Below are 63,902 nucleotides of genomic sequence, written 5' to 3'. Positions count from 1 at the left end.
CCACAGGTGTGTGACACAGCGCTCCCAGATTATAAAGTAAATGGCAGCAGCCTGGCCCGCAGCCAGCCGAGAGACAAGAGGAAATGGCACAGCGCTGAATCTGTTTTGATAACATTAATTTCCTTTGAAATGCCAGCTAATGCCACTGCTCCTGCTACGGCAGCTACTCAAATGTTCCCCTTTGCCCACTTGTGATGTCACATCCAGATTTGGTGCGAAAAATATCCATGGACTGAATTCAGATGTGACCGCGCCATAAGATACAGGATTAAGTTCAGGTCAGGGATTAGGGGATGAAAGTTATTGTATGTAAGTCTTTATAGGTGTTGTGTGTGACTTGGTACTGCTGTGTCTTTGCCGGGATCAGGCGAGGAAATCATATGCATCAACATCCACACATTTTTCATGGACTGCTGTATTTGCAGCTCAAGCAACACTGATTATCCCATCACTCATGCAGAGCACTATATGTCAGCCCTCCCAGTCAATCGCTGTGCTTCCAAACAGACACAAATGCCTCTGTCAATCATACACCTATCCATACATCCATCTATTCATCCATCCATCCATCTAACCATCTCCTCTTTCAGGGAGAGGTGTCGTTTACAATGAGTCAGCCTCACCTCTTTATCTTTCGTGTCTCTCATCACCACCCCCCCCCCCAATCCCTCCGTCCCGGCCACGGTACTGATGGTGGTGGTCGTGCCTGCTGCTCGTGCTGCCAGGCAGCACGTGCAGAGGACTCACGTGCACACTGGTGGCAGACAAGCGCCCTCGCTCTCTGAATGAGAAACATCACGAGTTAAAAATAACCCACCGGTGTAGGAGGGAGAGTAGCAGGGGAAGACGACAGAGGAAAGAAATAGAAACTGTGGGGCTATTTTTATCTCTGCTGCATCCAGAGCGTGACTTCCTTTCTTTATAAAGAGTTTTCCCATTTTAAATTATTAGTCTATTTTTCTCCCACCTGCAATGTCTGGTGCACGGCTGCTTCTTGCTCAGCTGAACTTTGGAGGATAGGAGTTTCTTCAGGCGTAGGGTGTTGGAGCTATGACTCAGGTTAAGACAGATAGCAGTGTCTTATTAACACACCCACACATCACACTGAACAAGCAGCTGAGAACACAGGTTTGACTGAAGTCTTGTGCTAACATCACCATTTAACATTCATAGAAAGTTAACCCGGTCCTATTTTTCAGCTTTTTTTCAGTTGTTTGATCAAAACACTCCCGATCACCTCAAATGCACAAAACCGACTGACCGAATGTTGGTCAGTCAAGCTAAATATTAGAAATTGCTCTGATTAAAAATGGAATAAATAAATAGATAGATAAATAAAAAGCCAGAAATGCCATCCAGATGTCACCTGCCAGTGAATGCAATTAACTTTTCACAGGTTGAGATAAAAAAAAAAAAAAGCAATTCTGACAGCACAATAGCCTTGAAAGGGCTGCAGTAGTCTCCCATTGCACGTGCACACATGCACACATACACACACACACACACACACACACACACACACACACACACACACACACACCATGCAGATCCTGGCATACAGTACAGTCTCGTAGCAACCAGCGCAGCCACAAAAAGGTTTTATCACCCACTGTGTAAGTCATGCAGACCCTCATTCATTCATTTTATCATTCACTCTCACTCACTCACTTTTCGGCTCACTCACACACACATACAGGCACACACACGCACGCACACACACACACACACAGCAAATTCCCAGAAGAAACTCTATTTTCTATAGGAGACTCCAAACTCCCATTAAAGTGGTTTGCACTTACCCTATCATTCCAGAGCAACGTGTGTGTGTGTGTGTGCTCTCATTTTTAATCTTTTAAATAACGTACTGAAAAGATGTACTGACTATCTTTACTGTGGGAGAAGGAAACTGTGATTGAGGAGATTTAATGTGATGTACGTAGTGCAAACCCCCTCGTGTCGCAGTGGGTGGAATAATGGCTGGGAGATATGCGGACAAGCAGTAATCACCACAGTTGTTATTATCAGAATCACTTGAGCCCGTCAGCAGCACTCTCCCTTCTGTGTGCGCTGGGTGTTTTTACACATGAGTATGACAAGGAATTACGACTATACTGGGCTCCCTTTTAAAACCTTAACTTAATGCCAGATGCTGCGGCTTCTGCTCTGCACAAGCATAAAGGATTTTTTCTGCATTAGATTCAGATTCATGTTTTGTTGTCCTCGGGAGAGAAAGTTTACCTTTTAAATAGCATTTAAAACCGGGATACAAACAAAACGGGAACATCACTGTTATGCTGTGTCCAATCTATTTAACACAGCTGAAGCTGAGAGCACGAAACTCCTCACAAAGTACGTTTTTTTTTTTTTTTTTTTTTTTTTTTGGCAGAGTTGTTATCTGTAACTGCGGCCAGAGAGGAGCAGGGTAAAGAAGATAGATAGATAGATTGATAGATAGATAGATACTTCATTCATCCCGGAGGAAATTCACAGTTTGCAACAGTATCCACAGATTACAAGATTAAATAAATAAAAAATAAAGAATAAAAGATGACACTAGAGATCTAAGTACCCAATGTGCAAAAAAAAAAAACAAAAACGTGTGCATAGATGTATACAATGTGCATAGATGTGGGCAATGTGCAAATTTACAGTATAAACAGATGATAAATAGCAGCAAGCAATATATACACTATAAACAAGGAATATATAAAAAATAGAAATATGAGAAAATGCGTGGAGGGGGGGGCAGCGCTCATGTGCTGTGATCAGTGCTCTGCGAGTGGTCGCAGTGTCATTAACCGCCTTTCCTCGAGCCAGACGGTGTGAATGGTCCACGGCCCCAAGCCACGAGAACGAAGGCCATTTGCGTTTCTCCTATCGGGCCGATGGCCCTGCAGTAATGCCCCAAAACCCACCCATAACATGCTGCCTTAGTTTCACTGAGGCACATTAGATGCACTGCTGAGTAATAACAACAACACACTCTAGATAACATAACCAGGCCTGTCAGACTGCTGTAACTTAAAGCTGCCATACTAGAATTACAGTTAGCTGAGTTCAATCACTGTTCACTGTTCAAACAGATGAATACCAAAGAACTCACTGACTGGAACGAGCTGCTGTGCTGACATCTCTACTGATCAGCTGCTCCTGCCCAAATCCAGGTGAGCCTCGCCTATGACCCTTAAGTCCGCCTCAGGACACAGGCAGTGGCACCTTTGGCTCCCACAGGCTCGCCTGCGTTTGGCACGACGGTGGAAAGGCGGCTAATGAGGGCTGGCATGGTTGGGAGTGGAGAGACTGATCACTTGGCGAGATATGTTAGTGATTTTCGGGAGCTTGTTTCTATTGGTCAGGGTGAGCACGGTGGAACAGCAGGATGGGTTCAATAATACTTCATTGCAAAAGGAGCAGGAGGTGGGGTTTGACTGAGAGGGCCCTTAGTTCGCAGATGGCAGAGAGTCTTTGTTGGCAGCGTTTATGGGTCTGCGGTGTGGTGATCAAAGTTTATTGTCCAGGATGATGTCAAGGTACTTAAAGCTCTCCGCCATCTCCACTCTCTGGACGTTGATGGACTGGGGGCAGTGAGGGGGGGGGCGAGTTTATCGCAGGTGTCAAAGATGAGCTCCTGCGTCTTGGTGACGTTGTAGAGGAGGTGGCTGTGCCCCGTGTGAAGCGGGCAACAGATGGTTGGGTTCCTCTGACTGAGTCTGTATCTGTGAGGAGGGTTAGTGTGGCACTGTTGTGAGAATATTTGGGTGGGTTAGTGTAAAATGTGTAGAAAGGGACTCAGAGCACAGCCTTGGGGGGGGGGGGGGGGGGGGGGGGGGGGGGGGGTCCCATGTTGAAGGAATCGTTATCCCTTTCTCTCACCTCTTTTATTCTTCCGTCTCTTCTCCTCACTCATCCCAGTAGTTGGCTTGTGTTCTTACTGTGTTAATAGAAAAGACCATAGTGTCGCAGATGGCAGTAGAAATTGAGTGGCTGATAATGACCTCTATCTGACCTAACCTTTATTTTTTTTATATAATTCCCCAATGGTTGCTGTTCATCTCCCTCCCTCATTCTCTCTCTCCCTCCCACGTTCTTTGTCTCTTCAATCATTCCCTGTCTCTGTTAGTCTTTTTGCCCCCCTCTTTCCCCATGTTATGTTCAATTTCAATCTTCTCTATTTGTCTCTGTCTGTCTCCATTCCATGTTCTGTTCCTCCTCAGCCATTCCCTTTGTTTCGCTCTTGCTGTCACTCTCTCCTTCTCCTCTTTGCTCCCGTGTTTCTCATGTCTCCTTTATCCCCTCAGATCAGGTAGATTAACTGTTCCCTGCCGTTCAAGGAGCGGCTCCAGCCAGAAAGATAAAATTAATCGTGGGCTGAAACAATCTACAGAAATGTTGCCTCAAGAAAAGGTATTACTTTTAAATGTCAGACAAAATGAGCAAAGTGAGTCTTCGGGGTCAGCTGTGATCTTCACTTGTTGTAATTCCTGTTAATTTGATGCTGTTTCCTCCTCCGTCATGGTGCAGGTACATTTTGAGTTTTGGGGAGAGGTTGGGGGCAGTGTCGACCAGTCCTTGAATCAATGTGATGCTGTGTGTCAATAAAGCTCACAGTGGTCGATTCAGCCCTCCACCTCATCGCTTGGTCTGCATTTCTCAATAGAGAGAGAATTATCTGTCTTGCTTGATGCTCCAATATTCAACTTGGCTTTGATTTGCTGACCAGCTGAAATGCCTTCGTCCTGATCTCCCATGGCAAAGTCATAATTGGATGATTAGCTAGATGCCATCCTGAGTGTGCATTTATGTGTGTGTGGCACTCTGTATGCGCTGGACAAGTTAAATATGGAGCTAATCCTGCTGCAATTTCCCATGACATTCTTTAGCTGACCTAATCCATGTTTGCTCCCATGAGGTCGCCAGTGCAGCATCCTGCAAACCAGATTAAACAAGCTCCATGCAACATGCTGTTTACATTCACTTGAAATCCCCTCTGGTCCAAAGGCAGATGGACTGCAGTCTCCGTCCATGGCTGTGCCGGTCTGTTTTCTACCCAGGATGCTTCCATGTAATGGTTGCCAGAGTTCCGAAAGGTTTTCTGGCTATTTTGAGACTCCTTTCATTTGTTTTTTATTCAGTTCTCCCCAATACAAAACTGGATCATTCTTGAGCAAAGACCACGACATCAACTGAATGCAGTTTGAACGTTTAATTAACGCTTATGTAATGTTGGAGATTAGCATAAGTAATGCTTGATGATGGGTTCCTCTCAGATTTGGGTGAGGTACTGACTGGTGAGGAGAGGGCTTTGGAGACAGCTCTGCCATAGTTCCTGGGCCCTCAAAACCTTCCTGTTTAGATAGAGATCACAATGCTGACTGAAGAAAGTAGTAACTACTCACGTAACAATATACAAATACACAAACAGAAGAAGACAAAATACATTATACACATGACTGGTTAAATGGTTTGCCTTGAGCCATTGTTTGTGATGAGTCTTTACAGTGGGACATAAAGATGATGAGCTTGGGATGACCAGCAACACATGAGCTGGATCTCTGAAACCGCTTGAGGAAGATGTCGTAGCAGCTCTGATGAAGATGAAGATGCTAGAGAAGTGGTTTGGTGAAATTCAGGTATGGACAGGATTTGATTGGTATGAAAGTGGATTCAGCAGCAGGTAGCTATGTTCCTAAGATTAAAAGCAGATCAGAAGGGGGCAGCTTTCTGAGGTTGTATGCAATTGTGGTAGCTTACCCGTTTGTCATAAGGACTTACAGGTTTGAAAATACAAAAACAGGGAAAAGCATGCTTGGTTGGTTTGTTCTGGTCCGTTGCAGGTACAAGATGAGAAAGTCGAGGGAGAGGAACAAAAGGTTGGACACACAGGAGTGACCAGATGAACTGAATTTTATGGTTGAGGCAGATTCATTCCAGTGAAAACCAAAGAAAGCGGGGAAAACCTTGTAATTATGCAGGCTGCTGTAACCAGAATGAACAGGGCTGATACAAAGGACAAGAACTCTGGCTGTTAAGAGGGAAACAACAGGGAGGTGGAAGGGACTGGAAAACCTGGTGTCAGTTATGTGGGATGAAGTTTGCTGTGGCAGAAAGCGGAGAAAATTTGGGATTCAGCGGTATGCTTGCACCAAAGAACAAGGAAGTTAATGGAATTAGGTGGTAGTTAGGTCGTTAAGGTTGGACTGTTGAGAGGAGGAACGTAAATACTGGCAGTGTATGCTGAGGATTTGATGATGTTGGCATCCGGGTGCCAGAATCTCCGAACAGAAATGAACTCCTGTGAAAGAACAGAGGAAGGAAAGTGCCAGTTGTTGTGTTTGAGGAGTGTGCTGGGAGGGAAAGTAATCTGAGGTAAGCTGGCACCCCGGTGCCTCTAACAGAAAGCTGGGGCTGGACTGCTGATGGAAGGAGGTTAGATCCTGGCAGCTTATATCGAGGATCGGATGGTGTTGTCATCCTGGTGCTGAAAATCCTGAATAAAGAGGGCGGCTGCTGAGAAAGAGTTGGAAGAGCACACAAAGGAGCTGGCATCCTGGTGCCAGTTGTGACGTTGGACTGAAGAGATACTGCCAGAGTATATTGAAGACTGAATGAAGCTGTCATCCTGGTGCTGAAAACCACAAACAAAGGGAGAGAAATAGGTGGACGGGCAAATGAGGAGAGCTGGCATCATGGTGCCACTTGCAATGTATAAGGCTAAGGAATTTGATTAGTGGAATTAGGTGGCATCCGGGTGCCACTAGAGATAGCTGGGGCTGGACTGTTGATGGGAAAAAGTGAAATACTGGCAACATTTACTGAGACTTGGATGATATTGGCATTCCGATGCCAGAAACTCAAAACAAAGGGGTGACTGCAGAGAAGGGGGTAGGAAAGTGTACAAGAGAACGGCCACTGGTGCCAGTTACCTAACATTGATAAAGCAAACAAGTAAAGGAGAAAGTAAAGGGGGAATCATGTTTGTGGCCTGCATCCCGGTACTGGTAGCTGAAGTTCATGAAAGATGGACTGGTGGGCCTACTGCAAACACATTAGTACTTGGTATTTTGCCTTTAATTGGCTGTGTTTCTCATGAAATCACCTGGAAGGTTGCCCACATTATTTTGGTTCTGAGGAGAGGAGCATTGTTGTTTGCCACTAGTCTGTTTCTAATAGTTTGGCTTTATTCACTGACTGAGCTTTCTAAAGACATACTATTTGAGGGTCGTCCACAGCAGACGAGGAGCATGACAGAGTGTGATTAGAGCTGTTGAGAGCTCTCAGTTGGAGGCGCGACAAGTAGTCTCAGATCACTAGAGCTGGAGAAGAATGACAAAAATAATTGTATGTGTTCTGGGAGTGCTGCCAAAAAAAAATGCATCATCTAAAGAAGTTGCATCCCTCAGATGTCGAGTATTCAGAGGGAAAGGATGATTCAAAGCTCAAAGGTACGGATGGAACTGAATGACGAGACGGATCATAGATTGGGTCAAATATGTTTTCAGAGAAATGTGGACATTGTCTTCTGGTTGAATCTCTGGTATGGCTGAGAGGTTCTAGAATCCAGGGTCTTGATGATTTCCTTGCTTGAGTAGCTGATGTATTCAGATTGTCCACAGATGAAAGGATGAATTGAGTGATACGAAATGAGAGAAATCCAATCCGTGGGAAATTGGAGGCAAATAGAGTTGACCAGAGGGCTTTAGTGCTCCTCGGGTGATTCCAGAATGCTAAAGCTTAGATGTGACCTATACAATTTACACACAAAGTGCCATGTATGGAATAATGAGAATAATTGGGGCTGCAGGGCAAGTAGGCCTGTATAGTTAAAGGCATGGATTGGTGGAGTTGAAGTGTGGCCCTGCTCCTGAACCTCAGCTAGTTCAAATTCATTCCTCATTCCTTGTCTCTCACACAGTCTCTTCTTTATACACACACACACACACACACACACACACACACCTACAGAGACAGAAAGAGAGCAAGAACCCAGTTTGCTATCTGTCAGTTTCCACACCCTATTGTTCATCCTGTCTGTCAGCCGTATAAAATCACTTCCCTGCCTGTGTCATTTTAATCTGTCCTATTTTAATCTAATCTATTTGCATTTTATGTGAAGAGGATAGAGTGCAGCCAGATGCTTTTTTTGTGCTAACTCCATCAAATATGGGCACACGCACCCAATGGAGCGGTGATGGAGTGGTGGTCCCTTTTGCATTCATCACTGTACGTCAAGTCCATACCTCTTACCTTACTGTCTCATCAAAAGACTTGCACATACACACACACACACACACACACACACACACACACACACACACACAATTCAAATTTTTTCGGTGCAATCTCCTCCTCATCCCACATCCCTATTAGTATGTAAAATGTCTCAAGGTCTGTGTGATCATCATCTTCTGCAGTATTAAAATGTTTTCACATTCAATAATATGCATACATCCAAATATCAATTCTTTCCCAAAGTTTGTTCCCTCTCTATGTGCAGCTCAGCTCTGCACCAGCCCAATCCTCAAGAGAAGAGCTTCACATTTTCGAACGTTCCATCCCTGCTTGGTAGAAGTACTCTGGGATTACAGTGCCACAGCATTCCCCTCATCTCTCACGACATGTGAATTAATGTTCCCAACATATCAAATCAATCATCCACCAAACCATCAAATCTCATTTGCCCCACACCAGTTATTCATCGGAAAACACAGTGTGGCAGAGGTTGAAACTGATTCTATTCTTGGTCTCAATGTCATCTGGAGAATTTGATTTCATAGTGGCATGATTGACTGTTTTTCCCACATTTGTATCGCACGTGTAGCCGTGCAGAGCCAGATCTTTCTCCAGCGCTCTGCCAGCACTGGAGAACGGTCTGGCTGAACCCACTATCATTCTGCTACGGGGGGCAAAACACTGTGGCTTGTTTGTATTTCTTTAAGCCAATCACAATCATTCTGGATGGTGCTAAGGCCAGGACGAAGCGATGGTGCCCTGGCAAAATAGTGGCTTGTTTTGGTGGAACATCTGCACATGTGGAGGCAAGCGCTGGTATTAAAATGGCTAAATCCCCCCCAAAAAGGAAACGCCCCATAAAAACAGTAAAAGACCTATGTTGACTATGTGAGACGACTCTTACTGATAAAAAAAAGACAAACATAACTTGATCATTGGTGCCCTAGAGGTGAAGCCTACTTACACTTTAGCTCTGGAGGAACTCACTGGACTCTGGAGCGGCGGATTTTGAAAATGGCAACACACAGGAAGCAGAAAAGGAGGAGAAGTCTGACTGAAATAGTTGAGCCAGACTAGCACACATCTGACCATCCCAGTGTCTGCTGTTCAGCAAAAATAGATTCCATATTCTTTATTATCTATCATCAGGGTATTTAGTTCTTATTGCAATGTTTTTTTTAAAATCACAGAAATCAGTATAACCTCCATTTTTTATTCTTATTCATATTCTTATTCATATTCACATCTGGCACATTCATCGGTTTAACCTTGCAGAGAATGTATTTGACACAAACATTTCTGCCTCTTCGCTAAATTAGGTATACTTTTACATATTCTCAATTTTTTATTTCTGTACATTTTATTTTAATATTATTGTAGGATGAATGCACATACTTTTACATAATGCAGACTTTTTGTTGACAAATTTCTAATGCACATATTTTTATATTCTTATTTTCCTTTTTCCGTTTCTTATAATGTCACTTATTCTCATGTATATTTTTCTCTCCAGACTTTGCGCAACTGCAACTGAACTTATTTCCCCTCACGGATCAATAAAGCATATCTGATTCTGTTTCTGACTCTGAAAGTAACTCAAAATGTGTGTTTCCAATAGTTGAGCTGAGGCACTCTCTTTCTTTCACTGGTTCTTAACAACAAACATGAATTCAGTCAGCGCCTTGGTACATTTCATCAGACGTGATTATGAATACGACATAATTTGCCCGAATGAAATAAATATATTAATGCCATCCCATTTTAAATTTTGATCTTACTTACTTCCCTAGCGCTGAATAAAACATTGATGGGATTGAGTTCACGATTCCATAAGTGCTTGGTGAGAGATACTACAGAGACTTCAAGATACTACAGAGGGAGGGAGAGAGAGAGAGAGAGAGAGAGACAGAGAGAGAGAGAGAGAGAGAGAAGGAAAGAGGGTGGGTGGGGGGACTCATATGGGGAAAAAAGTGGATGTTCTTAAATAAAGGCCACCTTGACTGCACATAACTTTCTTACAGTCATATTGAAAATTGGGGGAATTTATCCTTTCATTTATCCATTCATGGCCTCACATCTCTGTATATATATATATTTTTCTTTATCCCTAAATCTATAACTGCACATCATCCCACAGCCTACAGGGAGACTCGACCTCCAGTCACCTTGACCAGACCCCGTAAAATGTTCTGTGCATTTCTATGTGTGTGTGTGTGTGTATGCACTGTATAAGTGTATGTATCAGTGCATGTGTGTTCATATGTAAATATAAATGTAAATTTAATGTAATGCAAATATATTTATGCATTCATGTTTGTGGTAACGTATCTGTGTGCGTGTATTTGTATGCATTCACTGTTGTGTTGCGTATCATGCTCAAGTGTGTATTAGATGTGTGTGTGTGTACGTGTGTGTGTGTGTGTGTGTGTTTGAGGTTATCAAATGGGGCGATCTTTTATCCCTTGAAGATAAAGCTTTCGGACCATACAAGCATGCACATATGTGTTATCACACACACGCTCTCTCTTTCACACACACACACACACACACACACCGTAGAAAACATGTTAATGAGCAACATATCAGAGGAGGAATGTCTGACTGATTATCAGCTGCTTCAGACTGAACACAAAGAGGGATCACGTCGTATAGATCCCCCCGTCACCCTCTCTGTCCGCCTTTTTTCTTTTATTATCTACCCACCTCTTCTGTGTCACTATCTCGCTGTATGTGTGTGTGTGTGTGCTTGTAGGTGTTCAGATGTGCATCCTCCAAATGCCACTGCCTAAAGACAAAACTGAATTCCCCGTTTGATCATCCACAAAAAACGTTTGCCAACCTTTTTTTTTTTTGTTGTTGTTGCTATAACAGACCTGGTGTTTTAAGATAAAAAGGGGAAATTATAATTAAATACAATTCATTCTTGTTTGCATTAATGGCTGTTTGCATTGTGATGAACAACCACCTGGAGGTAAAACTACTTCATTCTATCTTCCGCTGTGTTGGTAGTGTGTTTCTATTAATGTCGTTGTGTACACTTCTACAGTGTGTGTGTGTGTGTGTGTGTGTGTGTGCACCTGTGACAGAATATAGAGATGTAGTGGGATTAGAGCTGGATTAATGGTAATTCTGATAAAACAGAGAGATCCTTCTTCCTATTCTACTGGTAATCCCTGGTTTTCCTAATCCCTCCTATACGAGCCCAGGAGCCTCAGTGGGATCCAGCAGAACATCTTCAACTCTTCATCTCTCTCTCTCTCTCTTTCTATGAAACTCCCCTCTCTCTCTCTCTCTCTCTCTCTCTCTCTCTCTCTCTCTCTCTCTCTCTCTCTCTCTCTCTCTCTCTCTCTCTCTCTCTGAGTCTTTCTCTTTCTCACCTCTTTCTGCCCTTCATCCCTTCCCTCTCCTTTCACATTCATCTTTTTTTTTTTTTACCATGTTCTGTCTATCGATTGCCACGTCTTCATCCATTCTCTTTTGTTTATACCCCTCTTGTCTCCATCTTTCTTCTTCTTTTCCACAATCCCTTTCCATCCTCTGTGTGCCATGATTTATTAACCGCATCAATACTGAACTTTTGGTGAATATATTAGCTTCAGAAAATAGACAAAACCATTCACTTTTATTAAAAATAAATAAATAAATAAATAATAAAACTGCCTGCTAGGATGAAATTAAAAAGCGCAGTAATATGATAACAACTGCCTAAAAAAAAGTCCAGTTTTAGTCACAATAATCACAACCTCATGGGACCAACTGCCAATGCTTGTGACCAGTTTTTGGAAGAAAGAAATAATTTGGGTTCCCTGGGCAGAATGTATGAAAATTGAGTGTGATTAATGTTGTTTTGTGATTTAAAAAATAAAAAAAAAACTTTAAAAGTGGCTGTCGAATGAGTTGCGATGACTTTTATAATACATGTCATTTCGAAAGCCACAACTGCTCAATAATGTATTAAAAATATGTTCAGGATGTGAAATGTATCGAGTAAGACGTTGCACATGCAAAGAAACAATGTGCAAGTTTTTTTTTTCTTTGTGGATTTTGCTGTATTGAACGGTGGCAATACGATGTTGTGTTTTTTGTTGTTCTGTTGTTTTGTTTTCTTTTTGGAGAACTGATATGGGATTTAGAGGCATTCAGTTTCATTATGTTCAGAATCACTGCTGAAGTGGTTCTGCAGGGATGGGCATGGTGTCTAGCGGAACCGAAACTCCTCATTATAACCACCCTCTAGTGGTTCCCATGTGACACCCGAAGTGCTTCTCTTTTTAAACAAAAAGCAACAAAGAGTCCCTGATCCAACACCGAGCAGATTCGGTTCTGCCACTCCATATATCTCTCAGATGAGGAGAAGACAACACTGTTTCTGCGTAGCTCTGATTACCAAAAGTGTACCTGTGTTCTCCTCTTTCTCTGCAGAGAGTTTCTGAGCACCAGGCGATGCTGCTGCTGTCGTCATTAAGTCAATACGGGACACAGATAAGCTTGCCACGCTGATCAACTCACCAGGGAACGGCGCAGCAGAAATATCTGAGGTCTGTTTGTGAAACGACAACCAGTGCGTGAGATTTTTTATTATTCATCACTGTCAGGTAATTGACTGATTTCTGCCGGAACACATTCCTCCTGCTTAAAAAACATCTTCCCTGGTTTATTCACCTACAAATACAACTACTTTATTGATGTAACATCACTCCAAATAAAGGAACCACTATAGACCAGTTAATTTATTTTATTTATTCAAAGCATTTTTCACTGCAGTTTAACATGAGAGTACATTACAAAACTTTATCCCACACTCAGTGGTATGGCACTTGCTCAGGGTAAACCTAGCCTTTGTATTCACAAGCAGGAAGAAGGCCACATTCAAATGCAAATTAAAATGGCCCTGCCATATTAATCAAACTTGATGACCTTTATATAATAAAATAAAGTAATACAATCACAATAAGCTAATATAATGAGGATTAGCTGAGGATTACTTTCCTTCAAGGCAAGAAGTTAATCATACTCCAATTTGCAGGCTTAAATAGGAATAGATCACTATCATTAGCTACAAAAATATTATTTCAGGGTGTGTGATGGTTTTTGTGCCCAGCACAATTTACTTGTAATGGGTCTGTGGCATGTAGCCGGTTACTTCTCAGCCCTGTAGGTTAGTTGGATCAGTTTCTACATCACTTTAACATTCATTGGTGTGGCATTATAAGGATTATTACAATTTGGGAGGAGAAAATATGTTTGATGTCAGTGTTTGTCTGTCTGCCCTGCAATGGACTGGCGACCTGTCCAGGGTGTTTCACTGCCTTCCGCCCTATGTGCGCTGGGATAGGCTCCAGCAACCCCCCGCGACCCTTGTGAGGATAAGCGGTTTATAAGAAAATATGAAAATATGTTTGAATTTATTTGCCTGGAGTAAGTAGACTTTCCTCTACAATCTCTAAGCTGTTTTAGTGGTTAATGAAAAAAATGCACATAAAAGACTGACTTTAAAGCCCTTTTTTGTCGTGTTTGCTCTATTTCTCTTGTTAAAAGCTGGCATTCGTGACTGTCCAGTATGTGGATATTGCAGAGCATGTATGACGTGTGAGGCATGCGCTGTAACATTTACAAGGAGATGGACCTTTAATTCCACTTTTTGTTGAAATCTCAGCAACTCATCACGGCCTGGCTCTGAGGTCACATTCTCATCTATAGTGGGGGGAAAGAGCAGAATGTTTAAACAACATAAAATGGATTGAAAAGGTATTGCTAGATGCAGGTGTTGGATTTATTCATCTATAAGTGGAACATTGCAGATATTTCTGCAAAAAAAAAAAAAAACCTCATGGCAGTGTTCTGGCTGCTCCTGTCTCCCTGATGCTGGCTCTTCTCCACTTCCTGCGTGGGAAGTACAGAAACGGTGTCAATTCACCTCAGCAAAAAAATCGAGGGAATTTAATATACGACTTTCCACAGTGGAGGTATGAGGGCTATGCTGAAATATGTATACACATGGCCTTATTTATGCCTCTGTGTGGAGCTTGCAGACCTGCTGGGCAGTTGTATTTATTGTGCTGGGCTGTTCAAAGCATGTCATTAGACTTGAGTACACTATGTGATGCTGCTGAACAACCTCCTCAGACTGTGGGGAAAAAACAAGGCGGGCTTATTGTTGTTGTTCTGGTGCTGCATGGTGGCCCTGTGCATTGACTGGCAAAACAACATGGCACTCTCAAGTCTATATTGCTTAGAGCTTGAGTGGGAATCTTTTTTTTTTTTTTTCTCAACAATTTTGACAAATTACCATTACGCACAGAGGATCTGAGCCAAACTAAATACACTAGGGGAAAAAATCTTCTCCTGGTGTTGTGCTCTCGTTTGTTAAAGTCTGTTTGGTTCGAATCAAGCAACAGATCTGTGTTTTATGTTTCCCCTGGGCAAGTAAAATAAAAGATAAATCTGTTGAACTGACCTACTGTGTTTTCTCGCCCCCCAAGAAGTGACCAAGCAGACTAGTCAGTTGAATCAATGCTGCACAAATACCATTTTTGGAGGAACACAAAGGCAAAGGTGCCAGTCTCTATACTGCAGACCCCTATGGCATAGCAGCAACAGCACTTGGACTTTGAACCATAAATGGCCTGTAGTGTTCTTGAAAGACACATTCCTGGCTTTGATTAAACCCTTACAATTACATCTCTGTTCAACAAAATTACACAATAAGAAGTTGTTTTTTTTCCCATTAAAAAAATCCCTTCATGCATTGAAATAGCTTAGATGCAACTCTACACCTGCTACACCAGCTGATAATATGTTGTTGATGGTAGGTCTTTGAACTTGCCGAATCGCAGCGATGTGAGGTGTGATTCTGTGACTGGGAATGACGTCAGCCACCTGAGTTTTGGCAGAAACCCATTCAGACGCCGATCAGTCATTCAGTCTGCTCCATCAAACACCAGAGGCTGCCTGCAGGGATGGAGTGGGCGGAGTCTACACACATTGTAAAAATGTCACTTTGGCATGCAAGAATATTCAAAACACAAACTCATATGCCTTACAAACTTTACTTTATTATTTGCCCTCATACACGCCTACATATGGACCAGCACATCTTTTCCCCTGTGATTTTTCAGAATGATCTTTTTTATTGAAGTGAGCTGGGCAGAATGTAGCTTTGTGAATGGACAGAACAAAGAAAAATAATATCATTGTGGTCAGGAGGCAGTGGTTTGAGTCAGTCCGAGCCTCTCTGTGGCAGTGCCAGCTCATTCTCACAGATTAATGAGACCTCTGCTTGACACCACTATGTCTTTTGAGCACTCAGGGTTGCCATGCTATCTTTGTTTGCTGCATTCATCTCGCCGCCTCCCTGTCTCACAGACTCCCGTCCATTTCAAAGACACGCTCCTCCCATGCCACTTGTCATAGCCTCTTGGTGAATTACGACCAAGTCGAATGAAAAAGAGCAGCCCCATTGTTTGTGCTGTTGTACACCGTGGGGGAGAGGTGTGACATCGGCACAAACACTAATTACACAGAGGTACAAAAACAGACCAATCGCTGGATACATACTTGATGGTGCTTCTTTTATGCAGTTATTCTCCTTGCCAGTGTGATGCATTTCACATTTTTTGTAATCCAATTCAACAGTAAGTTGGTCTGAGATCACACCAGCCGTGTCCTCATCTCTGTTGTCCTGGATTGTTTTGTCCCTGCTGTTGTCCTCAGCGTGGGGATCATCGATGTCAGGGTCAGCGCTTACATAGAAAGAGCTGCCCCCTGCCACCGACTCATCCATTTTCTCCAGTAGCTTCATGGCACCGTTTTTGTGTTAAGCACATGGTCTTCCTTCACTTTTAATGCAAAGCTCAACAACTTTTGTCACCCAGAGTGTAAACAGCACTATGCCTGCACGTTCAGTCTGACACTGCCTGCCGTGACTTCCCTCTGTTTTTCTGTGAAAGACACTGTATGTCACCAGGCAAAATTTGCAAAATGACATTCGGTGATGGTGAGCATGGATCCTTCTAAGATCTCTGATTTCACTGATGAATTTGGTGTGAAGAACTCCCACCACCCAGGAGTGTCCACAAATCAAAAAGAATCAAAAACCTGCTCCCAGTGGCACTCTGCCCATATAACAGCCATTTTAGCGTCAAAATTCTCAGCTAAAGGGTCTCGTCTGTCCACAGTTAGAAGTTTAACCATTTTAAACATGCATTTGTAATGTTAAACAAGAATATGCTGACCTTGTAATGACAGCTTTCAGCTTATTCCATCTCAGACGTATCTCCTCGGCTTTGCCCTCCACTTCCCACCTCCTCTCCCCAATGGTCAGCAACTACTTTCTATAAATTTCATAATGGCTGCAGCTATTTCATGCCAACATGGAATCAATCCTCTCAAGCTGCTCTTTGACCTTAATATCATAAATACCATCATCACAAAGGTCATGGTATCGGTTACCACAAGCCTATGACCGAATGAAGTGACTCCCCTTAGTCGCTGATGTAATCTTAGTTTCATGGCCAAGATATCCTCTGTAGTTGAAGACCACCGTCGTGTGATCGCAGACTTTCCATCATAAAAATGCTACAAGTGCTCCTGCATTGACGTTTGGACTTACAGATCAGCATTAAAGGTCCCCTCCAATGAACTCATGACCTCTAAAAACTATAAACTCCTTCTAAATCACTTCAGTGATGTATGATTATCCCACCAATCACAGTCTCAATCAAAATTAGTCTCACGTGTGCACAGGATGATATAGCATTCAGTTGAGGATTATGATAAAAAAACACTCTTGAAAAGCTGATTGTGGTGCATTTCCAGTATCAGAATTATTGTGAACTGGGATAATCGTGAATATCCTCACATGAGTGACAAAGCTGGCTAGCTCGCTAATACACATTTTTATATTGATTTCCTGATCTATTATGAATTGCTGAAAGACATTTGGAGTGTTGAGGTGACAAACAAAATGTAAGCTAATGTCAGGCCAGTAAGTTGTAGTGCCATGAGTTTTAAGCATATTTTGATGATTATCAGGATAATCGTGACATGAAATTTTCACATCGTCTCATGCCTTCTTGCAACTAAATCATTTGTTTACCTGGTAAAATTGGTTGGAGTATACAACTAATCACAACCTGCCCTGTTTTCAGACTGAGGCCATGAGGTCACAGGAGGGGGTTTTGAATCACCAAGGATAAAAGCATTTAATCCAGGAGGAAACAGAGAAACACTGAGCATTGCTTCTGTCTTCAGGACTTGATGGTGTGTCACAGTGGAGATTTCCCCTCAGCCACCCTTCGAATGCACTCTTCTCCCTCTCTCCTCTCACACAAGACTGTGTCTCGCTACCCAGGACGATGTTACCCAAAAAATATTTCCGCAACCTTGGTCCCACTTGCCTTGCAATTAGCTCTGACAGAAAGAGTAACGAGGCGGCCAGACAGAGATTAATCAAAAATGGACTGAAACAGTGTATTCTGTATGGTTCTGATACACCGACGGGGCAATGGAGGGCTTTCCATCACTTTACAGATGGCTGATCTGCACGGATTTGCATTTTGACACATGTCAAAAATGTCCAGACATTTCTCAAATCCAAGCCGTAGTACACACAAGCCTTTACTGGATGTACAGTAGCCAGTAAGATACAGTGAGGGTGGAAAGTGCCACAACACCACACCTCTATTTTCCTGTCACACACAAAATGGATCCTCTGTGATAGCCATCCATCTCCTCTGTTTCTGTCTGGCAGCCCCCAAAGGCAGACAGTGGAGACAGAGTGGTGGGAAAAAAGATAGAAATAGACAGAATTAAGCTCTTGTTGAAGTATCAGCTGCTAATCTATGAGACCCACCTTATGGATTCACCTTGTAGAGATGTGGTTTCTCCTCCATGACTCACTTTTTCCTGAAAAGGTTTTGTTACAATTAACTAATATCAAGGTGAAATTAATTTTCCAATATACCCAGGTTGTTGACTTTTTTTTTTTCTTTTCAAATGCAGTATCATCCAATACCAGGACCAGCGGCATATTTTCGTTCAGATGTTTTTGGAAGATTTTTCACAGTTTTTCCCTCAGGCGAGATAAATAGACGTGTTCCATGCCAGGTCCAGATCTACGTTCTAGATCGCGCGAGTAAATCATGCCTTTTCAATTTGTTTAGCACGGCAGAAAATCTTGTGCAATTTGTTTTCCGCGGGATTTTTCCTTATTAAATGTTCCACACTGCGACTGCTTACATTTCATGGTAATGTGGAAATTTTTTACTATATCGGCTACGGTATATTATATACACCTTGTGTGATGTTTGGTTCAGTGCACCGCAGTGAACTTCTGAGGAGTCATTAATTCCCATGAACCAGAGTGCAAATCAACAGAGAACAGACATATTTATGGTACGTATCAAATTTCTGAGGGGCCACATGCCGACAGGGTTCACTCAGGCCTGGTTTATATAAGGGTTTATTCTACAGTACATCTCTTTTAAACGTTGACAGAGAGAGAAAGAGACAGAGAGAGAGAGAGAGTCTAGAGAATGGATGATTTTCCTCATGTGTGCTGTTGTGTCTTAGAAGCACTGACCTGGCTTAGTGCTGCTGTGCTGTTGGACAGGTTGTGCTGGAGCGGATCCAGGTCCCCGAGCTGCTTACTGGTGTCAGGCTCTACCTGCAGCCTCTGCCAGCGCACTGAGATCGCTATCTCAACAGGAACACACGCAGATTTATGTGGCATAAATATACGACTTTCACTTGTGTAAGATCCGGGAAGCTCACTTTTTCAGATCACACCGGGAGACGTTCATGAATGGATGCTTCGGACATACATTTTCAGGCATTGCTGTTACACCGCTGTTGTTACTGTTATTACTCTGTTATTACTCTGAGTTGCTCAGTCTGTAGTGTGTGAGCCGAATGCATGAAGCACACAATGCATCATGAAACAACATCGTATTTCAGCCCTGGAAGTCTGGGTTTACTAGTACATCTAATAGCAGCATGCCACAAGGGGGGCACATAGAGCTTGCCAGCATGTCCAGTAAGGCCCTGATAATTCCATTACATCTGGCCAATTAATTATTTATGTTAATCCAACTCCTTGGAATTAAACCTTAGTTACCCTGGGCATAAGCAATCCATGCTGGTTGCTTAATCAGCAGCCACTCTGAACAAGTTGGAAATTAGCACAAGCTGTACACATGGCACTATTTGTACACAGTTTCACCAGACCATTGTGTAAACTCGTGTTAAAACTTATTTGCAAATGTCAGGAAGTTAGTGTTGGCAAAGGTATTGTGTTTGACTGTCCAAAATAGCTAAAGCCGAAGTCTTTTTGTAAAAGTAGGTTATTTCAACAAGATTCAACTGTTTGAAATTGATTGAACAGACAGAAAAAGTCAGACAACGAGGTAGATGTCATCAACGAAACAGTTTAATTCCCAATAGATGGCCTTAACCTTCCTATTATGTTTGGGGTCAATTTGACCCCAGCCAATGTTTAACATCTCTAAATAAATGATTAACAACCTTTTTTTTTTTTTTTTTGCTTCATATTTAATGAGTGTTCCTAATGTCATGGGCACCACCGGGTAAAGATGAAATTGACATGATGATATGTTTTCAATGTCCTGTACACCCTTTGTAACTCATTGGTTATAAATAACAAAAATCTGTACTTAGAAATAATATAAAGCCATTAAAACACAAAAAAAATAATATTTCTTTCCAATTTTAGATCAATCAGTGAGATTTTATGGTGATTTGCATATTTTTCCATTGTCGCCTAATAGGAATACTGGATGTATAAGTGGGGGTGGGAGGGAGTTATGTTTTATTTAAAGGGCTATTTAGGTAATCAAAAAAAGAAACAAAGTACTTGACACATAAACTTGATAACAATTTTAGTTATAATAATTTTGTGGAAGTTTCAACTGCAGGGGTCAAATTGACTCCAAACATAAAAGATGTTCAAAAATGTCAACATAACAGGAAGGTTAACGTATGACACGCCGTCAGCCAGTCACATTCTCAGGTTTTGTGTAGCTCCACAGCTTTGATATTTACAGCAGATTGTACAAGTTTGGGGCAACAGCTCAATGACAGCAACACTGCAGCACAGATCCAGGCAAGACAACTAACTCCACCCTGCAGAACTGATACAGGTGAAAATGGAATTCATGCATTTTTAAAAGAATATGTATGGCTTTGGTTCTATGCTGTTTCTCTATTCTTTCTTGCCATCTCCAGGGCCTGTGGATAGCGCATGTCTCTGTGAGTCGGAAATCATAGTGTTTTTGTAGCATTGATGCCCCTTGGAACAAATTATCATTCCATGTTGTAAACAATTTGACAGCATCATGAAATATGAAATGTAAATGATAGCCCGAGGCATATGGCAGTGTATTTGTTATAGATAACTGTATAGGGCTCTGGTCTTGTTGCCTGGGGCTGTTTGAAAGATGGCGCCCGAGTGTCCCATTTCCTCCTATTATAGAAAAGTCTCTTTTCACACACGGTGGCTATCTTACTGGCCCGTACACCCGTGTCACATTTTCTCTCCAACGTAAAGCAGAACAAAGGGGTGTATGTGGGAGAGTGCTGATAGGCTTGACACATTGTTTGTTTTGTCGTCAGGCCACGCATTGTCTTTCTCCGTCTTCCCGCCGCAGTGCATCTCGCCCCCACGTGCCACGGCCATGTTCCTTTTAGGTTTGCATTCAGTGTTTTCCTATCTCTCCCTCCAGGGTCAGGGCTCGGGACAAGTGCATTTGCATTTCAGGAAATAGCTTCTCTTCAGACATCAAAAAGTAGAAATCTCTTACTATAAAAAGATTCATACGTTACTCATTTCCATGTGAACTGCAGTTTAGATTTACATACTGGATTGAAGCGAATTCAAAGCGAATTCAAACCGAATTCATCCACATCTCTCATCCTGTTTCCTAATGAGTGTCCATTGTGCATTGTGAATTCAGATGTAAAAAAATTAAAAATTAAAGTGCTAAACAAAATCATTACCATTGCTTGATTGCAGTTTAATTTAATTACTAATCAACCTTTAATTCAACTGTAATGCATTTGAATCGCCTCCTCGAGTGGCAATTTAAAAAAAATCAACAATCAGTCACATTTTGTTTGCCTTTATGCTTTGCTTTGCAGGGGTGTGCTTCACTGCCGGAAAGCCTGATGAACCAAAGGAGGGTCCGCCGCTCAATATAAACAAGGACTACATCTAAAATATAAGAAGGTGCGGCTGGCTGACCAGGTCACTGCACCATTACTTACAGAGAACGGACAAAGCTGGTGGCTGAACATGGAGCACACACCGCACTCGTACACGGCTTCATGAGTCCAGCACTTCGGATGACAGCCTGTTGATATATGCATAATGCCAGACACTATGGAAGAGACAAGCAGGGCCAGGCTGAGAATAGATTGCAGCTAGCCGTCAGACTCCAGTCAGACTAACAGGAAAAACCCCTGGGAACTTCCTTTGCATTTCCTGGAAGCCTAAAATGGGCAGTTGTTTGTTATTCTCTGCAGCATGTAGGTATGTTTTGGATGTGTGGGATCTTGAGGCCGCAATATGAATGTATGTGTGTGTGTGTGTGTGTGTGTGTGTGTGTTAAACCTCTGGCTTAGTCAGGGACACTTTGGCACATGGCTAAATGTGTTTTTCAGCTCTTTTTTATCCTTGTGTGTCTCCCTGTCCATCTGTCTGACACTGTGTGGGCTTTCCAATCCTCACAGGTGAGTTTATATGCAGAATGAGAGGAGAGGGGCTGCTGGACATAAAGAGATAAGGCAGTAGTCGTCGCGGTAGAGCTCAGGCACTGTGTTGTGTGAACGCATGCAGAATCATTGATACTTAGTGGGTGTAGATATGTATTTCTATATGCTCTACCGGGTGTTTCTGTCTTGTGACAATCTGTAAAGTCAGTATGTGTGAATGTTTTAATTGAAGGCTTTCAGTGGAACCTCCCAGTCCTGTGTTTGCAAATTTTGTTGTTAAAAAAAAAAAAAAAAAAAAAAATTATATATATATATATATATATATATATATATATATATATATATATATATACAACAGTTACTTCCAGTGGTGCAGTCTGATTGGACAAGAGGCGCTCCATGAGTGCTGATATATAGTATAACTGCATTGTCGTTTTACTATTATGCATAACTCTGCTTAACTGGTTTTCAGTAATAATCTTAACACCCGGGATCTGTGGTGTAATGCTAATCTCATTTCTGCATTGCATTGACGCAAACATGGACACGTTTCCAAAAGATAAGTGGAGTTAAATCGTGAATGCTGATCTGAAGACAACATGGAGGACAGAGGTGTGGAAAACACTGGCCGCTTTCTAAATTTTTTGCCCCCACTGTTGAGTGGCAGCACTGCCCCCCAGGCGATGGTTTTAGATTTGGGTTATGGCTATGGCTGAGATGCGCGAGAGAGTAGCATGAGCAGATATAACGGTGAAAACCTCCAGACAAGCTAGCTTGTGGTTGAGAAATGGTTTATATTATATATTATACTTGATTTCTGACCGAACTACTTGGCAGAGCCGAAAAATGTTTGCAGCGCTGTTGCATAAAAGCGATACCACACTCGAGGTTGTGTTGTTATACTGAAAAACGTGAGGTCGTGTGATTATCTTTGGCATTTGGTCTGGCTTCTCATGCCTACGACTGAATCACAGCCATGCTGATATTGAGTATAGCAGCACTCCATCTCATGTGACTCTGCTTAATTACGTCCATGTGCTTCACAGCCCAGAATCTAGTGGCTACAATGCTAGCTTTAGGAGCAAGCGCAGCCTCGTCTCTGGTTTGCAACAACAACCATGGCCGAAAGCAAAGCGTTTTGCGTGACTACAAATCTCAAACATGACCTTATGTTTTAATTTGCCTGGCTCACTGAGCAATCATCAGATCAAATTTCTTACTGTTGTTTAGAGCATCACATCTAGGCCAATCCTTGTTACGTCCAACTTGTTTGTACAGCTTTAGGGTCGGATGTTCATTTTGTATTTCCAACTTGAACAAAGAAAAACTGCTGAATGTCGGGGGATGGGGATAATCTTGTCTGCGAAGGAGGACATCTACGACACCACTTATCCCTCATGTACAATGCAGTCCTTTCATCTTTTCCCGGGAGATTTAACAACCATTTATACTTGGCCTCAGGTGTCTCCGATGACTCTTAAAACAGCCGGGAGCATTAACGAACCATGTGACATCAATGACCTGGATAACAACCCCACAGAGGTTAAGTACCTGGGACTCCCCACCAGTCAGTCGGAGCTGCAGAAGCCTGTTGGATGAGCGGTGAAACATCTTCAAATGTCTACAACCCAGTCCAGCTGCCCTTGATTCAACCTTGGATAATTCTTTTGTGATATAGCAAAATGCTGCAGTATGCTTACAAATAGCCTCAGGTTTGGCCTGAAGATAAAAGGCCTAAGACAGAACAGGTATTAATTATATGATACATACCATAATCAATCTCTCGAGAGGCCAGCGGGGGAAGAAACTTTGACAAGGCTCCCCTGTATCCTCTGCAGCCTTTCATTTCTCTTGTGACTGTCTCCAGGCAGATGTTGTTTCACATTACTTAGCCCCCTGTGACAATAAGAGGGGGAAAAAATAAATAAATAAATAAATAAAATATGACTTACAATACACTTTGCCTTTGCAGTTAAAAACGAAGACCAGGAGCAAAAGGATTCTGGCATCACACTTGCAGAATTTTATTATTTCAACCAACGTGTTTCGGCAGATAGCCTCCTTGGTTTTAGCAACAAAGTGTGTTCTTCTGAGTTTTGCAAGTGTTTCTGGAATCCTCTTGTTCCTGCTTGCCCTAAAACTCGGTGCACCTTGCAAAGAGGTGAAGTTGGTCCTGATGGTCCGCAGAATTTTTTACAATGTCTTTTTCTATTTTGGCATTTTTAAAGGACCACAACCGGTGATTTTGAATGTTTGGCCCATTTACTACAATTTACCCACATTTTGTATGTATGCATACTGCATGTCTGTATTATAGCAACACTGTGTCTCACACTATACATAACCAATGAGAGAAGCTCATCCTTTGTTATTGTCATTGAACAGATGATCACAGGAAAGCTGAAGTGTAACACAGCGGGAGGGTTTCCTTCCATCTCCTGCAATTTTTCAGGGGTGACCTTATATAAGAATCTAATTTGGCTTCTCCCATATACTTAGACTGACATCATTGTCAGAAATACAGTGTGAAATGCATACTGTATGAGTAGGCTTTTTTTTTTTAACATGCCAATTCCATATCTTACAGGACAGTTGGTAACCCTATACTCACTCCCTGCTGGGAAACTGCAATATAAAACCCAAGATAAACCCAACACTTATATGCCATGCCATACTGGAGGCATTCAGCTCTTTGGCAATGCCAAAGGTGCAGAGACCAGTGCTGAACCTGTAGGGCATTGCAGATTCATGGTCATCTTAGATCACTGATGCCCCTTTTCCACCAAAAAACACCTGGTGCTAGTTCGGAGCTGGTGCTAGAGCCAGTGCTTAACTGGTGCCAACAAAGAACCGGTTTGCTTTTCCACCGGTCAAGAGCCAAGCAGAGCCAAGTCAGAGCCATGTCATGACGTCATCGTAAATTGTGATCACTTGGGTGTGCGAGACGCTCGCTTGGAATCACAACAACAAACATGGACGACCCACCGTAGCGATGCAAATACTGCTCGTGTGTTTACAAGCCTACATTGCGGTCCAGAGGCGAAAAACGCAATTATTGCCGGCTACCCGTCGTATTCGTGGTCGGAACGAACGGTGAGTATGTTTAGCTTTACGTTTATAGCGATCGCTGCTCCCGTTTGAGTCTGTAAGTCCGCCCACCAATGACGCGGTGGGCCGCGTCATTGGTTCTTTCTCTGGCTCCTGTTTAGCCCCTGCTCGGAGTCGGTGCTTGCCTAGCACCAGTTTGGCACCAGTTTGGCCGGTGCTTGGGCGGTGGAAAACCAAAAAACTGGTGCTAAGTCAGGCACCGGCTCCGAACCAGCCCTGGTGGAAAAGGGGTATGAGTCACCAGGATCCCCCCTTCCTCTACTGCTTTTAACTGAGAACTGGTCATTTAACCACTGGATTATATATTACCTTGATTATGTAGTATCTGGAGCAGAATGGTCCTAATTTGTAAGTTTGTAGAAAAATCAATTTCAATCAACAAGATCATTCTGATCTTGGATTGCAAAAAAGAATATGGGAAAATCAGTAAAATTCTGATCCAGATGAAAACTGACCATACAACTTAGTTTGTTATCTGGATGCTGTGGAAACTCAAGAGAAATTGTAGTGTTGTAGCATATGCTTCCGGAACACATGTGCATCTGTCAGCTTTGACATGTTAGCATAGATATTCTTCATTACCATCAACAAAGGGTTTTTTTTCTGATAAGGGGATCATCATTTACTATCTAGAACATTATTAACTTGCCAGTCATTTTATTCAATAGTCTTTCATGTTGTAAGCCTGTCTATATGCTAGAATTGGCATAAGGTAAACTTGTGCTTTTGTCCATCATGGTGACCAAGATTACTTTTCTTGTTTGCTCTTCTATTTTGCCAAAAAAGAAAAAAAAAATCTGTGTCTGAGATGTGAAAAAAGACAAGACTTCAATCCTTCAAGTCTCTACAAGCACTATATGACTAACCTCTTCGTATTTGACAGCCATAATGATGAGTAAGCAAAGAAAACAAATAAATAAATACCTGACAGAATCCCTTTTCACCTCTGTAATACTTTTGTTTTAATGCTTGTTTTGGAAGATAGTGGATGCTAACAGCATTAACGGTTTATCGTGTCAAGGTGGCCTCATTATGGAAACATCTGACGACAGCTACACTGACCTACGTTCACCACAACAGTCTTGTCCCTCGTATTTGCGCTTGGTTGGTGTCTGTTTCGCCGTTGCATACAGTCAGTTCTCCAGCCGACCCTCATGATGGTGCCACATGTGGTTGCTCCAGCTTTTGTGACACAACAGCAAAGCCTCAATGCTGAGCTGCTGCATGGACTATACAGGACCAGAGCATGAAAAGAAAATGTACAGTATTTAGCCTAAGGGGGAATTTGAAAGCTGGAGGGAGGAAGGACGAGGGGATCTTGCCACACAGAGTGGTATTGTTTTGGGCTCGGTATTAGTTGTGTTGTTTGTATAATGCTGCTGTTGTGTAAGTCGGGCCCAGACCCAGATTCTGATCCTCTTACCGGCTGACTGGCTACCCAGAACTCCCCATCATGGGACCGGTTGTTTAGTGGGCCTCGTAGCTGCCAGAGGGCCAATGCGCACTCCGTGTTCGCTGCAAACACACTCACATGGACACGCAACACACACACACACACACACACACACACACATACACAGTACACGCATTAATTGAGAAAACACAACCCACATGCAGGAAGGATGTGTTTGTTTTCTGGGGGGTTCAGCAAGAAGTAAAGAGGAGAGGCGGGGGCAGGGTGGGGGGCAAAGAAGTTGTACGTTAGAAAAGGTCACAGCCCTAAATTCACATCTTGCTGGTTGGTGGTGGAGAAAATGTTGCGAGGAGGGGAATGAAGGATTGAGCATAGCGCTACGAAGCGGGCTGAGGCACAGTGGGTCGCACTGACCTCGGCGCACCAGGGTCAAGCTGAGAAAAGGTGGGAGACGCTCTGGGCATAGCGAGTCCTGTCAGTCACCCCTCCCTTGACCAATCACATTTCTCCAAGAGGCAGAGGACTAAATTCCCATTGGGCTAAACACGATCCCCCTTGCCTCCCTGAGTTTCCCCATATGACCACTTGGCATTCCAGAGGTGGGTTAACCTGATTGACTCTGAGGAGGTTAAACAGGGAGTTATGTTGTATTAGGGGGAGAATTAGAGAATGTTATTGTTGAAAATGGAGGACCGCAGCATAAGGAATTATATAAACAGAGAAGTAGGTTTCCAGGAGGCTGAGGTTAGTGTGCCATAGACAAAGCAATACAGGCCTGACAGAGTGTGGGGAGACGACAGGAAGGAGGTTAGAGAATAAGGGAGGTTACTATATCAGGAGAGAGGAGCATCATAAGACTAGCACAGATCACATGTGGAGGGCACGCTTCATTCGGAAACAAGGGGAAACTGGGAAAAGAGGGTGAGAGTCACGCAAAAATCCCTCAACATCTATCTTCCCCTCCTCACGATTTCCCCAATCTATCTTTCCTCTCTCTATCCCTCGCTCTGGCTTGAGGATAGAGTCCTCTTGGCTCAGATCTGCAGAATGGGAAAGGATGCTTTATTGTTCACCCGGGAGTTGGAGAGTCACAAACATGTTCCTGGTACACAATCTCTCTCTTGCTCTCTCTCCCTCCATCAGCCATTTCCCAGTCACCCAGCCATCCTTTTGTGCATCTCAAAGGATTATGGGACAGAGAAGTTAGTACATATCTGATCTCAGTCCAAGCCTATATATGTGTATGTGCCCCCCCCCCCCCCCCCCCCCCACAGCACTAAATAAACACTGGCATGAAGCTGAGTATACACAGATACACACACACACACACACACACACACAAATCTGTACTCATACACACATAAACACACGTGTTACTGACATGTTTTTCAGAAAAGCTCAAGGGGACAGAGGGAAATTCAAAAAAAAAAAAAACAGAAATAGAGAAATCCCTTTAGCATCTGGCGACACATCATTTTACTTTTCAGAGTCTGAATTCATGTTTTCCTTTGCATCCTCCCTCCATTGTCTCTGTGGGTTCTTCTTCCTTCCTTCCTTCCTTTATCTGTCTATCCTTGCTCCATCCTTACATTTTTCCTGCTGTCTTTCTCTCTATCCTTTCTTCTTTGTAAGTTCCTTTCTAGCCTCCCTTTCCCTTCCCTTCATGTGTATCCTTATCTTTCCTTTTTGTTGTTTTACCATCTACCTTCCAGCCAACCTTCATCTCTTAATGGCCATTGTAGCTTGTGCTTTCACTGTGTTTGAATGGGAAGCGGGATGCTGGTGAGAAAAAACGAAAAAAAAAAAAAAAAAAAAACCAACAAACAAACAAACAAACCAAAAATAAATAAATAAATAAAAAATAAGAAAATACAAGTGCGAGTTCCATGCTCAGCAAACCCTTCCTGGGTAAGTAAAGGTTAAAAAATCTTTCTTTCCATTCCCTCTACAGCTGCAGAAAAATGTTGCACTGTGACCTACAACCCTCTTCACAAGCACACACACACACACACACACACACACACACACACACACACACACACACACACACACACACACACACACACATACACAGTACATATACACACGTCAATACCTAAAGCTTCTCCCTGACAACATCAAACACACCGCAGTTGGCTGAGAGTTCAGCGTCTTGTCTCTAAACTACATTAAATACAGATCACTGCTGTATTAAATGCATAAGATGTGAGAGAGACTTGTGCACACTGCAAACTCCAGCAGACAACAAAGACAGTGTAATGGATAAACACAAGCCATCTGGGCACTCGCTGGATACAGATAATTGAGAGAATTCTCTCTGTCTTTATGCCTTTTCGCATTACAAACGTATTAATTCTCACCATTTAACTGTCTGCTGACAGAAGAGAAAGACAAATAAGCCCATGGGCAGACAAATAGATTGAATATCTAATTAAGTGTATAGTGGATTTATCTGTGTGTATCTCAGAAATTGTCATCAAACATGCTCAAGACCCCAGCACCACCACCACCACCACCATCTTCATCATCATCATCATCATCATCATCATCATCATCATCATCATCATCATCATCATCATCATACACACACAATCACAGGATTTGAAAGATTTGGTCAATAGGAGCCTGATGGTGTGTTTGTTTTGGCAGGAATCTTGCAGGAGCTGTAAAAGAAGAATAAATGGAAATTGCAGGTTGAAAGGGTTGAAAGGGTAAGAGAAGAGGAGAGGGAATAGAAAGAAAGAGAGGGGGGGAGGGGGCACCATCTATTTCATGAAGTCGTGTAAACAAACAGAACAATGGCCATTTGCGCACACACGCACACACAAACCTACTGACATGCACTCAGAGGTAACCCCGTGAGGAAACTGGAGTGAGTGAGAGAGAGAGAGAGAGAGAGAGCAGCAGCAGCACTTCCCCATCCCTCCACTGCTGTAGTAACAGTGGTCCTGTTAGAGTGGGATGGGAGAGCAGGGTGGTGATGATGATTGGCCTCTTGGACGCGGCTCCTCTCTAGACTACCTGACCAACACCCTGCCCACTTCTCCTCCACTTCTCACATTTCCCAACCCATTTTCTCGCCTGAATCTACTTCCACTGATGGACTCTCGGCTGCTGATCGGCCCGGGTCTCTCTACACCGGACCCGACCACCACCACCGCCGCCGCCGCCGCTGCCGGGACCGTGGAGAGCCGTGCCACCTGGAACATCAGCTCCGTCAGCGCTCACCGGCTGATGGAGCTGCCTCCCGTCGCCACTTCTGTAAGTATCCCGTTCTCACCTTTAATTTTTTTATTTTTGCTGTTGTAACGGCATCCTCTAACTGGTGCGGACAGGCTGCTTTTGTGCACAAGAGTGGTGCGTAAAAGCGCCGTCATGCAACAAGGACATCTCCCGGGCAAACCGTGCGTCCAGTCATCCCCACAGCCGGCAAAAATGGCTTGTTGGACATTTTTTCAGCGCCAAATTCAATGTTTGGTGTGAAATGTATGGACAACGCTGTGAAGGATGTGGGTTTTCTGCCCCTGAATGAATCTGCACAGAGCGCCGACTGCTCTCCTGCAGCGCATCTGCCCTCCGCTAATTCAACACAGTACTTGAATGAAGATCAGAGACGCGAAGGAGATCCCGTGTCTCTAGTATCACCCCCCCCCCCCCTCCCCACACACACACACCCTGTAGAGCTCGCTGTGTATCTTCTTTGATACAAGTGAGCATCAATTCATTTCTTACACAACTTTCTCCGCGTGCCCGCGCCTCTGCTCGCGTTTGCTCCCTGAGTGATTTACAGCGTCAGTTGTATTCAATTGTGAGTTAATGGGACCTCATCTCTTATTATCTCCCCAATATTCGTTTAATAGCGTGTTTATGGTAGGCTACAAAAAAGATGTATAGGGACCTGACTGGCTGTGGCACTCACTGAGTTTATAGTCATTTTACACCGTGAATAAAATGGCATAAATTAATGATTTTTTTTTTTTTTTTTTTGTAAGGGCGTGTTGCCTAATCACACAGTCATCATTCGTAGAACATCAACATTGCCTTCTCGTTTCCAAGGATGTTACCCCTGTAAGATCAAAAACTTCTCTTATCGGTGGGGAGAATCCTCATTACCCAAGCTCATGCATCAATGACCTCGTTAGACTTTCTCTCTCTCTCTCCCTCTCTGTCTCTCTCTGTCTCTCTCTCTCTGACTGTCTGTGTGTGTGTGTGTGAGAGAGTGGTGAGTTTACACAGAGCCTGCAGCCAAATCCTTTTTAATAGATGTGTAATAATGCAAAGTACCCACTTCTGTTGCCTGCTGTACATTGGTTAAAAACACCAAATGAAGCACAGTACACAAAGTTCTCAGACTCTGGCCTGGTAGCATGCAGTCAGTGCCACATATAGGAGGATTACAGAGGGAACAGCTGTTGCAAAGAGCACATTTAACAAACTTATGGGGGCCTTGCTTTGGTCAATATCGGTCAACAAGTGTGAATGAGGGGCTTTCTGTGAATCTCAGACCTGCATGCTGGTGATCATGGTGGGATATGAGGTGGGAAAGATGATACTGAGGCAGTGCCTGAAGGCAACCTCCAAGAAGTGTGATTTTCATTTAAAGGCTCTTCTCTCCATGTTTTTCTCAGTTTCTTTTTTGCCTTTCCTAAATATCCCCCTCTTCACGTTCTGCTGCTGAGAAGCTCACACATCAGATTGCAGCAGACTGAGGGAGAGTGAGAGAGAGAGGGATCGCAGTGAAAGAGTGAATGTACAAATGGGAGAATAAATATGGAACGACTTTAGTGAAACTTTAGCAAAGTTTTAAGGAAAGCTGCTTTAGGGGGTTTTAATTTAAATCCGGCATCAGCCAGCAGTGGTCAGCAGAGGAGTCTGCAGTTAGTTCTCTCTTTCCAGTTATGTATGCACACATGTGCACATGCATGTGTTCTGTTTGTGTGTGAATGCATTTGCTGTAGAATAATATGCATGTTTGTGTTTGCGCAATCATGAAAATATGTGTCCAGTAAATGCTTAAGTGTGCATAAGCATTCATGCCGGCACAATGCATGCACGTCTGTGTGGGCGTGTATGGAGAGACAGTGTGTTTGTTTGTGTGCATGTGCATTTGTGTGTGTGTGTGTGTGTGTGTGTGTGTTTGTGTGTGTGTGGCAGTAGGAGAGATTTTTTGAATTTGAATATTAGATGCGTCTGTACATAGCTCACTCTGACCACAAGGGTGTAGTATAGGTTCTGTTCACCTGGTGACAGGCAGCCCAGCAACAGGTGTTTTAAATGAACAAGACCTATGAGCCTGATCTGGTTTGGATCACACAGTTCATACCCTAATCCATCTTTGTCTTAAACCCAGCATCAAACAAGACTTCATAAGCAGAAAATACTGTTTTTGTAAATATATATGCAAAAAGAACATTCTTCAAGCCACCTACATTAAGTGACTAATTGATTTTGTTTTTTGGATAGTCACAACAATGACAATTTTTCAATACGTATGCAGGGCCGTTGCTGAATGTTTTGGGGCCCTGGGCAACATCTTACAGTGTGGCCCCCAGCCCCACCCCAAACATAAACCACAGTCATTTTAATATCCTGAATGAAATTGAATGACAAAGCACGTGTCATTATTCATGCTTATCAGTATTCCTTCATAGTCTCTGTCGTGTCGCTGTTGAATCTCTCCTAAGAAAACGTGGCCCCACTGTGTATCACTGTTGAGCCATGCTAAATTTATTTTATTGCTCAAAGTGCTCAAAAGTGTGTTAGATGTGTCTCCTCTCCTCTCTTTCTCCCCCATGTAAACACAGCCTACTTCACTCGCAGTCAGAGAATTTTTGTAATGCGACTGTTGGTACCAGCCGAGACATGCGCAGAAGAGTGCAGAGTTTTATGTTCGTTTGTTTGTTTTTCATACAGGATCTGGTTTATTTTTAGCAAAATTTCAAATGAGACATTTAGTATCAAGCGTTTTTTTATGAAATATCACAATTTTACACTTAGATGCTGTTGTTCACTGAACATGAGGGATTCAAGGAGTGAAAATCTGAAGATAGTTTTTTTTTTTTTTTTATACAGTTTCTGGCTATAATAAATGGTGTCATTTTGGTTATTTTTTGGAGAGGAAACATGCCTGTCAATTTTGCTGGCAGTATGTGGGTTTTTAGGGGTTAAGTGGCCCCACTGATTGTGAAAAAAACTGAAAAAAAAAGTCCCCACTGGTGGTTAGGTGGCCCATTACAGTCGCTTATAATGTAAACAGACAAAAACATCCTTGATACCAACCTTGGTGATTCTCATTAAACATCAACTGAACGCTTCCTCTTTGGCATGAGAAACATCTGCCACCCTTGTGTTATGAAATCTTTTCCCAGCACTCAAAAACTGCATTGTGTTCAAGCTAAAAACAAGGCAGTCTGTTAGTCTGTTGACTTCCTGAAAAGCTAACTTTGTGGAGATGCAAACTTTCCTCTGAAGTGCTGCGGCACCTCTTCATCCTGGAGAGGAAAGCTCCACCTTAGTGCTCACTTCACAAGTCGTGCCGCATACTCATAACTGAACACTTTTTTTCTGCATCCATTTTTCTCTCAAACACACCCACCCACACACACACACACACACACACACACACACACACACACATACCTGAAAGATCCCCTAAACCACCAGCCTGCTTCCACTAAGCCACATGTTCCTTAGCTATCTCAGTGTTCAGGCAGAGCATACCCATTTCCTTTGATTAATCTTGGCTACAGCGTATTAGCAAGTGTGTGAGTGTGTTTGAGTGTCTATATGTTTGTGTGTGTGTGTGTGTGTGTGTGTGTGTGTGAGCGTACATATGTCTGAGCGTCCAACATCTGTTTCTCCTGCAGATGGCCTACTTTTCTGCAGTCACAAGTTCCCCCCGCTGAAAGAAGGACAGTTGAATAGAGGAATGAGGAGTGATGGAGTGGATTATTTCAGCCAATGAGTGAAAAGATCATAAGCAGGTCTTCTTGATACAGTGATAAGAGACATGGGGATGTGTCACTGAAGGACAGGACAAATCCATCGGTCTTATTTGTATTCGAACTTTGAGTGAGGGCGAGAATGTGGAATGCCAAGATGTGTGGTGTGTGTGTGTGTGTGCTATGTGTGCATAGATATATGTGTGCACATGCAGTGGGGCTGGAAAAGTTGGGGTGGGGGGGGAATCCAAGGGCGGTCAGACATCAGTGGAATGTAAACACACTTAAGTCCCCTTTGACTACGTCACCATTGATATGGTAGATCACTCATGGTCTTCTTGCTGCCCATCCTCCTCCCTCGCTTTGTTTCTTCCTCCATCCCTCAAAGCTGTTCCCCCATTTCACATGCCTGCTACGACACTGCCATCTCTCTCTCTCTCTCTCTCTCTCTCTCTCTCTCTCCTCATCTCCATTTGCTCCTTTTTTTTTTTAATCACGGCTGCTTCCCAATTAATTCTCTCGCTCACTCTAGCTCGCGCTTCCCTAAATCTCCTGCTTCCTCCTTCCCTGCCTCTCGCTCTCTTTCATGTTGTCTATTTCCCAGCTAGAGCAGCGACGCGCCAAATTAATGCAAGTCACACTGTGAGCAGGGAGGAGAGGCGCAGTGTATGCAAGCAAGCAGAGTGGCATGGAAGTCTGGTGTAATTGTGTGGATTTTAACGATGGAAATGCTGGGTGCTGGTGTCTCTTTGGGAGGGGATCACCTCTCTGAAGTCAGTTTCTTTGTATGTGTGTGTGCGTGCGTGCGTGCGTGCATGTGTGGTCTGTTTTTGACTACTTTCAGGGACACACACCAGATTGAAGACCAGTTAATTGGGGTTGGCTTCTCCACTTGGGGACAAAACCTATGTCGCCATTTGGAAAAACAAACTGTTTGGGTCAGTGGTTAAGGTTAGGTTAACGTTGGGGTTGTGGTTAGGGTAAGTCTCCAGGAAATTAATTGACCAAAGTAAACATTGGAGGCAGAGTTGGGACATTTTTCGGAAGTGAGAACATTACAAAGGCAAATTCTGGGTTATTGGTTAAGGTTTAGGTTAATGTAAGGGTAAGGGTTTGGGCTAAGTGTTGATATGGTTAGGATTAAAGAAATGCTGTAGAAGGCAGTAAAAAATAATGGAAGTCAATATAATGACCTCATAAAGACAGAAGAAGTGTGTGTGTGTGTATATGTGTGTGTGTGTGTGTGTGACTGCATGTGTGTGAGTAATAGCGCATGCATACTTGCATAAGTGCAAACATATGTGTGCTTCTGTGTGCATGTGTCTGTGTTTCTGTGTTTGCCTGTGTCAAGGGATGGCAAGTAATATAAATGTAAATGGTCTCAAGACTCCACAACACAGCTGCACTGTTCAAGCCAGCTGAAATAGAGACTGTAATAGAAAGAGAAAGGAGGATTGAAAAGTGGGGATAGGAAGAAGGGTAGGGGTTTGAGAGAGAGAGAGAGAGAGAGAGAGAGAGAGAGAGAGAGAGAGAGAGAGAGAGAGAGAGAGAGAGAGAGAGATCAAGAGTGAAGGAGAGAGGGAGAATTTGAAGTTTAGTGCAATCTTGCATTCATGCACCTACACACAAATGCCCCACACACATGCACAATTGCAGAAACGCACACTTTTATATGTATTTTTGAACACTTGGAGGTGGAGTCAGTGATTAGAGAGAAATATTCTTGATATTTGAAATTAATCAAATCAAGCAAATATCTCCTCAAAGTCCGCTGGCTGTCTGTTCAGTGTGTGTGCTGAAAAAAAAAAAAAAATCCGGTGTTCACACAAAACCCTGGCTCCGTAAATGGGAAACAAACACTGATTTCAGATATCACCAATCTTTCTCCAGCATCACACTTTCTGTCTTTAAAGGATAGGTTTGATATTTTTTAGCCGAAGACATAAACTGTTGATGCCTGTCATTTAAAACCACACAAACTCAGCCGTAGCTAGAGGGGATGGTTGCTCAAAAAAAATCTTATCTTAGTCTTATCTTTGATATTCCGCATGGAGGAAAATTCAGAGTTTCTTCTTCTTGAGCACTATCTTGACACTGTAAACATCATATTGTCACGGGTCAAAAATTTACAAGACAGATATTCTTAGGTCTAGGTTCAAATGAATGCAGCACTAACTGACCTAGTAGCAGAAAAAAGAAAGAAAAGAAGTTAAAAATATATTTGCACACCCAGCTGCCTGGGTTTGGGAACTTTTTATCCTGAAAAGCCATTTTTTTTCCTAATATTTTTTTTTTCCCTTAAGAGCAACCCACCCTTAACCACGCACTTGAATTTACTTACACACACAAGCACAAAATGGTCTTCAACATGTTATTAGTAAGGCTGAGCACCAAAATTTGTCCAACTGCAAAGACTGGCCACTAGAGTTAGGGTTACCAGTTTGATTCATTTTGTTCAAGTTTAGATACACCTCGCTGACATACACGGCTCACCTGACCACAACAGTGCTGTAGGCTTTGTGGTTTCACAGCACATTGGTGTGAAATTATTGTGAAAACTCCAGAAATTGTGTTGCATTTTTTGGGCAAGTTAATAAGACACACTGCTGATGATGACAGTCAGCAGAGCAGACACACACACGGAGCAAGAGAGAGAGGCTGGACCAAGAGGGAGGTGTGTGTGCTGGTGGCCATTTTATATAAGTAGACATCTCATAGGAAGAGATGCCAATTTTGTGAGGATGCTCCTTGACTATGAGCACAGTGATGTCCTTGTAAGTCGAGCAGTGTAGAAATGCTTATCAGGATGCAACTAACCTCCTTTTGATTTTTCTCCATATGTCCTCAGAGCCATTGTACCAGTTTTTCAGTGTGTGTGTGTGTGTGAGACCCTATAGAGAGAGAGAGAGAGAGAGAGAGAGAGAGAGAGAGAGAGAGACCTAAAGAGAGACCTAGAGAGAGAGAGAGAGAGAGAGACAGACAGACAGACAGACAGACAGAGACAGAGACCTTAGTTGTCATTTTGAATTTTGTTCTTTTAATTCATGCAATTTATGAAACAATGTCTTTCGAGAGCCATATGACTTGGGCAAAGAGCTAGAAATGGCTCACAAGTGATAGGTTCCCAACCACTGGCCAAGACTAACACAGTCTACACGGCTAAGGGATTTTTTTCTAATGAAAATGCTCATTGCCACAAGTCATTCCCCTAATGTCAGCTCTAACGTCACACTCATTATATGTATAATGGTTGGGGAAATAAAGAGTTTACTTTCAACCAAGAGGAGTCCTGATAATCTGTATCTATTACCACTCAGATTAATTATTACAGTATAAGCCTTGGGAATACTGTCACTAAAGCTTCATTATTACACATTAATAAGAATAATGATGGGGCATTAACTTCATGCTCAAGTGAAATGCATGCACACCATTTGGAAAAAAGCAATGCCTGCATTTGCATAATGATTTATGGCGCGAAGTCAAGGTAAGGTGCCTAGGATACTGTACCTTAGGATAGCAGGCATATATCCCATTGCATGTTGCAGGTCAATAAAACTTTTATAAGTTACAGATATTGAACAAAGAACCTCAAGTAATGCTTTTTATCTATAAAACGGAGTGCTTTGGAATGAAACTTTAGAATATTTATATATTTATACTGACTGACTTTATAACTTTTATCATGTTCTGTTACTGATTTTTTTTATGGTTTTCAGTAAAGAGCTGCATATGACCAACCAAAAAGACAGTAATTTCGGATTCAGAATGATAAAGGCCCACTTTCTTCAGTCTCCCTCAGGCTTAGTAGTATTGATTGTAAATAATGAACGCTGCAGTTACTACATAACTGATTATCTGCCCACATACCAAACAAATCACTAATCAGCCTATCAATGAGATGGCAGATAAATTGCCTTCTGCAGCTCCAGAGGCCAACCTGTCTTTTTAGCAGTGGTCTCACTCTAATCCTCTGTGGAGCAATCAAAGGACATGCATAACAAATGACTACAGGACAGCACCCATGCATACACACAGGGTCATTTTTGGCTTTTTTATAAGCATCTGGAGTGGGCCCCATAGGAGGATATTTTTGTTGTTATTGTTTGTTTGTTTAACAGACAGTAGCGCCCTTAACCCCCTGAGACCCACATATTGCCAGTGGGACTGAAAGGCATGCTTTCAACAAAATTGCCAAAATTACTTGTATAAATTTATCGTGCACAGAAACTGTGAAAATAAAAACTATCTTCATATTCTCAACTTTGCAGTGGTCCTTGATCACATTATGTACGACGAGCAGTTAAATAACAACATCTAAGCTTAAAGTAGTGATATTTCAATTCCACTTGGGGCCTGAAAATGTTAAGAAATGGCCCAGGTTAGCGTATAAGACTCTCATAATCACAGCAAAGTGGTTCTTCGTTCAAAAGTGGCATTCCCCAGGGGTCAGTCCTGGGCCCCTTGTTGTTCTCCATTTATATTTTCCCTCTTGGTTATGTTTGAGCTTCATTTTGACTGGCATGTAAAGAAAGTTTTTCAATCATATTTTATTTAAAAAAAAAAAAAAACGGACTTGTCCTCTCCTCAGCTGCTGTGTAAAAAGTAATCCAAAGGTAAGCCACACATCTTTATGTAACTCCTCTCTTTATGTAAACTTTATCTAAATGAAATTGCAGCTAGTAAATAGCTAGTTTAGCTATTTTAAGATCTTGTCATTGTCCTGTTCAATTTTGGACCCTCAGACACATTTTGAAACTGAGTGTATCCTGAGATCCTGTGGCAGTGCGTTTGTGGCTGTCTCCACATCCAGGCTAAAAATGAAAGATGACTGGGCTTTTGCGTCAGAGCTAGATTGTGGAGCCTGTGTCACCTTTTAAATCCCTTTCTTTTATTGAAAAGCCTTTTGAGAATTGTTTTATTTCACCCTCTTGTGGTTTCTATCGATCTTTTCTTTTTCACTCAGCAATCATCAGCAGATTCTTTGGTCATTTCGCCACAATGAAATGACCTACACACCTGACTTGTTAGAAAATTATAATATAAAACCAACTTAGGGTTCAACTGTTACTGTACCTTGAGCTGACATTTTTGGCTTTATACAGAACCATTTGCTCAAATCTGATGAATATTAAGCCCTTTGGAGGTTCTTTACAGGGTTAATAGGTTCTACACTGAATCAGCAACATGAAAGATTAACCTTTTGGTTCATATTTTTCATAATACAGGAGATCCACTTGATTCTTCAGCCGCTCAAGAAGAGCAAAATCACCAAAAAATGTGTCTAGATGAGTCCACAGTTGGGGGTTTTAGTTGTTTCCGAATACTGCTGGCTCTTAAGACACCATTGTTCCCCACAAAGAGCTTCTGGCGAACAGGGAGATTAAATCCATTGACTCGTCTCTCTCCTACTGACCTCTGCTACTGTACTAAGAGTCAGCGCCTGCACGTTATCGCTTGAGTGGAGATATATTGAAAAAAATCCGGTAACCTCTAACCGTAAACTCTGCAACATTAATGGCTTTTGTGTGTATGTGCATGTGTGTGTGTGTGTGTGTGTGTGTGTGTGTGTATGTCTATCAAGAGATAGTTATTTATCATAAACAGAGCCCACATGGCATCACTGGACTTGTGTGCTTGTTTGGAAATGTTTGCTGATTGTTATTATTATTAGTATTATTATTATTATTATTATTATCATTATTATTATTATTATTATTACACATAATTCCCAACGAATGATGCAGCAATAATAGAGGCGTGTTTTGTAGCACCGTTTATAATATGCTTCACTGAAGGGCATTAAAAGAAGAATAGTGAAAAGCATGATCACATAAACAAAAACAATTACATGAAAGCAAGTCCTTAAAATCCATTTCAAGGGGTGATTTAGGGTGCTTTCACACCTCATATATTGAGCTCGACTGAATCAAACCGGGGTTCATATTGGCATTTGTGAACACATTGTTTGCACTCAGGATGCAGACCAAATCGACCACAGTGAGGCCTCCGGTGGCTTCAGTTCGATACCAGTTTCGTTCCGGTCAGGTGGGAAAATCAATTTGACTCACACTAAGGAAGCTGATGCAATTTGGAATTTCATAACCAGATTCATGACATTGTTTTTAGAATTTCATGTGTGTCGTTAATTTTGCAGTACTAATAGACCTTTTTCACAGAAGCACCAGGGTAAGCACAGGTGTTGCTCCTGCCACTGTTCATGTCTGTTCACTGGAAAGGCTCTGTCACACTTAAAAGGAACAGAACATTAATTAATGTTATTAGACACAATTTTGTTCACCCTGATAGTCATGTCGAAATGACTGCTGTGAGAAAAGTCTACCACTCACCCATCCACTGAGTTATTGAAGTTATGAAAGAGTAGACAGATGCCCAAACTGAGCTCCTGTGAAGGTGCCAGAAGGCAGTGTGTCTTTTGATGATTTCAGTTTTAGAAATCACTAACCACAAGTCGGACAAGACGTTCATGATGAAAACTCTCTTCCAACGATGTTTGATGTAAACTCTAAAGGAGGATAATAAAAGGCACTTTTAAAAGATGTGCCACTTGATGTGGGAATCAATTTTCCAAGGGTCATTGCGACATTCAGTAAAACATTCTCGTACAGTACGATCCAAAGTTCTTCCTTTTGTGTTTTTAACATTCTCTCAAATTGGTTCTCTAAGGCTTATCATTTATTTACAAGTTTTCTGCAATGCCAAAACATTCACATTTTTTGACAGCAGTCAGATTGGTGACTGTGGGACCAAAACTGCTTTGGGATCAATTGCTGTTCTCATACAACCACATGCAATAACTGGTTTCTTGTCACTATTTAACACTGTAATACTGAACGTAATCCCTCCACCCATCTATCCCAATCCCCTCCCTCTGCTAGGTGTCCATTGTTCCCAGTCACCCTTTCCCAACGGTGGACGTACCGGACCACGCCCATTACGCCATCGGTGCTGTCATCATGGCCGTGGGCATCACAGGCATGCTGGGAAACTTCCTGGTCATGTATGCCTTCTGCAGGTGCTGGATACTGCTGTCATACTGAAAACATGCATTTCCACAAAATTCAAATTCCTGGTAATGGTAAAATAAAAATAAATAATTGATTTTTTTGCACGTTCTTTCCACTTTTTCTGGGGTACAAACACACAAGAACTTTCTCTTTTCTCCACTCTCCATCCATGGTCCTTATCTCATCGTCTGGTTTTATGTGATACATGATTTTTTTATGTGAAAACAATTTGTGTGATAATGGAATAGCTAATTTATTCATAGTCCTGTATCAGAATGCTTGACCACATCTCAATTTTTGTTTGCTCTTGGTATTTGCTTTCTAACCCCTGTTTGTGTGTGTGTGTGTGTGTGTGTGTGTGTGTGTGTGTGTGTGTGTGTGTGTGTGTGTGTGTGTGTGTGTGTGTGTGCGCAGGAGCCGGAGCTTGCGTACCCCAGCCAACATGTTCATCATTAACCTGGCCATTACGGACTTCCTCATGTGTGTCACACAGACACCCATCTTCTTCACTACCAGCATGCACAAGAGGTGGATCTTTGGAAAAAAAGGTAGCACACACACACACACACACACACACACACACACACACACACACACACACACACACACACACACACAAACACACACACAGTAATCTCATTCCTTGTTTACAGTGTTTATATTGCTCATTCCTTGTTTACAGTGTTTATATTGCTCATTCCTTGTTTACAGTGTTTATATTGCTCATTCCTTGTTTACAGTGTTTATATTGCTTTATTGTGTAAATTGTGCTTCGTATCTTGCTATCCACTTTGCTGCTGTGATGCGGGAAATTTCCCCACCGTGGGACTAATAAAGGAATATCTTATCTTATCTTATCTTAAGTTAAAGATGTTGCATGCACTTAGAATCTGAATGGTGCAGAGAATGGACTTTCCCATTCAAACCAGCGTAACAGGATGATTGGAGTGGCTGCTATTTTGCAAAGAGCCATGGCCGCTGTATTGAACTAACCTCCCTATCAATCGATAGTTGAGGCAAGTCATCGACTCACTGAGGTGAGAGGTTTGGCAGCGGCGACTAAACGAGCAGTGCAGGGAGGAGCATGGAGGCTTGTTGGACCAACTGGTGGTAACTATTATCTTTGATTACTGCTTTTAGTGAACAGCCACAGTACAACAGTGTCCTTTCAGTTCTCAAGCTAATGTGACTCCCTTTGTCACCCTGCTGACATGGGTTGTCACTGTAGCAACTCACCACAATCGCCATTTTACTCTGCACCAGCCAGATGATCATGCCACACAGTTCAATGACCACTCTACTCCATGTGCAATCATCAAAATCAAGTTGATGTTACAGTAAGACTTTTGCATAGTTGTCCTAAAACAGAGCATCACATTGTGTGTGGATTTTAAAGGAAATCTGCTTGATTGCTTTATGGCACAAAACGGGAGGAGGGTGCTGTTAGAGCTGCAGAGTTTCTCACAGTGGCAGATGGTGTAAGGATTGGAAAAAGATGGAAAAACCACTCGTAGCATTTTTATCCTCCTCAGCAAAGTGAACAAAATCAAAGCCAGGGAAGGCAAGCAGGGCAACATAACATATGGTAGGATAATAACATTCTGTCTGTAACTGGAAGCAGCAGCCTTTATGGGAGTGTGTGTGTAATTTTTGAGAAACTAGCTAACAATGCCACTGGCATGCCGTAGACGTTACCAAACATCTGGACCGTGGTCTCACAGTAATTATATCAAGGTATCACCATTAACGTGACGGTGATATATTTTTTAGATATGTTTAAAAAAACTGCAGTAAAATAAACCATAAATCATTAGACACACACACACACACACACACATTAGGTGCCCATATACAATAACTACAGGGGTATGAATGTACGACACATTCCTGTACACAAGCGAGTGTGCCTACGCATGAACAGCCACTCGCACAAACACACACGCTGAGCAATTACATAAGCACACCTTCCTTCTCCTTCTCAGTTGTGACCTACAATTCAATTAACATTCCGTACACACACACACACACACACACACACACACACACACACACACACAGATACATCAGAGATTCCATTATCAGATGCACGCACCATTAATGTGTGCAAGCGTGTGTGTGTGTGTTTGTGGGTTTGAGGCAGTAACCATGAGAGGCCTTGCTTTGCTCATGCTAATTATCACACACACACACACACACACACACACACAAGAGACATGCACCACCATCATCCTGCATGCAGCTGTGAAACCAAAGCCTCGCTCTGCAGTGTCTAAAGTCCATTGATCACAAAGTGTAAACCACTATGTAGAGTGTGTTTTACATGAGCGTGTCAGTGTATGTGTGTGTGTGTGTGTGTGTGAGTGCATGCATGCGTGCGTGCGTGTGTGTGCGCGTGTGAACTACATTACATGTCAGTGTGCAACCTGATGGGAGCCGACACAGAGACAGTAAAGTGGTTCCACACTTCACTGATCAAACATTGACAGCCGTACTTTCTGCAGGCCTGCAGGAGCTGTTCTCTTGACCTTGGCGAGGACAGCCAATCATGATCAGATCTGGAGCTCAACCCCCCTCGCCGACGACCCCCCCACCCCCTAACTCCTTAGAAAATTCCTTTTTCTGGAGTCCTTCCAAACCATTTTCATACACGGAGAAAGATGGAGAGTTGGAAGGAGAGGAAAACAGATGACAGTAACCATCTGTAAGCGAACGTGTGTCATGCAACCTCTTTTTTTTTTTTTTTTTACATCCCACTTTTGCAGAGTTGAAAATTCATAGAAGTTAAAGACTTTACACACTGCCACACACACACTTCCTAACTGTAGTGCTTATCAGTCTGCTGCCCTGCTGTCACTTGAGCCCGGGACACCCACTCAAATCTGATCTTTGATCAATGCTACCTGAGAGGACTTGCTCCACAAAGCTCATTGGAGTGCCTTATTAGACCACCTCTTCCACTTTTAACTAGCAGGTTGCTGAGTGTGTGTGCACAAACTGGATGAAAGCTCATGATTGAATTTTTGAAAGGGTGTGTGTGTTTATTGTCTTGAGCCAGTAACACTCTGGTGCCCTCCTCACCTGTTAAAGCAAATGACTTAGTATTTTGACAAACAATGCCCCCTTTCCGTGGGACATCCTGCACTTCGAGGCCAGCCTCAGGATTTTTGTTAACGTCAACTTAACAAAAAAAGCTGTTGGACTCCCAAACACTGGCAGGAAGGAAGACACGCACAGGCTTTTTTGTGATGCATGTTTCATTGTCTCCACGCACCGTTCAGATTTTAGCGCATGCTGGGATGTGAAGGCGTGGCTTTGTGATTATGCGGTGTGTGACAGGTTAATGGTAATCACATACTCGAGGCCTGAGGTGAGAAACAGAAGCCAAGAAAAAGTGCGTGATTGAGTGTTTGTGTGTGTTTTACGGTTGTGTGCGTGCCTGCATGTGTATCTGTGTGAGCGCATGCATGTCTGTTTATCAGACGTCCTCATACATTATGGATACGCCGAGGGTAATGATCTCTGTGGGGAGTCTCTGTGGGGAACAGCCGGCTACCAAAGAGAGGCATAAACCAGCAGTCAGCACTTGATGAAATGCTAACACATTGCTGCACCACTTCAGAGTCGATTATTCCCAGCGGCCCCACTTTCCCTGCCAGCATCGTGTTGGTCAATCTGTAGAGACGTCTTACTCGCCAGGAAAGTGTGGCGTCCGCAACCCCAGAAACTTGGGTCTCTGTCATGGTGTCAGTGCCACGTGATAGAAATTAAACACAGCTTTGGTTTCCTCCGCACCGTCCTGTGATAATCCCACAGCTGAGAGGAGCAGTCTGTCAGTATGTCGTAGGTGTATTACAGGGTGTTGGTGAGGATTAATAATTTAAACGCTAAAATAGTATGCCGCTGTTTATGTATTCCACTCTTGTTTCGCTTTCTCTTTCCCTCCTACCCTCTCGCTCTACAGCCTTGCCCACCCTCTCTTCCTTCAACCCTCTTTGCTTTCTCTCATCCTGTCTCATTCATCTTGCTCCCACCTCCCCTGATGCCACAACTCTTCTCTACTCTCCTCCTCCTCCCTCCCTCTCGGTCCTTCTCCCCTGCCTATTCTCTACCTTCTCTTCCCCTCCTTCTGCCTCTCTTGTTCCCTTTTTTGCATCTCCCCTAGCTGGCTTTCTTCTCTCTCTCTCTCTCTCTCTCTCTCTTCCTCCCTCCCTTTTCTTCTTTTTCCTCACATCTCTTCTTTCTTTGCTTGTCAACCCTCTCCCTCCCTCTCAAATCAACCGAGAGGTGTTTTAGTGGCATGAAATGCAAAAGCACTTATTCTCAAAGCAATATTCATTCATCAGCTTTCCTCACAAATCTCCATCGTACGTTGTGCCTAATTGTCAGTGTGCCGATTAGTCAATTAATTGATTACTCTATCAGCAATTATGGAGTAAACTGGCTTAAAAAGATCAATATGCTCGCTAGTCATGCTGTGTGTATGGGTCTGTTCAGGCATGATGTTGGCGAGAAGGGAATGGACTGAGGTAGATTTGTTGTACTTCAAGTTGTAGTTTTAGATGAGTCATCCCAGTTAAAGCAAATATCTGGTTCTGTTGGCCAGTAAGCTGCCTTCCTAAGTTTCCCAAGTTTCATCATGATACGGTATTATATTGATTTTTTGGACAGTGATACAATATTTGATGATATCATCGTCAACCACAATACAATTTTCTTTGATTCAATTCAGGGGACTACGATCTATATGAGACGATATCAAACTGCCATTTAACACAATCAGGTACATTACAACACTGTGTTTCTGTTTCAGGTGCTTGGCCAGCCTCATCATGTTATCTGAGTTTTTTATTTATATTGTTTGCATATGACATGTGATTTGTCAGTTGACCTGTCATTTCTCTAAAATCCAAAATATTTCCACACTGCTGATGTATTCTTAAGGAAGTAGACATTTTTATTATTTTTTTTCTTGGCTGCTGGCCGCAGCTGCCATTATCTGTTTGGCACTAACGCTGTGTGAACATTTAGGACGGCGCTGTGCTTGGACGGAAATGGCAACACAGATGTGTCATGGTAATTTCAAAACAAAGGTATATCTCTACGATGATGATATGGATTCATATTTTCACTTCGTATCGATTATACTGGATCACTGGATATTGGATCGATGATTAGATCGATACATCAGTCCAGATTTATGGATCACTACACTAATTAACAATCTGACATTTGTTAAAAAAAAATCAAATATGCCTTTGCCAAATTGATCAGTCGTCACGGAAGACAGCACAGAAATCAGTTATGCAGGCTATATCCTAAACTGTTGACATAGCAGCATCACAACTTTAGAAATGCAATGAGCTATTTTCAGCTATTGTTGCCAAGAGCTGCAGACCTCTAATATTGTTGCCAGAAAGTGCATTATATCTCCTAAAAGCTCTCCATGGAGTCAAATCCCTCTCAGTTAATCCATGGACAAATATATCTTCTTACCCCTCTATCCTCCCCTCCTCTCTACTTCTTTCCCCCCCTGCCTTACCTCCCCTCTCCTCCCCCTCCAGGTTGTGAGTTGTATGCATTCTGCGGGGCGCTGTTTGGCATCTGCAGCATGATAACTCTGATGGTGATTGCGGTGGACCGGTACGTGGTGATCACCCGGCCGCTGGCCTCTCTGGGGGTGATGTCTCGCAGGAAAGCCCTCAGCATCTTGGCTGCTGCCTGGCTCTATTCCATGGGCTGGAGCCTGCCGCCCTTCTTCGGCTGGAGTGAGTACAGCAGCACTCACAGACCTGGAGACTCGCTCATTATTGATCAGCTTGATTAGACAGAGTTACAAGAGGGGAGAGATTTGTTTTCACCAATGTCCACCTCTGGATTAGACAGACACAACACTTACAGTAATGACACCCAGGTGCTCTCGGCTTCCAGCAGTAAAGTCAAAATAGAAAAAAACATTTATGAGGAAAAAAATAAAATCGCCATGAATTCCTTCTTACTAAATACCATAGTAGAAGAAAATCAATTTATTCTCATAAATTTGTGACTTTATAATCTCACAATTTTCAAGTTTTATGATTCGAAAATTCATGATTTTGTGATAAATTTGTGTTTTTTTTTCCAGAAATGTATGACTTTAATCTTAGAATTTCTGAGTTGTGTGAGACACAACTCAAAAATTTGTGACTTTATAATTTCAGAATTTTTGATTTTTTTTCTCATAAATATACCACTTTAATCTCTTTTTTTTTCTTGTAAATTTACAACAGTAATCTCAGAGTTTTTTTTTTTTTTTTTTTCTCTGAACCTTACCCCACCCCTCTGGCTCTGTAATTTCTTTTTCTCCCTTCAGTGGCCCCAATATGCCGTCATACATTGGGTTTCACGTTAAGGCAAAAAATCTTGTTTTTCTTCCAACAAGGTAAAAAAAGGAAATCTGTCAGTGGAATGAAATAATCCCACTTGTCTTAAATGCTGGCTTACATTTGAACACTGCATACATATAGTACATATACATGCAGAGTGGCTTTGTATTGATTGGATGATTGCATTGCATGCTGTTGGGGGCGCATGAAGACAAAAGGGACATCTGTAACCTCAAGAAACTGGAATTAAAGGTTACAAAAGCACAAAGACCAACAACAAAGGCTGAGAGGTGAAGGTGGCTGGGGGAATATGAAGACGTTTGATTTTTCATTAAAGTGCTCTAACAAGCTCAGCAACCAAGCCTTGAATCCATTCAAAGACCTGACCATAACATGTTGGCATGGAGATGGAAACAAAGGCAACTGAGCACTGAGTAGATTGCAATTCTTCCACCAACACAATGTGGCTGCCAAGATATACCAGCTCCACATGGATATTCACCAAATCTTCGATGGTCTTAGAATATCTTTCACACTAACTTTCGTGTGACAAGGTGGGAAAAGTTAATCAGGTCTTCCTTGCCACCTGTACAAAGTTTAATGATGTTGCATGGATGCACGTGAAAGTGCCTTTTTGTGTGAAACCACACTCCCTCTTTGGCTAATTGGTCCAAAAAATAATCAGCTCTTCCTTGCCCGATCACCAGTCTTTCTGTAAAGTTTCATGCAAATCTGCCAACAAACTGACAAACAGATTGGGGTGAAAACATCCCCCGTCCAATTTGTACTGATATATAAAAGGAGGTGAAGATGCTCATTTTACAAGGCAGTGCAACAAACTGTGGCGTTTTAGACCAACTGGAGGACGGTTATGCTCTGGTGGTCACTGGGAGAAGAATTCAACTAATTTGGCCAGTGAGTCCATGCACACTGCAGGGGCTGAAATCTATGCTTCTGTTTTTTTTCCCCCTCACATTTCCCTCTGTCTTTACACCTCTGTCACAGTCTAACATGGCCTTTACAAAGGACAAAAAAAAAACAACAACAGATAAAAATGAAAAGGAAGTCAATTAAATCAAGTTAAAACAAACAAATAAATAAATAAAAGCAAGGCAAGAATTTTGAAGTGAAGCATGAGAGGGAGAATAAAGATGGCTTATGACAGATTTCTAAAGAAAAGCACTGAAAGAGAGTCTTAGGGAGTGCTTTTAAAGATGCTGCAGATGAAGCCAGTCTATTGGCTCTATAGGAAGGATGTCGCACAGCAATTAGACCATTTATTGAGCTAAATCACCTTCATGGCCCACTTAGCTTGTCAGTTAACCCTAATGGACTGTATCTACTTATCTATACATATATACAAAAATATAAAGTAGTCGATCATGTGGTGAATATAGTCCCAGGTAAAAGAAAAAAAAATCTTGTTACAGCTCAATATTAGCAAATCAATTTTGTCAATGAATGGTCTCTTTACAAACAGAGCACATCGAGGCGCAGAACATGGACCTGCATAAAAGCTGGATAGTTGACACGTTTGTCACGTAGGCTTCCCGGTGTGCAGCACATCAACGGAGGCATAAAAGAAACACAGTTGTCTATTGTAGGTGATGCATTAGGAATCTTTTGAAATTCACCGTCAGGATTAGTAATTAGTTCATTCAAACCCGAATAACTCATCTTTCTTTCTTTGTGAAGGACACTTTTTTTTTTTTTTTTTTTACCTCAAATGAATAACTTGGTGAGTCCAGCCATCGTTATGTTGAAAGCATTTTGTTATGTATTTTTTTTTCAATAATTACATTAAGTTTAAAGTATATTTTTTTAATCAGCATGCCTTATCTGCCTGCTGCAGTGTGTTGTTGCAACGCACAACGCCGGGGGAGTCTATGTTTATTTTAACTATATTTAAAATTTTGTGAATGCACTAAACACCGTTTTCTATTGAGCAGACAGGCCTGGTCCAGCCAACCGCTTGGACAGTTTAATTGTGGCATAAATTCTCAGTCAGAGGCCTTGTTTTCATATGATAAGAGTTTTTTTGTGTGCCTGTGGGGAGCAGAGGTGCCAAAAAAGCACTAACATGAGCGCAATCACCAACAGAATTTATGGGCGAAATAAGGCTCACATTTTCACAAACTTTATTCTTTTCTATATGGTGGTGGCCCTGGTCCAGATTCTTCCACTCCAACATTTATCCTGCAATTGTAGTTAGAATATTTTCCCCCAAACATCCTCTAGGGGAGTGGAGCCCCCGCTGCCACAGCAGGGCAGTATAAAGCGTGATAAAAGTGACTTATGGCTTCCTTCCGTGTCTCGAGCAACAAGGGAGAACGTGTTTGTCCAAAGCTCCTTCGATACGGAAGTGTGGGACAGCTCTCTGCTCTCTTCACATTTTGCCCTCCAAAGAAAACACAGACGATACACAGGGGACCGCGGACGCAGCGATATGCTCGCAATTGCACTTACCCTTAAAGAGTGTGTGCAAACCGCGTGCTGTGCTGGTGCGATTTTTCACAACACCACCACAGGGCAGCGCTCTAACAGCAGTTTGTTACAGCACATGGTATTCCTTTAAAATCCAACAGGAGACTCTTGTATGGACAAGCAAAGATGACGTCGCTCAGGGATAGCTGAGGCGCCCCTTGGCCCGATCAGTAACAATGCACGCATCATCCATCCAAATTTCATCAAAATCCCAACTGGTGGTGTTGTAGTGTTGACCTTTAATTATACACTCGCCATGAGGCCAATAAGTGTGATTTTTTTTTTTTTTTTTTTTTTAAATCCCAGAGGCCCAACATGTGTCATCCCTCCAGGTTTCATCAAAATCACACCAGCAGTGTCTGAGGTATTATGTTTGAGGTGAAATTTTGAGATTTCATAAGTTAGAGGGAGAAAATATTTGTTAAAAATTCTCTATGCCTTGAGATATCGTGAGTTAAAAATCGGATCTGTGGAATTTATCAAGATAGCTGCGAGTGTGTTGCAAGCGTCACGTCAATCAGACTCACGGAGTTTCCCATTTTGACTCTTAAGATCTGATTTTCTCTTAAATTTCCCCCTAAATGTTTTTTTTTTTTCATATTTTGCAGCTACATCATGAACATATTCTCTATCTGCTGGTTGAATCTTTTCATTTAAGATACTTCATACTGTTACTGAGTGCAATCCTTACATCAGATAGAAAATATCTAGCTGTCTCGTGCATCATTTTACACACACTGGAAAACATGACATGCCACTAGAACTTAAAATAAAGCTTTGTGAGTTTGAACAAAGCTTGTAGCACTGCTGAAACTATAAATTGAATTTGTGTGTGTGTGTGTGTGTGTGTGTGTGTGTGTGTGTGTGTGTGTGTGTGTGTGCTCAGGTGCGTACGTCCCAGAGGGCCTGCTGACATCGTGCTCCTGGGACTACATGACGTTCACGCCGTCCGTCCGCTCCTACACCATGCTGCTCTTCACCTTCGTCTTCTTCATCCCCCTCTCCATCATCATCTTCTGCTACTGCCGCATCTTCACAGCCATCAGGCGCACCACCCGGTTGGTAGACACACACAAACACACACACACACACACACACAAACACGAGAGGATATACTGTACATGGCTTTATCACAGCAGCACACACTCACAAGCAGGATATGTGTGTGAGGATGTGAGTGTGTGATCGTGCGGTGATGAGCCTGGATGTTGACTCTGATGTTGATTAACAATCTGTGTGCGGTCTTCTTGATCAATTTCATTGATCTTTCCCTCAGCCTGAACACCGATCCTGCCTCTATGCTGAGGTACAGCAAGAGACAATGTCCCCGCTTAAATTACAAATTCATATGGGAACATTATGACTATAGTGTGTGTGTGTGTTCTGCAGGGCCATAGCAAAGATCACCTGTGAGGGGAACAGAGACTCCGTGAAAAGGTTCCACAAGATGAAGAGTGAATGGAAGATGGCAAAGATTGCGCTCATCGTCATCCTGCTCTACGTCATCTCCTGGGCCCCATACTCCTGTGTGGCCCTCACTGCATTCGCTGGGTAGGTGTGTTTGTATGTGTGTGTGTGTGTGTGTGTGTGTGTGTGTGAGAAAATGCTATTAAAATCAAGCAATGGCCAAAAATCTCCACAAAAACAGAAAACTAGGAAAAGTGGACTGGGGGAAGCACTGATTTCTGACTCTTTTTCTTTTTTTTTTTCTGAGTGCAGCATTCTCTGGATGGAGTGCTTACTTGCATATTTTTCCCACCAGTGGCCAACATTAAATTGGGGTGAATAATGTGAATCTTAAGGGTATAAATTACAGGAAACAGGGACTCTCTCTCCTCCGTTGCAGCACCATGATTTAGGCTGATGAGATGGGTGTATGTTACATAAAAGTCTTTCCTCCAGCACAGCGCGAGAAAAAGAAAAAAAGAAAAAAGAATGAGGCCAAGGATGAATGTGGGTGTGATTGTACCTGCTGTCATGTCTGCATGCCTACCCTAACCTTATGCTCGAGAACACACCCACGTCTGCCTTCATAACACAACTGTGTCTCATTTCCCTCTCTCATTTTTCTTCCTGTCCTCAACCACTCCCTCCCTCTCTCTCTCTCTCTCTCTCTCTCTCTCTCTCTCTCCCTCTCTCTCTCTCAGGTATGCTGATATGCTGACTCCCTATATGAATTCTGTTCCTGCTGTGATCGCCAAAGCCTCCGCTATCCACAACCCCATTATCTATGCTATAACACACCCCAAATACAGGTAAAAGGAAAACACGCTCATGCACACACACATACACACACATACTTCAGTATAATTTACCTTAATGGCATTATAAAAATGGATATCAGTACCAGATGGAATGCTTATACAACGCTGCTTCTTATTAGTTTAATAACGCATTATCTGATTCCGCCTGATTCTCTCATACATTCTTTTTCTTTCTCTCTCACCCTCTCCCCTCTCTGTCTTATCTCTGTCTTTCTCTTTTGTCTGTCTCTCTCAATAAAATTTCACTCTTCTCTCCTACTCTATTCACTTCAGCTCAGTGCAGCATGAATGTCATAAGAACGGTATTTCCAAAGCACCTCTGAACATTGAGCTAAATGGATAGAACAAATCTTTTTCTTTTTTTTTTTTTTTTCACATTTTTACATTAATTAGCAGGGTAAAAGCAGGTGTTAGTAATGACATTAATTAAGGTTGTGCTCCATTCAGGTACAAAAAAGCCATGACCTCAGTGTGGTTCATGCGGGCTCCCTGGAAAGGCTCCCTTAATTAATGTCATTAGTAACACCTGTGTTTACCTTGGGATTTAATATCAGGATGGCTGCTGTGAAAATGGTCTACTCATCCAACAACGGAGTAAATAATAAATACACAATTAAACTAGAAAGCACTCAGGAGGGCACATATCTCCACCAACACACGCAATCTAAAAAAATCCCAGTTCCACAAGGGGATATTCACCCAAAGTTATTCCCTTTGGCATGAAACTTGAATCGGTTCATCCTATCCACATGACCAACATTTCCACAAAGTTTCATGCAAATCCACTCATAACCTTTGGACATATCCTGTTAATGAACAAACAAACAAGACAAAAGACAAACAGGCAAACAGGCAAACAGACAAACAGGACGGGGGAAAAACATGACCCACGTCCAACTCTGTTTGCCGGTGGTGATAAAACAATTCCAGCAGAGGCATTCAAATAAAAAAAAGGTATTGAAAATGTACTTTCAAAGCAGGAACAGTCCTGAAATAAGATAATACATCAATGAAATTTATTGGAACAATAGTAAATAGTTAATGGATAAATAATGTTGACTCTTTTCATTGTGCAGCTCAATATACTGCAGGTCGCTTTCCATATAGAACCTGTTGTTCTACAGAGAAAAGATATTTTGCAAATTTGTGCTCATCATTTCGGGGCAGATATGCTTTTAGTTTAGTTTGGGGTTTGGGTTTGAGTTTGTCCTCCACAGAGGCATGTTTTATTGGAGGTATCTTAAGGTTTCTTGTTATTCTTGGTTTTTGAAGCAGCTGGTTTGAGGTCGAAGTCTTATGACCAGCTGATAGTGGCGGCTCTGTTTGGGTTCAGCTCATGGGTTTGCATGGCGTGGGATCTCAGTGCATACTCTGGGATTCATTTTGAAAAGCATCCAAAATTCTTAAGGATGTTCAGTGACCACCGATGTGATTCAGAGCTTCCGGCTCCATCGCTTTGTCTTGCCTTGCATGAATAATGGGAAACCGCCTTGGGCTGCGAAGTTCCTGCTTCAAACAAGGTCTGAAGCCAATACTGACTACTTTGCTTAATATTTTTTGAATTACCCTGGATGACATTGCATGGAGTAAGTTTTAAGTTCATTCATTCATTCATCTTCTAAACCGCTTATCCTCACAAGGGTCGCGGGGGGGTGCTGGAGCCAATCCCAGCGCTCATAGGGCGAAGGCAGTGAAACACCCTGGACAGGTCACCAGTCCATCGCAGGGCAGACAGACAAACACTGTCTGACACACTGAAGTTGTAATTTAAAAAATCCAAAAATAGTGAGCATCAGCTAACTTAGCATTATGGTAATTGATAGTGAAGCTATCTGTTTCCACCAGGAGCTCCACTTTCCTCCCATAAAATGCGTCTGTCTGCGTTGATGATCAGTCCAGGGTGTTTCCCCACCTTCTGCTCAATGAGCACTGGGATAGGCTCCAGTACCCCATCCCTCTAATTAGGATAAGTGGTTAGGAAAATTAATCAATGATTTATGAATTTATTCGCACTGTGGTTTTTCTAATGTCAAAATTTAACATTTGTAAAGAGTAACCAAACCCCAAATCTAAATATCTATGAAGCCTGGTGCAATAGATAGCAGTGTTTGTTAGTGGGTGGGTCCAGTGCTTGTTCTTCAGTCGCCTGGGATGTCTCTGTGGGAGGAGACATCACCTGCAAGATGAGTAGAAAGCAACACTCACATTACACTATAGCTGTTATGGTAACAGGAGCCCTAGGTTTAAGTTCTGGATGACCACTGGGAGGGCCACACAGGAGGATCAGACTGCAGGTATCTTTATGGATAAAAATATGAAAAGTCATGAGCTGGTCTCTAGGAGCGTGAAGAGGTGCCATCATCGAGGCAGTGTGTAAGACTCAGCCAACTCTATATCTGTGCCCAAAACAGCCTCCCTATAACACAGTTAGTTATGGCCACAAAACCAAAATCCCTTTAACTCCCACCTAATCTGAGAAAAGCCCCAACTGACCTACAGGCAGCACCAAGTCCAGGATTTAACAAATACAGGGTGCCAGTCCTGATTCCCACAGCAGTCACAACACTGCCATCTCTTGTAAGGAACGGTGGTTAAACTGACAGAGGCCAGCTCGCAATCACCATCCTCAAAACAGACAAGAAGAATACCTCTGTCCCTCAGGCCACATACTGGCTTGACAGTTTACTGAAGTGAAACCATACCACTGCACCCTCTTGTGAAACACACAAAAAAACACCACACACATAACACAACGCATGTCTAATTCACAAAAACAAGGCATGCATAAAGTCAGTTGTTCCTTTTGAGTGGCAGTCATCTCATGACACACACACACCACTTGCTCTGTCTCTTGTTTGGTGCAGGGAGTCAAAGCTCCTGAGGATCCGATTTCAAAGGAAAAAGTCAAGTCAAGTCAAGTCAATTTTATTTATATATCCCAATATCACAAAGTACAAATTTGTCTCAAGGGACTTTACAGGAATACAACATCCTCTGTCCTTAGAGCCTCACATCGGATGAGGAACAACTCCCTAAAAAAGCCCTTTAACAGGGAGAAAAAAATAGGAAGAAACCTCAGGGGAGCAACAGAGGAGGGACCCCTCCCCAGAACACACAGACGTGCAATGGATTCCCACAATTCCCACACACACTTTTTCACCTCTGCATAGATTTATTTTAGGGTGTCAGTCAAGAAAGATTCTCATAACTGAAATGTTGACTGACTTGACTATTTTCCTTGGATGTAGGGACATCACCAGTACCACACTGCAAAAAGTCAAAATCTTACCAAGATTATTTGTCTTATTTCAAGTCAAAATATCTCATTAGACTTAAAATAAGACATGATCAGCTCAGAAATAACTTGGTTTTAGACAATTTTCACTTGAAACAAATTTTGCCAGTGGAACAAACAAATTTTTACTTGTTCACTTGTGTCACAAGTAAAAATTTGCTTGTTCCATTGGCAAAATTTGTTTCTTGTTTCAAGACAAGTTATTTCTGAGCTGATCATGTCTTATTTTAAGTGTAATGAGATATTTTGACTAGAAATAAGACATTTTTACTTGAAATAAGACAAATAATCTTGGTAAGATTTTGACTTTTTGCAGTGCAAAGACGGGTCACCCTACTTTCCACCCTTAGAGGTCAAGCTTCACCCAGATTTGGGTTCAGGGTGTAGTCCCTCTTTAAGGGACATTATTGGCAAACAGGAGTCCTTTTCATTTTCGCCATAATAAAAGAACTAGGTGTTCCTTGTAAGCCCCGCCCACTTCAGTGGTCTGTTAACAGTGTATCAGAGGATTTGTCTCTCTCTCTCTCTCAGGTCAGCTATCAGCAGGTATGTTCCCTACCTCGGCGCGTTGCTGTGTGTCACTGGTAGAGACCGTTTCAGCAGCAGCAGCTTCCAGTCCACCCGCCGATCGACCCTCACCAGCCAATCATCAGAGAGCACCCGCGTCACCAAGCCCCACCTCTCCTCCCAGTCTGACAGCGAATCAGTGAGTGTACCTCATGTCTAATATGGTATGTCTGTTATTATTGTTGCAAATGTTTAGAATCATGCAAATGTATGATTTTGTGTCATTTTGTGTGTGTGTGTGTGTGTGTGTGTGTGTGTGTGTGTGTGTGTCTCAGGCAGGCTTCCCAGACATGGAGGTGGAGCGGACGCCTGTGAGTCGTCAGTTGTCCAGTGATGTCAAACAGGTGCACCGTGCAAGCCAGAGGTCAAAGGTGAGGGGTCGCGACTTGGAGGTTTTTGAGAGAGCCGCCACGCAAAACCCCAGCGACCCGTCCACATGTCGCCTCTCACAGATCAGTGTGAGTATGACGGGCCGCTTTGTGGCAACATGCTTTTACCTCACGTTAAACAGTATGTGTAAACCAGAAGGTTAACGCAATCAGAACGTAACAGATTTCCAACTCCATCACATTTAGTGTCAGGTAGCTGGTGTCAGTCAGAGTTGGACTGTCAGTTGGAATTGAATTCATTTTTGCGCATGTAAAGCGCTGGTTTTGTTTTTGATATTTCTGTCGGGAGGCTTCGCTTTTGTTTTGTCATTTTGTCAAAACCAATCCAACTCCTCTCTTCCTGACTTCGAGAGGTGAGGTCATGGTTTTTTTTTTTTTTTTTTTTTTTTTTGGAGTCCTGTTAAAGTCGGTGCTCGTCATGTTTATGAACGGTATTCCATGGCACGTAATCCGAAGAGCGCTTGTTGTTTGAAGCCCTCTTAAAACCCGTGCTCGTCAAGTTTATGAACAGGATTCCTCAGCGTGTAATCTAGTGAGGTCATATTTCCCGGGGCCCTGTAAACATTGCTGATTGTCCAGTGTGAAGGCTCCGTGATCTGGGAGTTTCAGCATCACTTGCCAAGTTGCTTTGGAGTCTTGTTAAATATCTGCAGTTTCATATCTAGGAGAAGTAATTACAATTTGTCAAGAAGCAGGGTGGGCAGACGTCTCCCCTACTTTCCCAGGCAGCAGGAAAACTGAGAGGACCTCAGAGCAGCAAAACACAGGGGAGATGTTTCTGCTGAGAACAGATCCCAGTCCAGCAGGGTTACATCAATCTTAACCTCTATGAGGGATGAAGTAAAGGGTAAACCCACCTAAACTCAGTTTACACGCCTTTTCAACTGCAGAATAGTTTGCCCAGCTTTTTATCAGACTTAATTCTGATGGGAGAAAGACATAAATGAAGACTTTTCTGAAAATATGGCAGGGCTTTGCGGTCATTTTTTGCCTTTTGATAATCAGCAAATGCAGGTTACGCTTTACCCAACCTTTTATTTAGCACTACATCACTGGCCACTATACTATATTCCTCGGGACACAGGAACACTGTTTTAGAGCATATGAGATTATGGCAAGGCATGATTTTTTCCCAGCACTCACTTAACATGTTGCTTTGAAATAATTTTTTTTTTTACAAAGCAGCACTTTCAAATGTATGCATGTTGGTTCTTGGTGAATGTTACTGATGTTTTAAGTGACTCAGCAGCTGCCACAGTGTCAGGTCATCAGTAAGTGACTGGCAAGCGTAGGTCTTTCCATGTGGGTCAACCAATATATGAAGCATTTCCGTCTTTCTGGAATAATCTGGAATAATCTACTTAGTTTACATAGACACACAAGAAAGTAAAAGTGCATGCACACACACACACACACACACACACACACACACAGACACACACACAGACACATATACACGTAGACACACACATATGATGACACACCACAATCTCTCTCACACACACATATATACATGCACAGCACCATGTAGGTCAGGGCTACTGAGGACTCCATTAAACAGGGTCTAATCCAGTAATCTGGGAGTTTCAGACCTAATCCACAGTTTGCATGACATCCAACCCATGTTCCACCGTACCACTTTTGTTGGCCTGGGCCGACGTGGGTGGCTGATTCTCTAGGAATTGTTTACCGCCATCTGCTTCAAAACAGAGGATGTAAACTTTCACCTGTATCCCTGTCTACCTAACTTTACTCAGAGGTTACAGTGTCATTTTTAAGCACCCATGAGTCGAGTCTGACACAGGCTATGTAACATCCAACAAATTTTGGGGTGTGGAAGGGGACGCATGAATCAAAATGGCCCCAAACTCCCAAAATATTTGTTTTGTGAGTGTAACTAACTCTAACACGCACGTAATGTTTGTGTGCCTTCTGTCCAGACTCTAGCAGACCCTGAAGGCATCTCCATGTCCCACATCGGCCTGCAGCCAAGCAGCCATCTGCCTGCCACTGTAAGAGCCCACCAATCACCTCTCTTGCTTTGTCCAATCAAATGTTCTGGTGATTATGGTCAACCTGGGTCTTACTTCAACCAGATATCCAACGGATTTCTTATAGGGTTTTTGAAAATGTTAGAATTTAAGATCTGTCCAAATACAAAAATCCATGATAGTCTGTACATGATAATCTGCACAAACCAGTACACTTGTTTCATTTTTTAACCAAATGGTCCGTTCTTCATTTATGTCACTGAGGAAAAACGCAGACCTTATTTTCTGCATAAACTGAAAACCCACTGGTGAAATTCATAGCCTTATGGAGTTGCTGCAGGAAGGATAATGTGAAAGATAAAAACATGGAAACAGTGAAATGTGGAGTCTGACACAAAGATTCTGTTTTAGAAGTCAGAGTCATAGTGAAGAAATACTAAATCCCTTTAATTCCTCCATTAAATCCAACCGGCCGTCCGTGCCATATATCCCCCGCTGCTCTGCCATCATCGTTAGTCTCACCTTGTACATAAATAGGTAGGCAGGCCAGGCTAGGACTCGCCGGGAGGGTGCATAAAAATTCCTTGCTCATAGACTTCTGTCTAAAGAAAGCATGTTTTTACATCATCGTTCAAAACATTTTTTAGGCACTCACAGTCTCAGCTCTTTCTGTGTTTTGCCTCTGCCATCAATACAGTGACTGCAGTTAGAATCAATAGTCTTTCATTGTTAAACAGTATTAACAGAGATTCGCTGTAATGCACATGCGGTGGAGTATGCCCACCTCTGCTTCTGGCATTTCAAAGCATTCCCACTGATCAGCCAAAAACCCATTTACATATACAAAGGAGTATTCCCACTTCCTGTTTAGTGATAAACCTGTCTACTTAATAGAATAGGGACCTCTTCAACTACCGCTACATCACTGCCCATCAGTAGTATTGACTCACTTACTGCTCCACTAGACTGAAATGTTTGAGTGGTTGAGAAAAATTGCCCAAGTTCAATTTAAAACGCAGATTTATCAAGGGAATTGAGGCGCTCTGCTTTCAAACGGAAATCCCGAAGAGTCTCGGTGTGGCTCGAAAAGAGATTTCACTGTTTGTGTTGGCCCAGCAGTTTGCGGTGTAAATGATTTGACGTGCCATCATCAGTCCAAGGTTTTTTAACTCATGAGGAACAAAGCCGTCACTGCAAAAAAAAAAAAAAAAAAAAAAAAAGGTCCAGAATTGCTGTTTCATGGTAAATGCCAGATTGTTATTGCACTCACTGCTGTTAAGTGGAACGTGAAAGAAAACAGGTAAAAGCAGGTGTCAGACTTGAATTAAAAAATAATAATAAAAAAAAAAAAATCCAATCGAGAAGGGCAACTAGAGTGCCTTCCACCACTTCTGGTTCAGGACAGATGCAGTGCAGAGCTATTGATCTCAGCGGGCCGACCAGGTGATATAGTCCAAGCAAATCAACTGCACTGCAGGCAAGCCATTCATCAATCCCACTGGTCAATGCCTTTGATCAGCTCCGTCTGTTTCATGTCTGCTGCTGGCAGGTTAAGTGGAGGCGAGCCTTATTGACCTGGATCAGAGCAACAGTTGATAAACCCACATTCTCTCTCTCTTGATCACCCCACCCTCTCTCTCTCTCTCTCTCTCTCTCTCTCCCGCCCTCCTCCTCTTCCTCTCCGTCTCTTTCTCCTTCTCTTGCTGTCCAGTCTAAGCTGCAGTACCTGACCATCTCCCCCTCTCTCTCTCTGTCTCCCTGTGCAGCCGGAGTGTGTGATGGAGGAGCCGGGGTCAAAAGCCGCGTGCAAAGAGACGTCCTCCATCATTGTCACCTCCATCTCCAGCCCCACCCTCTTGGAAAGTCCGCCACGTTTCCACGGCAACCAAGCGGCCAACCTCAAACTGACCAAAAATCCGAGCTGCATTGCTAAGGAGCTCCTGGAGATAGCCAGGCTGGAAACACCACTGCCCTGCGTCGCTGCACAGAAGCGCAACGACAGTGTGTAACGGTGTAACTCAGTGAGTGTGTGTGTGAGTGTGTGTGTGTGTGCGCGCATGTGCTGTGTTGTGTGTATGTGCGCCTCATAGTCCCCTCTGTGGGAATTTTCTCTACCAGCATGCTATTTGCTATTCATGGCATCTGAGAGCCGGTGCACGCTGTCTTTTGTCTTTTTTTGTACAGCGTTGAAGCATGAGTGTGTGTATGTGTGTGTGTGTGTGTGAGTGTGAATGTGTTTACATACATTTTCCAACGTGGTGACCTTGGAGCCAATGGCAGAGGAACAAATCAGCCTTAGTCAACACACAATGTGAAAAGAAGTTTTACCCTATGTGTTCTTGCTCTGTTTTTTTTTTCTACTACACTTGAGGATGTGCAAATGTGAACACTGTTATTATATAATGTTTTCCCAGCTAGTCATGACACACACACACACACACATACTACACACAGGACAGGACAAGAGAGGACACAGCCAGCCTCTTTCCCCCCTCTAGCTCTTTGTCAATGATTTTTCCGTTGCAGGGAACATGAGGTAGCTGGGTTGACAGATCAGGACTCTGTAAATATGTCATAACGCCACAGCACCTCTGCCACCTCTCACCCAGCTCTGTGTGTGTGTGTGTTTGTGTGGGCATTGTGTTTGCAGGGGCACGGGTTCATTTGATAAGTCCAAAGGTCACTGCCGAGAGGTTTGTTTTGCAGGCTGCATAAGATCCTGGCCCACTGCCCTAAACTCACAGCGCCACGCCGATAAGCTGTGTGTGCGTGTGCTGGATTTCGGTCCCAATCGCAAAACCTAATTCGAGAGGCGAGTTAATGGCTCGCTCCATAATTGGCCTCGCAATGCAACATGCACATGCAAACCCAAGGACATTCAAAATCCAACTCCAACAACTCTGTTTCCCCTTGCTTGTCACTTTTGGAGTCGCTCCTTTTTGTCCATGTTGTCCATGCACACTGTGGTTTCCTTTGAGATTCCTTAGATTGCTGCATCGTTGACTATGATTGTATTAATCATTATAATGTTGAAAAAGATCTAGCGAGTGTTTTTTTTTTTTTTTTTTTTTTGTTCTATGTTGGTAAAAATGATAACCAATCTGCTTTGAGTCTTAGTGAAAGAGGCAACAAAGGCTGATGCGCATTCCCACTGTTGCCTGTTTGTCACGCCATATACATTGATGAATGTACAAAATTGCATACAGTATGAACATATTTAAAAAAAATGCTATGGCTAGAATATTGGCATCATGGGAAAAAATATATATATAAATATATATATGAAAAAAATATATTTAAGTTGAAATTTTATTCTAATGAAGTGTTGGTTTCTTTTTGATTTTATCATGGATGTATAAAATTGTTTACCCGTGTTGTTTTTATTTATTTTTTTGAATAAAAATGTTCTCAAATTCAGCGTGACTGGTTGCTCTCCATCTCTGTTGGGTCTTGATGATGTCCAAGACTTTCTTTGTGCTGCACGCCAATGCACTACACTGTATCCAGTTCATTACACAGCCCTCTATTAGATTATCCTTAATGCATTTTGCTGTCCTCCAGTCCTGCAATGCAATATACTGTCCAAAGTATCAGTGCTCTCCAATCCATTCTACCGTACTCGCATGCATTACATTATCCTCCAGTGCCTTCTACTGTCCTCCAATATATTACACTGTGCTCTAATTTACTGTCCTCCAATGCATTATCCTGTCCCGTAATGCACTGTACTGTCCTCCAGTGCATTTTACTGTCCTCTAATGCATTATTCTGTCTTACACTGCATTATCCCGTCTTCCAGTGCACTACACCATCCTCTAATGCATTTCACGGTCCCTCTAATTCATTATACTGTGTCTATAATGCATTTTACTGTCCTTTGAGATCCATACTCGGCTCTCAGAAGCTCATCATATCACGCAGACGTTCTTGTGGCATTTGGACCCTTCAATAATGAGCCTCCTAATCCATCATCCCCACATCAGTAGCCTACCACACTGTACTGGATGATAATGCCGGCTGACCCATGCATTAGTCGTGCATTCCCAATAAATCATCAGGTTAATTTCCATGCATTGACCTCTGGCAGAGATCCTTCCTGCACAGCAGATGACAGCTGGAACATCTTGATGTCAGATAGCAGAATGACGTTAGTGTAGATCATATCCCATCTGTGTCGGAGACAAATATTACAGAGAATAATGTATGGCTTGGCCTCAATAGGCCTCCCTGCAGAATTGTGGCCCCCTCTAGAGGAGGGTGGCGGTAGTTGCCTCGAGGTGGGCATGGGTGGGTGAGTGAGTGTGTGTTGGTGAGAAAGAGGGGTAGCTAGAAAGGATTCATTCATATGAATCACTGCTCTGTCCCATGTAACGCAGAAACAAGTGGTTTATTACAGTTTTTACCAAATGCTAACAAACATTTCTCAATGCAGGAAACATATTTTTCAAACTCAAAATTCATGAGTTCTCTGCTCTGTCAAACTACACCATGCAAACAAATAAACTAACAAATTAAACTATGTGTACATTTACAGCACATTTTGCAGATGCCAGCACACTCTCATAACAAACTTTAAGCTTTAGTTCAAAACATATAACACGATGAAATTCTACAGTAATTTGTTGCATTTATACAGAGGTATTACAGGCATACTGAATGTTGGAGAATCAAAATCTTAAAAATGTAGCTGTACAACAGCTACAGGTCATTGTAGCTGGTGAGTTTTCCAGGTGTTTTGTTTTTACCTTGATTTAACCTTGTGTGCCATCTTTCCAAAAGAGAGTTGCTTGTGGGATCATTCTACAAACATCCCCAAACATGGACCGTGACCAAAACAAGGCAGGTAACAGAGGACAAATGTCAAGGAGAGCGAGAGGTGGCAGTGGAGGCTGCCAGGGATGGATCTTCCAAAGAATTATTTCCAAGGTGCACAGAAAAAGAAGACATCCAATATGATGGAAATGAGAATAAGTGGCCCAAACCTCAGCACAGGGTTTAGTAACTTGAATTCGAACCCTGAAATGCATAATGTGTACATAGCGTGCACACACCCTTTCTTGTTACTGGATTTTTTATTTCATATTATATATGCATCTTTTTAATTAAAATAATTTTGTACTTCCTTGATGTAGTCAAGGAAATACATAATTATTTTGTGAATTACTGGTTCATTTCTTTGACACGATGCTAAAAACACCAGCACCACCACCGCCAACAACAACAAAGATAATTCAAAGACAGTTTGATTTTAATATGTCCTGTAATGCTATTGGGACAGTTGGTGTTTTTTCAGTTATTCTGTTATGGGTGACAAAATGAACATTAACCTGTGCTATAGTGTTTTGGTAGAGTGAGTTGATTTTGAGGCATGTGAGGTGTGCAAAATGAACTGCTGTGCCGAGCTGTGCTTCAGTAAAGAGGACTGTGTTAAGAGTTATGAAAATGTGACTTCTGTATTGAGAAACGCTTGTTGGCAATCGGTAAAAAATAAAACTTATTAGTAGCATAGTGGGTCTGGCCTGAACCTCTATTTTGTTATGAACGTGGTGTTTGTGAACAATGATGATGATGATGATGATGATGCTGAATAAGATGAGATGAGGGCAACTTCTGCCTCGCCAGCCAGGGGTCAATTTATTCTCTCAAATGCTGTGTAAAACACAATATCAGGAGGAGTGACGTGCCAAAATGTCAAACTGTCCCAACAAGAACACAGTTCTCAAAATAAAATCTCTGAAAAAGAAAGATAAATAAAAACAAGTATATACATAGAAAAATCCTGAGCTGAAATGGGGGGTGGATTACAAGTGGAATATAAACCTATTACATTAATACACTGGTTAAAGTAGGTCAGTAGAATATTACAGCAATCAATTACAGTAAGAATTTTGACTTGAAATTGGCTTTAGTCATTTATGATTCCAGCTTGACTAGGATCATTAAGGTGCTAAGATTGTTTAAATGTTCTCCATTCATATCATATAAAATTAAAGGGGAATTAAATGCCAAACTCAAAATTGTGTTAAGCCTGACCTCTAATGGTCAGCAGGTGGTGACATCACCTGCCACCAAAAACCAGGCACCGACTGTTCACCATTAGAG

General features: G+C 42.4%; 1 protein-coding gene across 1 annotated transcript; it reads left to right on the top strand.

Annotated features, from left to right (window-relative positions):
- Positions 1-29,428: 29,428 nt before the first annotated feature.
- Positions 29,429-60,885, top strand: LOC115378417 (melanopsin-like). Its single transcript, XM_030078676.1, has 11 exons — positions 29,429-29,740; positions 40,320-40,456; positions 40,863-40,996; positions 46,010-46,213; positions 50,181-50,352; positions 50,684-50,845; positions 51,442-51,549; positions 55,385-55,559; positions 55,696-55,878; positions 57,750-57,821; positions 59,567-60,885. Exons 1-11 carry the CDS (start codon positions 29,441-29,443, stop codon positions 59,807-59,809), a joined length of 1,890 nt encoding a protein of 629 aa, XP_029934536.1. The 5' UTR covers positions 29,429-29,440; the 3' UTR covers positions 59,810-60,885.
- Positions 60,886-63,902: the final 3,017 nt, after the last annotated feature.

This window comes from Myripristis murdjan, chromosome 19, assembly GCF_902150065.1.
Source record: "Myripristis murdjan chromosome 19, fMyrMur1.1, whole genome shotgun sequence".
Classification (NCBI taxonomy): Eukaryota; Metazoa; Chordata; class Actinopteri; order Holocentriformes; family Holocentridae; genus Myripristis; species Myripristis murdjan.
This window is presented reverse-complemented; position numbering and strand designations above follow the sequence as displayed.

Bases quoted from the DNA above. Each gene is read 5' to 3' on its own strand.
- LOC115378417 (XM_030078676.1), top strand. From the start codon at position 29,441: ATGGGAGAGCAGGGTGGTGATGATGATTGGCCTCTTGGACGCGGCTCC. The intron at 29,741-40,319 runs GTAAGTATCCCG...TCCCTCTGCTAG, and splicing joins TGCCTCCCGTCGCCACTTCT to GTGTCCATTGTTCCCAGTCA. The intron at 40,997-46,009 runs GTAGCACACACA...CTCCCCCTCCAG, and splicing joins GTGGATCTTTGGAAAAAAAG to GTTGTGAGTTGTATGCATTC.